The 51,242-nt window shown below is 55.4% G+C and overlaps 5 protein-coding genes across 5 annotated transcripts; 2 read left to right on the top strand and 3 right to left on the bottom strand.

The window, feature by feature from the left end:
• The first annotated feature begins 4,307 nt into the window (after window positions 1–4,307).
• TMEM190 (transmembrane protein 190) lies at window positions 4,308–5,544 on the top strand. The gene is made up of 5 exons (XM_007468009.1): window positions 4,308–4,365; window positions 4,456–4,491; window positions 4,937–5,062; window positions 5,145–5,229; window positions 5,319–5,544. The coding sequence occupies exons 1-5, from the start codon at window positions 4,308–4,310 to the stop codon at window positions 5,542–5,544; spliced, it is 531 nt and encodes a 176-aa protein (XP_007468071.1).
• Window positions 5,545–8,967: 3,423 nt separating this feature from the next.
• Window positions 8,968–9,485, bottom strand: TMEM238 (transmembrane protein 238). Its single transcript, XM_007472110.1, is given in 2 exon segments — window positions 8,968–9,074; window positions 9,076–9,485. Coding segments are annotated over 2 exon segments (516 nt in total). The 3' UTR covers window position 8,968.
• A 1,487-nt stretch (window positions 9,486–10,972) lies between these two features.
• Window positions 10,973–13,735, top strand: RPL28 (ribosomal protein L28). Its single transcript, XM_007468008.1, has 5 exons — window positions 10,973–10,999; window positions 11,333–11,421; window positions 11,517–11,640; window positions 13,269–13,387; window positions 13,601–13,735. The coding sequence occupies exons 2-5, from the start codon at window positions 11,341–11,343 to the stop codon at window positions 13,688–13,690; spliced, it is 414 nt and encodes a 137-aa protein (XP_007468070.1). The 5' UTR covers window positions 10,973–10,999; window positions 11,333–11,340; the 3' UTR covers window positions 13,691–13,735.
• Window positions 13,736–21,872: 8,137 nt separating this feature from the next.
• On the bottom strand, window positions 21,873–26,862 carry UBE2S (ubiquitin conjugating enzyme E2 S). Its single transcript, XM_007468007.1, has 4 exons — window positions 26,497–26,862; window positions 25,737–25,884; window positions 24,224–24,414; window positions 21,873–22,344 (listed from the first exon to the last, which is right to left on the bottom strand). Exons 1-4 carry the CDS (start codon window positions 26,497–26,499, stop codon window positions 22,015–22,017), a joined length of 672 nt encoding a protein of 223 aa, XP_007468069.1. The 5' UTR covers window positions 26,500–26,862; the 3' UTR covers window positions 21,873–22,014.
• Window positions 26,863–40,602: 13,740 nt separating this feature from the next.
• SHISA7 (shisa family member 7) lies at window positions 40,603–47,264 on the bottom strand. The gene is made up of 4 exons (XM_007468006.1): window positions 46,585–47,264; window positions 44,958–45,112; window positions 42,745–42,894; window positions 40,603–41,249 (listed from the first exon to the last, which is right to left on the bottom strand). The coding sequence occupies exons 1-4, from the start codon at window positions 47,262–47,264 to the stop codon at window positions 40,603–40,605; spliced, it is 1,632 nt and encodes a 543-aa protein (XP_007468068.1).
• Window positions 47,265–51,242: the final 3,978 nt, after the last annotated feature.

Below are 51,242 nucleotides of genomic sequence, written 5' to 3'. Positions count from 1 at the left end.
GGGCGGGGGGCAGGCGGCAGGGGAGGGCGGCCTGACACATCCTGACTCACCCTCCCTGCCTGCCTTTTCCATTCCGACGGAGCCGGCTGCCTCGCAGGGCTCACGCCGCCGCGCTCGGAGGAGGGCACGGAAGGAAAAGTTGGAAAAGTTGAAAAGGGAAAGGGGGGGGTGGTCGGAGAGGGGCTGGTGAGGTCATTGTCGTCCCCTCCCTCCACCTCCTCGGCCGGCCGCCGCCGCCGCCGCCGCCGCCGCAGACACGCGCAGCTCAAGAGCTGGGGCCTGGCTGCGGGGTGGGGGTCCGGCTGGACCAGGACAGGCAGAGAGATGGAGAGGCAGGGGGTGATGGGGACGGGGTAGAGGTGGCAACGGGACCACAAGACGCAGGCCTGGGGGGTTGGAGGTGAGATGGAGAGAGACTCCCAGGGACAGAGAGAGATGGAGAGGCCGAGACCCAGGCAAGGAGGTAGAGACACACAGGGAAATGGGGACATGGGACAGAGGTGGAGAGTCTGAGGTGCAGAGATGGAGACAGCCAAGGAGACACGCTGCAGAGGCAGAGAAACAGGAGAGCAAAGTGAGGTTTGAGGGGCACGATGAAGACAGCAGGAGACATCTGGAGAGACCCAGAGAGACCCCCAAAAGGAAAAGGGACAGAGACAGGCATGCCAGAAAGAGGGGAGGCAGGCGGCAGAAAAGAGATACACAAGGCAGGGTGACAGAGATGGAGAAGTCCTAAGGGGCAGAGATCCTCTGAGAGATGCAGATGCTGAGATGATGAGGACTCAGCAGTGGGGACTGAGAGAGGGGGGGCCTTTCTCCAAGAGACAGGTTGGAACATGGTGAGAGAGGACCAGAGGCAGAGAGACAGGGACCAAGAGAAAGAGGCATCGAGACACCCAGTAGAGGTGAGACCTCGGGCACATGGCTTCACCTCTCTGTGCCTTGGTTTCTCCATCTGTGAAATAGGGATACCCCGGGCACGACCCCCTCCCAAAAGCCTGTGTGAGGATACAGTGAGTTCACTCCTGTAAAGCACGCAACCAGCTCTCAGTAAATGCGAACCATTGCTATTCTCACCGTTGATTTTTATTAACATATCCAGGGAGACAGAGGAAAAGAGGGAGCCCCTGGGAGAGATGGAGATGGTGAGACACGGAGAGAGCAGCTGGGATGGGTGGGGGGAGCTGGAGACCAGGACATGGCAGGGAGGACACCACGCGGAGAGGTGGAGATGCGGAGAGGGGTGGGAGCAGGGATGGGAGACACAGACTCAGGGGGACAGTGGTGCCAACACAGACGCACACAGGGAGTACCAGGTACATAGAGCAGAGGTGGCCCTGGGGATTCACGGCAGAACGAGTGAGGGACCATGACAGGAACCCAAGTCCCCAGGAGCACCCCGACCCCCAGGATAAGGGTGGCAGAGAAGGGTGGAGGGTAGTGAGAAGAGGGAAAGTGACAAGGACTTCCAAAGGTCTCCCCGCAGACACCCCTCCCCGCCCCCGACCCTGAGACTGCTGAGCTGGCAGGGGGGCTCTGAGGATGAATGGTGGCTGAAGTCCTCCCCCTCCCATCCCCCACCACTTGGGGGGGCAACTGCTCAGGTCCCCAGGGAGGTGAGGTCACAGCCCCCCCATGGTGGGACATGACCTCATCACCTCAGGTAAGAGCTCCCTCTGCCTCTCTGTCATGGCCACCCCTGCCAGGGCCCCCCAGGGGCCCTCCCCAGCCCCACTCATGCTGGGACCCAGGCCTCTGACCACTCCGCCCCTCAGGGGGCCTGTTTCCGGCTGAGTCAGCGTGGGGGGGCCCAAGGCTGCGTCAATGAGGGGAGAACTGACGTAGACCCCCCCCCAAGACCGGTGGGGCCAGCCAAGGTGACTCAGGCCACCAGCCTGGGAGATGGACTGGCCTGAGGGGATGGGGGACTGAGACTGGGGCCAGCCTGAGAGCCACAGTAGGGATCTGATGATGGCAGCCCCTTCCACCTCCAGGGGAACCGGGGCTGCCGGCCCCAACCCCACTGCTTTAATCTAGGAGTCCAAGAGCCCAGCCCCTCCTCTCTCAGACTCAGGAGTCCAGACCCCCAGCCGCCTGCTTCCTCAGATCCAGGGGTTCAGCTCTCAACCCCCTCCTCCCTCAGAGCCAAGTGGCAGGTGTCCAGGTCCAAAACCCTTGTTTCAAGAAAGGTAGAGAAAACTTGTGGCCATTCTGCAATTTGGGGAGTGCTCTGTTGGGGAAGGTCAGGGGTCTAGGCATGGGTCATCAGTCCCCGACTAGTGACAGTCCCCTCGGCCTGCTTCAGCCCTCTCCCCCCCGGGGATGCGGGGTCATCTTCCCTCACTGTGGCAGCAGGAGGCCGGGGGGTGCAGCACAGGAGGTTGGGGCTTACTCAGGACTCCTGGGCCTTCCCCAGGGTTGGGGACACTCAGACTACTTCTGTGGAAAGGAGGGCAAGAAAGAGAGACAAAGACAGAGACACGAGTAAAGAGATGGAGAGGCAGAGACGGAGACTCGCAAACAATGACAGGAGAAGACTGTGACATCTGTGACAGAAAGAGAAAGAGACAGAGACGCAAAAAAAAAAAAAATTGGGACATATACAGACGCAGAGACAAACTCAGGCGCTCGGAGACAAAGACTGGGGGTGACACGGAGCTGAGACTCTGAGGGGTGATAGCTGTGGGGGGAGATGCCACTGGGAGATGACGGGGGACCCCAGGGGGTCCTTGCTCATGTGCTGGCCCCTGGGTGAGGTGGAGCTGGCTGGTGTGAGGTCAGCAGGTCCGAGTCTGTGTGTGTCCGTCTGTCTGTCCCTGGGGGGTCCTGTCTGGCCCCTGGGGGGTGACGGGGCAGGCGGGCCGCAGAGGCGGCCCAAACCTGTCATTAGTGGTGAGGGCCGTGACGGCGGCCCCCCCAGCCCCAAGCCGCGGTCCAGGGCCCGGCGGCCCCGCCCCCCCCCACCCCCTCCTTGATCCCTGAGGAATCCCGGGAATTGGGAAGTGGGTCCAGATGATGTTGACACAGGAAACGGTCAGCAGCTGCCCGGCCTCAGCCCCACAACCCCTCTGACCCCCACCCCCGGCCCCCTGCCGAGCCCCTCGGACCTGTGTCATCTCTGACGAAGGCAACCCTGGGCCCACACAGCACCCACCAGGATGTTTACGGGAGATGGGTAGGACGGGAGGCAGCCTCAAAGGGCTCTTGAGAAATGGGGTCTGGACTCCCAGACAGCTGCCCTCAGACCTAGTCCCCTGCCCCCTCCTCCCTCAGACCCAGAGGTCCAGACGCCCAGCCCCTCTTCCCTCAGACCTGGGAGTCCTGACCCCAAATGCTCTCTTCCCTCTGATCCAAGTGTCCAGACCCCCAGCCCCTCTTCCCTCAGACTCAGGATCTGGACACAAAGACACACGGTCCCAGGAGAGCTGAGTCCCCTCCTCACTGGCTGGAAAGCTGATTGGAGGTTCAGGGGAGAGTGAGGGATCATGTTCCCACCCCAGCCCCCAAGTTGACCTCCTCCCCCACCACTGGGGTGGGCCAAACCAGAAGCCTGGGGATCCCAGTCGGACCCATTTCCCTGTTTGCAGAGGGGGAAACAGACGGAGCTAGAAGCGGCTCCCTTCCCATGAGTCCCCTCTCCACCACCTGGGGCCTCAGACCTCTCGGATCCTGGCCCTCCCCATCAGGAGGCCTGGATGCCTTTGGGACCAGGGGACTCCGGAGCAAGGGCTCTGGCCTATGGCCTGACCCCCATTTTCTCATCACCCTCTTAGGTCTCCTGGTTGCTAGGGGGCCGCCCTAACAATGGGGCTCAGTGAGGTCTTCTGGGCCTCAGGCCCCCTGCCCCTGGTTGCTAGGGTGAAGACTCCCTGGCAACCAGGTCTCAGGAGCCTTTGGGTCACCTGGAGCTGCCTTTCAGGAATGTTTACTAAGCAGAGGGATTCCCTGGCAAGAAGGTCTCAGGGTGCCCACTCCTCGGGTCCCCTGGTTGGCTAGGAGGAGCCGTCTTAGACTCCCACCTGCTTTCTACCCAGGTTGCTAAGGAGTCTCTTCTAATGCCAGGGCCCCATTCCACCCACAAGGCCCCTTCCACCTGGTTGCTAAGGAAGCAACTCCCTAGCAACCAGGTGTGACCAGGCCAGTGTGACCCCCCCCTTCTTTCTTCCCAATTGCTAAGTGGGCTCCCTAGAAATAGAACTTAGAATTTTGGGGGCCTGCTGGGCATGCGGGCGGGGCCGAGCCGGTTGCTGGGGTGATAGCCTTCAAGGTCTCTCCCCACAGAGGCCCTAGGAGTCTGGGGAGGCAACATGGTGGGGTCTGGGATCCCCGCTTTGGGCCTCTTCCTGCTAATGCAGGGCTCAGTAGGTGAGGGGGCTGATGAGAGGGTCAGAGAGCTGAGCAGAGGCCCTCCTCACCCTCCATACAGCCTCCCAACACCGCTCTTTTCTTTCACAGATGGGAATGGAGTCCAGGGATTCTTCTATCCATGGAGTGAGCAGTGGAGGAAACCCTGGGTCCCCTGGGGATAAGGAGCCCAGACTAGACTCTTGGGTCTAAAGGGAGGAGGGGCTGGGGTCTTGACCCCTGGTCTGAGGGGAGGGCCTGGGGGCCTGGACCCCGGGGTCTGAGGGAGGAGGGGCTGGGGGCCTGGACCCCGGGGTCTGAGGGAGGAGGGGCTGGGGACCCGGACCCCTGGGTCTGAGGAAGGAGGGGTCTGGGGGCTGGACCCCTGGATCTGAGGGAGGAGGGCCTGGGGATCCGGATCCCTGGGTCTGAGGAAGGAGGAGCTGGGGGCCCGGACCCCTGGGTCTGAGGGGGGAGGTGCTGGAGGCCTGGAGTCCAGGGTCCAGCACGAAGTAAGCACTAGGCCGGCAGCCCCAGAGCCTGGTATGGGGTCAGGCTCTGTGAGGAAGCTGCTCCTTGCGTTGGTCCCCAGGCTGTGAGGGAGATGTCTGGGACCGGGAGAGCTGTGGGGGCCAGGCGGCAGTTGAGAACCCGAATCTCTGTCTGCGTCTACGATGCTGCTACCGCGACGGGGTCTGCTACCACCAGCGGCCAGATGGTGTGTGCCGGGGAGCTGGGGCCCCTGGGGTGGGGGCTGGTGGCAGGGACCCCTTGGCCTCACAGCTCCCTGCTTTGTGCAGAAAACATGCAGAGGAGGCACATGTGGGCACTTGGCTGGATGTGCGGAGGCCTCCTCTTCCTCATCTCCAGCATCTGCCTGTTCTGGTGAGTGGGGTCGGGGCTCGGGGGGCTCCCCTGCGCTGGGGGGCGGGGCCAGGTGGACGGCACAGCTGAGGGTGTCCCCTCCCTGCCAGGTGGGCCAAGCGACGGGATATGCTGCGGCTGCCGTGGTTCCTGAAGGGCAAGTGCAACCTGTCCCGGACCGTCTCTCTGTTATCCAAGGACCGGACACCGAGCGAAAGGAAGATGGCGTCCATTGGCAGCATGCCCATGGAGGGGGCTCTGGATGTCTCAGGGGGCACTGATGAGGAGCGCACGGAAGGGGGCGAAGAAACGGAAGCAGGGGAGGAGGAAGATTAGGGGCACCCCTGGAGGGATCCCTCAATACAGATATAGCACAGAGATGCATGGTCTCTTTTCTGAGAAGCATGAAGCAGGGGGCGGATAAGACCTGGAGGCCAAGAGAGAGAGAGAGAGACAGAGCGAGCGAGAGTGTGTGTGTGTGTATGTGTGTTTTGGGGGGGTGCCTGGGCTGTGATCATGGGGTGTGTGAGCTGACGGGCATCTGGGGTCCAGGGGTAAGTGGGGAGGATCCGAGCTGAGGGGGACTTGGGCTGATGGGGGGAGGCCTGAGCTGATGGGGGTCCTGAGTTGAGTGTAGGTCCTGGGCTGTGATTATGGGGGGTCTGGACTGAGGGGCTTGGGGTGAGTTGTGGGTGGCCTGGGCTGGGACTGCAGCAGGGCTGGGGGAGACATGGACCACCGTGCCCCTCAGCTGTCCTTCTGCCGCTGCCTGACAGCCTCTGCTGCCTGCCCTTGGGATCCTGCCGCCCTTGGACCAGCAGGCATTTGCCTTGCTTCCCACGAACGCCCAGACGACTATAGCTCTCAGACGCCCTAGTGGTGGCCCGGAAATTTTCCTGGAACTTCATTACAGTTGAAGATTCATCGTGCTCAGTCCTCTTTCCTCCACCCCTCCTTTCTCAGATAACAGAGCTACTCCAACCTACCCTCCATAAGTATGTCCCCAACAAATATCTTGCAAGTCTTCATCCCTCTGTCTGCATCTCTGGGGACCTCAAACTAACAGAGGAACCTGGGCTGAGGGAGGCCTGGACTCAGGGGGTGGGTCTGGGCTTGAGATCCTTGCCCCCCACTCCTGTCCCCCTCCATGAGGCGACAGCGTGAAGCTAGGCTCCTAGGTCCCCAAGGGCTTGGGCAGCCCCTCCCTCACCCCTGCCCCAGTGCCTCTCCAGACAGACATGAAGTACAATGAGGCAGAGCCCTTTATCCAGGGGAGGATAGATGGAGGACAGGTAGGCATCCTGGCAGCCAGATGATGGTGGGGCAGCTGCACATCTCCATCGTGTCCTGACAGGTGTGGCCATGCGTTCGGCTGTAGGAGGGAGGATGGGGTTAGTGGCTGCTCAGGACCCCTGCGTGTATCCCTGCATCCTAGGACTACAACCCAGGCGAAGGAGCCCCTTCCTCCCGCTTCAGTCCCTCACAATTGCCTGACGCACTTGCTCATTGGCTCCTTCATTACTCCGTGCCCTGACTTGCGGCACTTTAACTCACCGGAACTCAGTGGTACAAGGTGGGGAATGAGAGGCAAGGAAAGGCAGAGACGGAGAGACTTACACACAAAAAAGAGAGAGGGAGAGACAAATATGTCGAGGGAAGGATAGAGGCACAAAGATAAAAAAAGACATACACGGGGACAAAGAGAAAGACAGGCAGAGACAGAGATGATGAAATGGGGGGAGAAATGACAGGATAGGTTTGGCTCTGCACATCTTCTCAACTAATTTTGGTCCCAGAGGGAGAGAGAAGTGACCAGAGCCAGGACCTACAGGACCCTCTGTTAAAATTCCAGTTCTCTGTCCCTCATGTGCTGGAATCACCTCACCCTGCCATCATGGAGTCCTGTGTTTGGACAGGCCCGTTTTCCTTCTAAGAGGGGCCTACAGGCCAGTCAGCTTGGCCAGTTTCTGGCAAGTGGTTCTAGCAGCAGAGGTCTACCCAGCTGTGTTAGACTTCTGGGCAAGGTAAAGTGTTTCCAGGGGTAATTTTAACCACAGGTGGTTATTTCTGCATTGTATGCCAAATTTTGTGTTAGCTCATCTATGCATAAACTGTTTCCTCATCTGAACCACAGAACATAGCATATGATTGGACTATTTTCAAAATTCTCACAAAAAAAGGGTATATAACTGTCCTTCTGGATGCATAGAAGGAAAGTTAATTCATCACCTATAAAGAATGTCTTAGGACATTAGAATTTAATTCTTTTATGTAACCCCCATTTGAGAAACTGATTCAGTCACTCATCCATCCATTGTTTCACTTATCCATCCACCCACCCACCAACCCATCTATCCTCTCAGCTATCTACGTACCTATCTGCCCAAACATCCATACAACCCCGCATTCACCCATCTACCAGCATCAGTCCCACCATATCCATCTATCCACCCACCCATCCATCAACCAATTTATCCATCCATCTAACCCTCATCTAACCATCCATCAATCCAACCACATCCACCACCTACTTATCCATCAAGCAATTCATCCATTTATCCCTCTATCCACCCACCCATCCACCTATCCACCCACAACTCCATCTACCCATCCATCCATCAATCAATCTATCCATCCACTCATTCATCAATCCAGTCCATCCATCCATCCATCCACCCACCCACTGGATCATCAACCTCTGACTTCCTGAGTTCACTCTTTGCTGGGGCATGCTAAGAACAAAGACACCAGAGACCCAGGCCTTACCCTCCAGGGGCTCCCTTTTGGGTGGGAGAGATAGTATCAGCGCACACACATACAACACACAGTGATACAAGCAATAACAAGGGTAACTCAGACAATGTGAAGACCCAGAGAAAGGCACTGAAGTTCAGTTGGATCTGAAAAGACACCTGGTAAGTTTTCTGAGTGGAGTGCAGACAACAAGGGCACCCCCAGTGTAGGTGAAGGCATGGACAGAGGCCAGTTGGTGTGAGACAGCCTGGCCATCGTGGACTGAGGGAGGTCATTCTAACTGCAGAGAAGGCAGGAGATGTGAGGCTGAGATGTGGCAAACACACACGTAGTGAGTGCCTTGGATTTGACCAGAGGGCAACAGGGAGCCACAGCAGGTCTCTGGCAGAGGAGCGCACTCTGGAGAGTGCAACAGGCACCTCCGCTTTGGCAAGAGGTGGCAGCTTTTGGGGCCCCAGTGTCCTCCCTGGGTTGGGGATAGTAATAGCAGTGACCTCAGAGACTCTGTTACACTTGGAGGATTAAATGGGAAATAGGACTCGGTGCACCTGGGGACTGGAGCACAGGGACGAATAATCTCCAAGTGTTGGTGGAGCTAAAGGTGACTCTCCAGCCCTCACGCACGTCTGGGGCCAGGGTCTCATTTGTCTCTCCCGTCTGCACCCTTGCCTACTGTCTCTAGGTCTTCATCCTTTGGGTCTCTTCTAGTCTTTGCTTCTCTGCCTGCCAATCTTGACCTCTACCTGTCTCTCTCTCCCCATTGTCTCCGTCTCCGCACCTTTCCCTCTCCATTTCCATCTCTCCTGATGTCTCTCCATCTCTCCCCTCTGTCCTTCCCTCCCTCCCTCCCTCGCACTACCTCTCCAGCTCTCCGTCTGTCTCTTCATCTCTCCCACTGTCCTTCAATCTCTCCCGCTGTCCCTCCATCTCCCCACTGTCCCTCGGTCCCTCCAACTCTCCCCTCTGCCCCGCCCCGCTCCCCGCCTCCCCGCCCCTCACCTCGGGCTCACTCTTTGCCCGCACACGCCGCCCCAGGCCCGGCCTCGAGCGCGGCGAGCTGCAGGCGCACGCGGCGGGAGCCGGCGGCGGGCGGCTGGGGCGTGCGGGCGGCGGGGGGCGGCGCGCCGGCCGGCGGAGGAGGAAGCCGGCGCCGACCAGCGGCGGGAGAGCTTTCGCGCGAGGCGGGCGAGCGCCGAGGGCCGCAGGCCGTAGTCGCGCTCTAGCTCCTGGCGCGAGATCTCGATGTTGCCGGTGTACCAGAGGATCCAGCCGAGCAGGCTCAGGAAGACGAGCAGCGCGCCCGAGTAGATGAGCAGGTCGCCGAAGTCGCGGCCGCGCACCTGCAACTGCGCAAACACGCCGGTCAGCAACGCCGCCATGCCCGCCACGTCCATCGCCACGGCCAGCAACAGCGCCAACCGGCAGCGGCCCAGGCCGGACGCAGGCACAGGCGCGCCCGCCGGCGGGGACGGTGCGCCCGGCGGGGGCCCTTGAGAGGCGCACACCGCCGGCGCCGCCGCCATGGTCCTGCTCCACCGCAGCGGCTGTCTCCGACGGAGAGCGTTCCGCGTTACGGGTGCGGCCCGGACCGGGGCGGGGTCAGGGGACTGCGCCAGGTGTGCCCGGCACCCGCCTGTTCACCTGAGCTGGGCTGGGTGCGGACGGGCCCGGCCCGAGGGCGCCCTGGCTCTCAGAAGCCGATGCTGGGGGCAGCTGGGCGCACAGATTAGTGTGGCCCAGAGCCCCTGCATCCTAAGGAGCCTGAAGCAGTGCATGGTGAAAATCCGGGGTGCTCTAATAGAGGCAGCAGGGCAAACCCCAACATTCCTGTTTGCTCAGATTTCTCCTGGGGCCTCTGGACTGTCAGGACTCATTACGGCGAAGTCCAAGGGCACAGAGATGGGCCAGACAAGGCCCCTGCCCTCAAGGAGTTTCTGGACATAATCACAACTCAAGGTGCCCTAATGGAGGTGACATAAAGCACCGTCATTCCTTCTGTTCACTTGGAGTCTCTCCAGGCCCTGTGCTGGTGAGGCTGAGGACTCAGAGTTATATCAGGCGAGGCTCCTGCCCCTTAAAGAGGACCCTGACAACAGAAAATAAACTTCCCTAAAGTGTAACGGGTGTGACATAGGGCGGAATGGAGGGGGAGAACAGGGCCGGAGTCCGCGAGGCACAGGAAATAAGCTGGGCGAACAGGTATGCAGGCCCTAAAGAAACCAAGACCTTTCCCAGGCAAATCTCTTTTCCTCCAAACACACCTCGCCCTTAGAGGAAATGGGTGGCAGTCTGCGAGAAGGGTCCGTCCGGCTTCTCCCTAGACTCGAAATAGTGCAGCAGCTTAAGAGGACACTGGAGAGGGCGAACTGAGAGGGAGCTCCCGGGGTTAGCCGAAGTTTTCCGAAAGTGGCCGAATGGAGACCGAGTGTTTCCGAAGAGATTCGAAGCGGGCATGGGCCAATAAGAGGGAAGCTGGCCGCCCTTCGGAAGAGTGTTTCCGGAGAGTTCCGAAAGTGTCCGACCGAGCCTGCTGCCTTCGTCGGGAATAGCCGAGGGCCTACGAAGAACCTGGAAGCACCCGAAGTCCCTGCGTGGTTTAAATAGTTCAAGCACTAACAAGTTCATTCATAAAACAAATGTTTATTGAGCACCCATCCTGTGCCAAGCTCTGAGTGGCAATATTGGAGAGAAGCCGTTGAGGAAGGGGACTTGGGACTTCTGGAAAGGGACACACTCGGAAATCCAGCGGTGGAATTCCGAAAACACACGAAGGGCCCTCGGAACTGTACCACTCCGCGTCGTGAACACGCCCTCGGGTCCCTAGCCGAAGAGTTCCGAAAGTCCCCGAAGGGTTTGAGACTGACTGGAGGAAATAGCCGAACGTGGCCGAGCTGCCTCGGAGGCGGGCGGAAGGAGGCGGGGACAGGCGACGGCGCGCACGTATCCTGAGAGGAAGCGGAAATACGTGTTGGTATTAAAGGCGTCGCCCCGCCCCCCGCCTGCTTCTTTCCGTATCCGGCCGCCGCCACGAGAGGAGGTGAGTTGCGTCCGTGTGACCCCGTCTCGCGCCTGCCACCGGGTGTCTGTGCCCCTGCCTGCCTCTCTCACTGCGCCCCTCGCGCTCTTGGCTTCACCCCGGCCCCGCCGCCTTAGGTCGCTGTGGATTCTCACCTCTCGTCCCCCTCAGTTAGTCTCGGCCGCCCAGGTTAGCGCCGCCACCTTAGGCCGCCCAGCCCCGCCTGGCAAATTTCTAGGCGCCCTCGGCCCACGTGGTGCTCCCGTTCGTCAGGTCCCCAAACGCAGCCTTCCTCTCTTGTCCGGCGTCGGCCTGCTGCGCCCCTGACGTTTTCCCGCGCTCCTTTCTCCGCAGCTGCCGCCATGTCCGCGCACCTGCAATGGATGGTCGTGCGAAACTGCTCCAGCTTCTTGATCAAGAGGAATAAGCAGACGTACAGCACCGTAAGCGGGGCCCCGACGGCTGGGTCGGAGGGAGGGACCTTTACGATTGCTGTGCCCCCTCCCTCTTCACGACCGCGTTGCTTCCTTCTTCCCAGGAACCCAATAACCTGAAGGCCCGCAACTCCTTTCGCTACAACGGGCTCATTCACCGCAAGACTGTGGGCGTGGAGCCGGCGGCGGACGGCAAAGGGGTCGTGGTGGTCATGAAGCGGAGATCCGGTGAGCATTTGCCCTGGCTGGGCCCAGGCAACAGACCCCCATTCGGGGCAGGGGGCTGTGGTTTTTTACTGTCGGGCCGCTGGAGTGATTCTGCTATTGAATGGAGGATTCCTGGGGTCAGGACGTTTACCTGGGGGGCTGGCTCCTCTCCAAGCTAGCACACCAGCTATGTGAGCTTATCATCTAAAAAGTGGAGAAATTAAAAGCACCTGGAGTCCGCTGCGTGTTTGTCAGGGTTAAATTACAGGGTTGCACGGTTTGCTGATGTTTTCAGAATAAATGCTTGAAGCAGGTGGAAGTCTGTCTCCACCGGTGGGAAAATTCAGGCAAACAGATGGGGAGCCGCCTTCTAGGTCCCGCATAGGAAGTGACAGCTTGGGTCTGAAGCAGTAGTTTGGCTCCCATTCTGGCTTCGAGGACTCAGAATGGGGCGCTCAGCATCCCACTTCCCTGTGTCTCAGGCACAGACGGGCTCTTTTAGACTCTTAGAGGAGGTCACGGAGAGGCAGGGGTGTGTCTTGGTAACAGTTGAGTCATGGTATCACACCCGCAACACTTTTGTTTGTAGGTGGGCAGTGGGTTTTAAGAGATAGGAATGAGCTTTTTCCCGGATCCCTGATTAGGACTGGTTTCTCTTTGGGTTCTGAGCCCTGTGTCCTGTTCAGTGACAGCAGCAGCCACATCTGCCTTCTGTTCTCAGAAGGAAGGGGGTTAACTTCCCTTCCCAGAAGCACAGACCCGGGAGCAACCAGTCGTTTGTGCTTTGGGGCTTCTCAGGTTCCCACAATACCAAGAACCCTGTTCTGGTGCGCTGGGTCCCAATAACTTTGCTTTCCCTTCTTGGATTGTTGGGTGGCTTTTCCTCGGCTGTCAGGAATCGGGTTGACCTGAGGAGGTAACGTGGGCTCTCCTCTGGGGTCAGAAGGCTAACATCAAATCCCCAGTATGGTACAGGGACCTTGGCATCTGGGGGGAAACCCAGGAGCACAGGATCCTAGCCGGGACCCCATCAGCTCTTTGGCACAATAAAGGGGGTGTTTTCCTTTTTATCCTTGGCAGGGGAGTCCAACTCTACCTGTGCACAGGTGAGGGGCAGGTGTTTTCCCCAGGACTCTTCTTACCCTGGTCCTCCTGTGGCTCCACATCACCCCAGCCTCACAGCTTGACGTTTTAGACACTTGTTGCTGAGCGGGTAGCTAGGGCCCAGGAGGGTGCGGAAGGGAGAGGAGCCAGAGTTGCTTTCTGGGGAGCGCTCGCCACCTGGTCAGCATGGTGCCAGTTGCCCACCTCACCCAGGCTCTCCTTGGAGTCACACAACTGTGCATGGGACCTTGGGCAACCGAGTCCTGGTCCTTTTGCCTCTGCTTCCACTTCTGTCCAGTGAGATGAGCAGTGTTGTGTCTCAGGGACAGGCTGGGGAGGAGACGCCAATACAGGTGCAGGGCCTGGCCTGTGGTCATCCTCGCCATTGTCCTGTAAGTTGATGTTTGGAGGTGGGGCTGCCTCCCAGGCTCACACAGTCCGGGCACTCAGGTTTTCTGGGTGGGATTGTGCCCTCACCCCGGGGGTGGGCACCAAAGGTCCAGACCGTCTGACCCCTGGGGCCCCTCTTCTCCCCACCCCACCAGGCCAGCGAAAGCCGGCCACTTCTTACGTGCGGACCACCATCAACAAGAATGCCCGGGCCACCCTCAGCAGCATCCGGCACATGATCCGAAAGAACAAGTACCGCCCGGATTTGCGTATGGTGAGTGGGGGCTGGAGAGCTGATGCCAGGTGGTGGAGGCGACTACATAGTGGGGACCCAGGGAGCCTGGCCAGTGCTGTGAAGGACGGCCCTCTGGTGACTGGAGCTGGACCTGCGCTCTGGGGAAGAGGGAACGTCGCCCATCTGGGAGGCATGTCGGGGTGGGGGGCACGGCTGGTGGGGTGTGTGACCTGAGCCCGCCTCGCCTCTCAGGCTGCCATCCGCAGAGCCAGCGCCATCCTGCGCAGCCAGAAGCCTGTGATGGTGAAGAGGAAGCGGACCCGCCCCACCAAGAGCTCCTGAGCAATCTGTCCCCTTCCCTAATGCAATAAAGCTGTCAGCTGACTTGCCGCAACGTCCTTGCCTTCCAGGCCATGTCCCCAGGGGCTCCCCTACCAGCCGGCAGCACACAGTTGTCCCAGTGTCTTGAGTCTGGAGGGACAGGTCCAGATGGGGGAGCTGAGCCCCAGCTTTTGTGTGTGTCCTTGGCCCGTCGTTTCTGCCCATCATGGAGGGCTGGTATTGGTGTGAATTTTTACATTTGACGCTCAGAGGTGATTGTCCAGTACCGCAAAAAAAGGAACTGCAGGTTAAGTAAAGTCTAGAATCAGCATGATCCCATACTCTGCTAATGCATGACAAAGCTTCAAGAGAGACATTAAGTGGAAATTTTTGATTTTTTAACATTAAGTCTAAGGTTTCTGAGGGGTGGGCATCTAGACCAAGGGTCAGCGCATCTTCTGTTTTGTATAGTTCTGTGGCCTGTGTCACAGTGTTGGCAGTGTGGCCTTTGAAGGAGGAAGCATTTACAGTCTGGGTCTTTGCTGTTTGGGACCCCAGCCTCTTCCAGCCTGAGGCAGGCTGGCCCTCCCCTCCCACTGTGCGTCCTGGGGCAGCTCAGCCTCTCTAGGGGGCTCTGCAGGTGTGAAGTGAGCATCCTAGGACTTGGGGGTGGACAGGGCCCTCAGTATGCCTTGGCCTTTGGTCTGGGCCCAGAACTGCACTCATGGGCACCAGTGCAGCTCCTGAGTCCAGAAGCCTGTGGGACTCTGTCCACACCTGGGAGAGGGGGACATAAGCTGCACCTGCCACCCGGGAGGAAGGTGGCAGCCTCAGGCTTCCTGCCAGCAGGCATGTCCTTAAACAGCTGTTTTTTGGCGAGGAGCCCACCTGGCCAAGTGTTTCTGCCTCTTGCTACACTGGGGGTGAGCTCAGCGTCCCTGCAGCACCGTCCCTCACCTGCTTCCTGCTCTCAGCAGGTGACCGCCCTCCCTACTGCCCTCAGCTGCCCCTGACTGTTCCAGCGCAGCCTCCTCTCCAGGCCTCCCCCAGGCTGCACAGCTCTGTCTCAGAGGTCTTTTCTGACCACTGGGTCTAACGTCGGTTCTCCTAGTTGCTTCCTTGTGTTTATTACAACCGTGACGTGGTCCTCATAGGCGCTGCCACTTGGGCACCTGCCTGGGTCCTTCTGCCAGCTTAGCGGCTAGCTGTGTGGCCTTGGGCAAGTAACTGGAGCCCTCTGCCTCTTGTCAGAATTAAGTGGGCTAAAGCAGCTGTCCCAAACCTTTTTGGCACCAGGGACTGGTTTTGTGGTAGTCCATTTTTCCAGGGACTGGGGGAGGGGAATATGGTTCAGGCAGTAATGCGAGCCATGGGGAGCAGCAGATGAAGCTTTGCTTTCTGCCTCTCATCTGCTGTGCAGTCCAGTTCTAACAGGCTGCGGACCAGTATTGGTCCACGGCCCGGGGATTGGAGACCCCTGGGTTAAAGAATGCAGGTAAGTGTGGTAATTAGCTGTTGGTGTAGCGTTTTAAGCTTACGACAAGCTGGATGGCATCTCTAACTTCAGATGGGCCTGTGGTGTGCGTGTGTACACATATGTACATACACGTACACTTGAGGAGTGGCTGTTTTCTCTACCCCAGATGTGCCATGAAGCAGGTGTCATCCCCGCCTTACAGATATAGAAACCGAGGCTCAGATGGGTAAAGGTCACCCACATCATTGCTCCTGGTGTGTTTCCTGTGCACCTATTATGTGCCAGCCACTATGCCATGGGCCAAGGATTCAGGTCTCTGCCGTCCTGAGGACCCTGTGCGAAGACGACAACCCTGCCCCTACTTCACAGCTCTGTGCTGAGGCCCAGGAGCTCCACACACCTGGACAGTTCCTGACCCCCTTCCCACCCTGCTGACCCCTCCAGCCTTCCTCAGTGGCCGTGAACCTGATCGCTTCCTCCCCTGGACCATCCACCCTCACCCCACTGGGGTCTGTCCTCAACCCAGGTGGAGTGGCATCCTTAGTTCCAGGTGGAACTTAGGCAACTTAACATCTGCTCAAAACCCTCCCACGGTTCCCATCCCACTCCGAGTGAAAGGCAGCCCCCTAGCCTTGGCTGGTCGGGCCCATCTCCACTCGGATGCCCAGCCCCTTGCTGTCCACCCACAGCACGCGGTTCTGCCTGGGAGCATCTGCACTAGCTGTGCCTCTGGAAGGTGCTTCCCCACAGGGAGCCAGGGCCTCTTACTCTCACATGTTGCCGGGCAGTGAGGTCTCTCCTGATCACTTTTCTAACCCTTTGGCCAGCATCCGGGTTCTTAGTTCCCTGACCAGGGATCGAACCCACGCCCCCTGCAGTGGAAGTGCCAAGTCTTCAGACTGCCAGGGAAGCCCCTCTTTTGGGAGACTCTTAAAAATCAAAACCCACCCCCACCCCGGCTTCATTTTTCTCCGCAGCACTGAAGTCCATCTAATGGGTGTGTCCTGTGAGCCAGTACTTAGCCCGGCACCCCAGCACACCAGATACACACAGCACTGAGCTGCTCACCCATGTGGCAGCCGGTCGTCAGATGGTGTCCGTCCCCTTGTCTGCCCCAGAGCCCTGCTCCTCTAGGCCCTTAGCCCACGTGGAGTCCGTCTGGTCACCTGAACCCCCAAGATAACTACCTCCCTCTGTGGCCTCAGTTTCCTCCTCATAACAGCCTCACTCAGTCTCTGGACCTCTAGCCCTGTGGGTGGCCAGGCCATCAGGGGTGGCCGGGCTGGGGATGCCAGGCCAGGGGAACCAGGAGAGGGCTGGTGGGAGGGAGCAGGTCTCGGTCTTGAGGCTCTGCTGCTGGAGCCACAGTGCTGCAGGCACTCCAGGCCTCAGCTTCCCATCTCCCTCCTGGGGAAGGAGAGAGCTTGGCCGCAGGTGTGGTTTGTATGGGGGGCCATCTATGCAAACTTTGTTTTCTCACAAGTGATGTATGTTGGCATGGAAATTGGAAAAGCAAAGAATACAAGATTTAAAAAATCATAAATAGGGCTTCCCTGGTGGCGCAGTGGTTGAGAGTCCGCCTGCCAATGCAGGCGACACGGGTTCATGACCCGGTCCGGGAAGATCCCACATGCCGCAGAGCGGCTGGGCCCGTGAGCCATGGCCGCTGAGCCTGCGCGTCTGGAGCCTGTGCTCCGCAACGGGAGAGGCCACAATAGTGAGAGGCACGCGTACCACAAAAAAAATTTAAAAATAAATAAATAAATAAATACCCGGACACATCATAGTAAAAACGCTGAATGCCAAAGACAGGGAAAATCTGGAAAGCATCATGAGAAGAGCAACTCACGTGCAAGGGAACTGCAGTAACACTAACTGCTGGCTTCTCGGCAGGAACAGTGGGGCCAGGAGGCAGTGAGGTTACAGGCAAGTGCCCAGAGAGATGCCCGCACCCTTCCCGTCCCCCACCACCCACAGCATCCCCCTCCAGTTCCACATCTGCCAGTTCGTACGCTTGGGTGAGTCACTAGTCTCTCTGCGCCTCAGTTTCCCTACAGATGAAACAATAAGGTTGTTTCAAGTGTCTGATTCCTCAGGGCTCCGCAATGCAGAGATCTTGGTTTTGTTTGCTGCTGTTGTCTCCAGTGCTAATCCGGGGAATGTCTGCAGAGAGTGTAGGGCGCACCCTTGGCAGCTGCCCCGCACAAGGTCACTCAGAGCAGTGGAAACTCAGGGCTGAGACATGTTCTGTTCATGGGAGGGACTGGCCTTGATTATAGTTCCATCTTCACGGAAACCTCAGATACATCAGGGCTCCATCACTCCTCAACCTCTGTGCCTGTGACACGTGCATATGAATAGACCTTACTTCCTAAGGTCCTTGTGGTTAAATGTGCAGAAAGCTTGTAACATGGCCGGCCAGGACAAGCCCACAAATCTTACTTGCATGAATGAACAGTTTATTACAAATTATCTTGAGCAGATGGACTCAAAACAATCACAAATGTCTTCCCATTTCTATAACTATTTGCACACAAAACGATGCTCGTGTTTTTCCGAGCACTTTGAGGACAGATCCACACATGCTAGTAACTGTGACTCCCAGTCTGCATGAGTTCTGTGAATACACCGCTGTGTCCTCTGCTGCATTCCCTCCAGGCTGTTTCTTCCCAGTCCAGGAATTTTAAAAATCTCTTTGTTTCTCTTGTAGTCATTTGCTGTAATAAAATCTATTCTTTAAAGTCTTTAATTATGAAAATGACATGAGCACGTGGTTTGGAGACATGCAAGGAGCCCAGGATCCCAGCTCTGGGATCCCACGATGCCGCCTGGCATGTGGGATCTTAGTTCCCTGCCCAGATATTGAACGCGTGCCCCCTGCGGTGGAAGTGCAGAGTCTTCACCACTGGACCGCCAGGGAAGTCCCTTGTGTTTCATCTTGAAAACTGTTCACAATCATCCACCTGTGGGCCTTGAGCACCCCAGGCCTGCTGAGTTCACCCTGACTGTATGTTACCCCCATGGCCCTGGGCCAGGTTCTCACATCAAAACCAGCACATTTGTTTTAGTACCTTCACTTAGTGTAGCATTTATAGAGGAGATGCACCCAAGGGCGGGGGAGGGGGGGGACACTATTGTCTTCACGATTTCTGTGTAACTCCAAAACTGTTGTAAAAAAAGTCTTTTAAAGATAGACTAAGATAGTGTTCACCTCTCAGGTTGAGAAACACCCAAAAGTTGGGTAAAAATCAAAGTGCACTTATTAAGGCCATTGTTGGGGGGATGGGCACACTTACGTCACTGACAGCGTCAATTGGTACAAATTTACGGGGAACAGTTTGGCCATGTCTGTACAGAATTACAAATGAATGTGTCCTATGGCACAGGGATGTCACTTGAAAAGGTTGACTCTGTTCCTTGTGTGCCACGGGATCCATGCACAAAGGTCATTCTTTCCAGCTTAGTGTGACATACATTAGGGCACAGCTGAGGGCAGGGAAGGGCTATGAGTGCTGCAGGACAGATGGCCAAGATGTGCTAAGTCAAAAAGCCCAGGTGCGACGTGCTGTGTTATACACAGATGAAACGCTGGACATAAAAGAATATATGTTTATGGTTTATGGGAATTCCCTGCCGGTCCAGCGGTTAGGACTCCACGCTTTCATTGCCAAGGGAGCGGGTTCAATTCCTGGTCGTGGAACTAAGATCCCACAAGCAGCATGGTGTGGCCAAAAAGTAAAAATAAAGTAAAAAGAACATACGTTTAAATTTGCTTACGTTTGCATAGAATTTCCCCAGACAAATACACAGGAACCTGCTGACACCGGTTGTCCCTGATTAAGGGAATCGGGTGTGGGGAGATGGGAATGAGAGGGAGCTGTTTCATTGAAGAAGCTCTTGTTATCTTTAAAACTAAAAGGCAGTCAAGTCTTTGCTTGCTTTTTCTTTTCTTAAGTCTTTGTTGTTTGAATGGGTAACATGCACATGGTATTCCAAGCTCTCCTTTCTTGGGACAGTATTTGCAGGTGCTAATGTAACCTTCTGGAGGCATTCGATGAATATGCAAGCAAATACACATCCTATTTACTTATTTATTTTTGGCTGCTTCGTTGCGGCTTCTCATTTTGGTGGCTTCTCTTGTTGTGGAGCACAGGCTCTAGGCGGGAGGGCTTCAGTAGTTGTGGCGTGTGGGCTCAGTAGTTGTGGCTTGCAGGCTCTAGAGCGCAGGCTCAGTAGTTGTGGTGCACGGGCCTAGTTGCTCCGCGGCATGTGGGATCTGCCCAGACCAGGGCTCGAACACTTGTCCTCTGCATTGGCAGGCGGATTCTTAACCACTTGCGCCACCAGGGAAGTCCCACATCCTATTTAAAACAAAATTAAAACAAACAAAAAAGAACAGAAATGGTAGCGTATCTTGTACAGCATTTGCATGTTGCTCTTTCTCACATATTTTGGAGATTGGTCCATATCTCAGTGAGCTGCTTCATGTTGTTAAAATTCTGAAAGATAGCGGACACAGAGAAAAGCACACAAAACGTATTTATACACTTCCCTCCTGGGCTCCCTACTGGCTAGAGGTAACCAGTATCCTGAGCTTTAGGGAAACAATCTTCTTGCTTTTACAGCTTTACCACCAAGGTATGTGTGTTTAGCAGCACAGCTTGGTGTTGACGGTTTTGGAATTGTGTGCGAAGGCATTCAGACTGTGGGTCTCCTGTGACTTGCTTGTTAGGCTGATGATGTTTTCCACGCTGCTGGAAGTAGTGATGGTCCACTACTTTTGTGTTGTATAGTATTGCTCCTTGACTATACAAGCATGTTTATGCTGCTTGCAATTAGGACAAATGGGTTTTGCAGCCCATGGTACATGTGCAAGAAGGCTGAGTAATGAGATACTACTGCGTCCCCACGTGACTTTTACCATTTCACGCTCCTGCCAGGGTCGCCCTGTGGACCAGGAGAGTATCCGTGGCTCTGCACGTGGCGTTGTCAGATCTTATCACTGTGGCAAGTTTCACGGGAGCATAGTGGTCTCAACTTGGGTTTACACTGCACTTTCCCCATCACTAGTGATGACGGGAATCTTTGCATGTGCTTGGTAGTCGCTGGGATTTCCCCTTTTGTGAAGCATTTGTGCAGATGCTTTTGCCAACTTTTGTGTTGTTTCTTACTGATTTGTAGGAGCTCTTTATACATTTGTTTGCATTTGTCCATTTCGATTGTATGTCTTGCATACAACCCCACTGACTTGTCTTTTATTCTCCTTTAGATAAACAGAAGTCCTTGATTTAAAAAGTTAAATCAACTTCTCTTATACTTTACACAAAGTAAAATACACCTATTTTAACTATATACTTTATAAGTTTTGACATAATTATGCACCCATGTGACCCCCACCATAATCGGGATCTGGAACGTGCTCATCACACCCAAAGCCTTCCCACACCCCTGTACACTTTTATCCTCCCTGATCTCAGCCAGCCAGTGATCTGCCTTTTGGCCATTAGTGACTAACTTTGCCTGTTCTAGAATTTCATATAAATGGAATCAAGTATTTTGTACTCTTCTGTATATGGCTTCACTCAGCACGCTATTTTGTGTATCAGTGTTTAGCTTAGTATTCCACTGTGTGAATTCACAATTCCTTTACTCATTCATCCACTGGTGAACATGTGGGTTATATTCCAGGCTTTGCTGATTACAAAGGAAGCAACCGTGAAAACTGGCATACCAGGCTTTCCTTTCTCTTTGTGTTTTATGATCATTTTTGACACTGTGTCCTAAGGCCCGGCACAGAGCCTGACAGAGGGCAACAAAATCTTTGGCCTCCCCATCTGTGCCTTTGCTGGTTTCTGCCAAGGCGGACCACTCCCTACTCTCCCACCAGCCGAGAACCCCGACACTTGTCCGGGTCTGCGGCCCTTACCTGACCCTCCATAACAGTCCAGGAGGTACAATGACCAGCAGGTCTGCCCTCCTGCAGATGAAGGAACAGGGCAGGGAGAAGGGCCGTGCCGCAGGGGTGCATGCAAGAAGCTGACGTGTGCCGCCGGGTCTCCCGCCCCCACCCCTGGAGTGAGGGCAGAACCTCTGACCACGCTGGGACATGCTCCTGCAGTCAAGTTATCACCCGGGGCTCATCAGCTTCATCTAATCAACTGGGTCCCACAAAAGGACTGGGTCAGCCACAAAAGGGGGCTGTGGCGTGAGAACCCTGGCAGCTTCTAGGAGCTGGGGATAGCCCCAGGCCCTACGACCCCAAGAAACTGAACCCTGCCAGCTTTGAGTTTGAAGAGGACCCGAGAAAGGAACGTGCCCAGTGGATCCTCAACTTCACTTCTGAAACCCGAGCAGTGACCAGCCCATCACACCAACTTCCGACCAACACAAATTGTAAGACAGGTGTCTCCTTAGGCCTGGGATTTGTGATATGTGATACAGAAATCCACCGGAACACGTTCTGTTGGCTAGAGCGGGATCAAGTGCCCCAGCGCACGGCAGACAGACGGGGCTCCCACACCCACTGCCCGGCCACTATGCCAATTTCAGAAGAACGAGGGCAGGAGAGATCAGCAGCAGGCCTGTGCCTGGCACTGCACCCCTCAGACAGAGGGCGCCTCTGACCCCAACAGGAGGCCTGCTGAGCTGAGAGACCGGTGCTGAGCCTGCGTGAAGACTTGGGCTGGGGCGCCCACTGCTCAAAGCCAGGGTGGTGGAGGCAACAGCAGCTGCTTTTCCAACTTTATTTAGAAAAACAAATCCAGGTCCGAGTGTCCCCGTGCCCTCCCCCACCCCAGCCATAACTTAAATAACTTAGAGACAGAGTTGGGGGCAGGTGGGTGGCGGGTGGGAGAGGGAGGAAAGCCCACTACAGCCGCCGCAGCGCGCGCTTCTTGTCCGTCTTTTTCTTGGCTGCCAGCTTCTTATCACGCTCACCCGCGTGTTTCTTGGCCATGGGCCCCTCGACCCCTCCTGGGCCCCCAGGGGCCGTGGGGTCAGCGGTGGAGGCCACAGCCCCGCTGGCCAGGGACCGGCTGGCTTCGGCCCTGCCGCTGCTGGGCCCGCCTGCGCCCCCGTGGATCTCTGTGAGCAGGCGTGCGCGGGCGGCGTACTCCTCGTAGTTCTCCAAGAGCAGGCGGCCCGCCTCCTCGTTGAGGGCAGACTCGGGGTTAGGGTGGATCAGCAGGCACTTGATGGTCTGTGGGGAGAGCGCCAGGGTCAGGGGGGGCCGGCCCCCGCAAGCCTCACACGTCCGGCCTTGTGGCCTCCGCTCCCAACACCGCTCCCCCAGATGGCACACGCGTGCAGGCACCGATCAGTGACTCGCCCCAGGTCATTCAGGAAGTGACGGGGGACTTCCCTGGTGGCACAGTCATTAAGAATCCACCTGCCAATGCAGGGGACACGGGTTCGAGCCCTGGTCCGGGAAGATCCCACATGCCGCGGAGCAACTAAGCCCGTGCGCCACAACTACTGAGCCTGCGCTCTAGAGCCCGTGCTCCGCAACAAGAGAGGCCACTGCAATGAGAAGCCTGCGCACCGCAACGAAGCGTAGCCCCTGCTGGCTGCAACTAGACAAAAGCCCGTGCGCAGCAACGAAGACGCAACGCAGCCAAAAAAAGGAAGTGAGGGGCCAACTTAGGAACGAGCAGGTAGACAACTAGCTCCACATTACACTATAGGAAGATGCGTGAAGCTAGAGCTATCGCTGGCTTCAACAGGAATCTCAAGGGCAGAGGCACAGATCCTGGCTGCGCAAGCTGTTAATACCCAAGAGAAAGGCACCAGGGCATGAACAGAGACTGATGCCCGAGGACAGTCGAGAGTGGTCCAGGAAGGAAGTGAGTCTTCAATATTCCTTAATCCGCCCATTTTAATTGCAGAGTAAATCGAGGTTGAAAGGTGTGACCAGCCAGCCCCCAATGGACCGTTCTAAGAGGAGTCTACACAGACAGCTGTGGCCCCTAAGCCGTGTTTGTTTTACTTCCACTTTCATTCTAAAAGGGAACACAGAGCACCCCAGGAACCCAGAACTTGTCTGGCCCTGAGCAGGTGAAATGCTCTCACGTGTAAATGGGGGCAGTAACAAGTACTCCCCAAAGCACCTGGCCCAACACACATCACTGATAATCATGAGGGACCAGCATCACACCCTAATTCTGACAACTGCACCCCACAACCAGAGGCCTGACCGCCCGCCTTTCCCACAGTTGCCCTCCCATGGCTGAGCCTGGCCTGGGCCCCGCACTGCAGGCCCTAGGGATCGTTGGGGACACTTGGGAGTTATTCTGTGAGCTCATCTCTGGTGTTGCTGGCAGCCACCACTGACACTCCAGGGAGAGGAGGGAAAGGTTTGGGGTCTGTTTTGGTGCTCAATCCTCCCCCGTGCCCTGCAGGAAAGCCCAATTCCCCATCCTCCCTACCAACTGCCCCAGGGGCTCATTAGAAATTCAGTGTTTGTTTTTTTTAAATTTCACCTTGTGAGAGGGGTGGAGAGGCAGCAGATGACCTACATGCTTTAAGTGGCCTATGGGGACCCTGGAGTCTACTCTGGAGACTACCAGAGTAGTCTGGCTGTCTCCACCTCAGCTTGGCTGAGGTGGGCCTGGATGGTTCTCCGCGGGGTGGTCCCTGCCTCACGATGTGCAGCAGCTTCCCTGTCTCCACCCACTAGGTGCTGGTAGCACCCCCAGCTGTGACAATTAAAAATGTCCCCAATGGAACAAAACCACCCCTGGCTGAGGAACAACGGAATGACAATGGTGATGGTTGTACAAGCTGTGACTACTGAAACACCAATAAACTGTACGCTGTAGGATACTGGAAAGTCTATCTTCGCCCTAACCAGACGCTTGACTTGTACCTGTCAGAACACCGTCCTGCTACACAAACCATCACTTGTTCCACAGCAAAGGTAGCTGGGCACTGCCAACCCTTCCAGAAAAGCTGGAAATCTGGATTCTTATGTAGAAGCCCCAGCCACGTCAGCGTTGACTTTAGAAGAAAAACAAGGCTCCATGGCTTGGACATCACTGGGATGCGTCCAGGAGGGAGGCCCAGGCCCAGGCAGAACTCACCAGCAGCACGTGCCGGATGCCCAGCTCAGCTGTCCAGTCCCTCTTGAGCACGTTGACACAGATCTCACCGTTGGCGCCCACATTTGGGTGGAAGATCTTGGTCAGGAAGTAGCCCTTGGGCGGGGAGGCAGGAAAATCCTTCCCCAGCAGGAGCTTCATGCGGAAGAGGCCTCCGGCGTATGGGGTCCCCTCTGGAATGCAGGGAGGGGGACAGTGTCAGGAGGCGCAGGCCTTCCAGGCACCCCCAAAACCCAGTCTCCACCGCCTCCTCCACCAGACCGGGGGGTTCTCAAGAGGAAGACAGGCCCAGGTTCCCAGGGGGCCACAGGCACCACCCCCAGCTCAGAGTAAACCCCGACTGGTGGCCCAGCCACGATCCCTCCTCCCTCCCGAGTGAAGGCACAGCACCCCCTTCCCAAGAGGCACCGACGCACGTGCCCACTCAGCTCCTCGGGAAAACATCTACTTGGAAGCCTCTCAGGCAAATGTCAGGACAGTTCTGTCCACTCCGTGGTCTTCCCTGCAGCAGCAAACACCGGGAGCTGTTCCAGACCCATGGCTCTTCCTCATGCCCCAGGCCCCACGTCCAGCCCATCATAGCCTGGGCAGCTGACCTCCAGGTCCACTCCTGAACCTGAGCTCACCTCCAAGTCCAGCGGAACCACTTCTCTCACCTGATAGATGCCCATGGTCAGCGGCTTCCTGACCGGCCTCCAGATTCTATCCCCACCCTCACTGAAGTCAAAGTGAAGTCTGAAGCAACCCACTGGCCCGGCTTTAAACCCTCCAAAGGCTTCCTTTCCAAACTCCTTTGAAAAGAGGCCTACAAGCCCTAAAAGATCTGTTCCCTATAAGCTTCACAAGTCTTTTTTCTTCTGTTCCTCAGGAAGTCTTCCCTGACCCCCTCCCCACAAGTTCAACTCCAGACTAGGTCCTTCATCACACTATTCACTTATAAAAATTCAACTAATAACTTAAATGTAGTGCACGTGAAGCGACCTGCTAAGCCATTCTGCAAGATCAAACGGTCCCCTGTAGTTATTTGGTTATTACTGTTATCTCCCTGAAAGCCTGCATTTGGCTTGTTCTCTGCTTGGTCCCCAGAGAACCTAACACTGGCGGCAGGAAGGAGTTTGAGATGATCCAGCCTCCCCTCCAGGCCTTTGCTGACACTTCTCCCCACCTGGCATCCTCTTCCCAAAATCCCATTTAATTCCTACCGATACCTCAGGATGGAGGAAACACCCAAACCCAGGTAAGGCCCCATTATATACTCTCCTGGCCCCCAGAATTTTTCTCACAACACTTATGGGGAAAGTATACACAATTACTTGTCATTTCTAGTGTCCTGCCCTGCATACTGTGAGCACCATGTGTAACAAGTGTGCCTGTCATGTCTACCCTTGCGTCCTCAGGGTCTGGCAGTCCACCTTACAGTGGGAGCCTCCTATCCTTGCTCTAAGATTGACGAAGATCTAGGAAGTGCACCCCTCCCTATCGTTCCCACACTCACCAGGGCCCTCGATGGTGACCTGCAGGTCAGTGAGGTCCTCCTCATTGGGAAAGACCTTGATACCATCAGGTGGGTCAGCTGTCAGTGTCGTCACCTCCTTGTACACCAGGCGGATGATATGGGGGGGCAGGTTCTCCACGTTGGAGTTCTAGGTATGGAGACAAGGGGGTGAGCCACGGGCAGAGCCAGGGCCTGGTGCCTCCTGCAGGATCTAGGATGCAGTGGCACCCTAGTCTTACTCCTGCAGTCCCAGGCTGTCAATCACCCCGAGCTCCCAGAACCCCCAGCCCAGGATGCTTCAGGCGACCGCCCCAAGCTGATCTCCCACTAGAAATAGGGCGGATTGCCGAGGGCTTGCGGATGACTCTACCTTCCCCAGAAGACCCCAAAGCCCACTCGTAGCTCCGCAAGGTCCCCGAATGATTCCGGGCAGGCCCGAGGCCTATGCCGGTCCCCCTTCCCCACCTAACCTTGGTTAATACCACCCTGGAAACCCCAACTCGGGCCTGGAGACGGCGGCGGAGCGTCGTTGTTCCCGAAACACCCACGGGCGGGCCCAAAAGCCCGGAGCTCGGCCGGGCCCTCCCCTCCCGCCCCGCCCCGCCTACAGGAAGGCCCCTGGGCCCATCTCAGGCCCGGGATACCCAGGTGGGCCCTCCAATCCCCCAAGCCGCCCGCGAGAGGCTCCTGAGACCCCGCCTCCTCCTCTAGGCGTTGGGGGGGCCCAACCACCCCTCCCGGGCCTGGACGCCTAGCTCACCATGACTGCTGCCGGCCGGGGGCGGGTCCCCCCGGCCCCCTTCCTGCGCTCTCCGGCCGCCGGCCGGGGCGGGGGGCCCAACTGCTGCCGCTGCGGCCCTAGCGAGGCCCCGGCGGCCCCGCTCTGCTCCCCGCTGCCTCCGACACCCGCCGCGAACAGCGCCGCAGCTCCGCCCACCCCCGGTACCCGGCCGCACTAAGCCTGCCGCGCGCGCACCGCCGCCCTTTTATAGCCGTCCACAGGCCGCGCCCCCTCGCGAGCCCCTCTCGCCGTGCCTCGACCCGTGACGTCAGCGCGCACGGCTCTCGGCGTTCGACGAGCTCGCTCCCTTCCAGCAAGCTGCAGGCCAAAGTTGGGGAGGGGGCGCTCGGCTGGCCGGCCAATGGGGGTACGCGGTGGTCGGGGAGGGGATCCGGGAGGATGGAGTGGCGGAGAAGGGGAAGTAGAGTGGGAGAGGACGTGAAGGGCGACGCGACCGCTGATTGGCCCGTTTGAATGAGACGCTGGCGCACGCGCGCGCCCCGACGCCCAGGAGATCACTCTCGCGACTAACGGTCGGCCGTGGAGCCTGGGCAGGGCGAAGGGAGGTGGGACTCTGGCGGTTTAAAAGGACGATAGAAGGCGCGCCGGCCAATAGGGACGCGCAGTCGTGGAGTGGCGTCACGAGACGCGCGCGGGCCAATCCTTGACGGAGAAGGCAGTACGGGGTGGGGGTGGGGCGAGAGAAATGGAGAGCGACCAATGGGAGCCTTGCCTAGCGCGGACCCAGGCGCTCGCAGCGAATGAAGTTCGTTGGTTTTTGTGTATGCAAATGAGTGTGCGCGGATGCCCGCGCCCCTTCCTCAGCCGGGAGTGGGGGTGGGCGCTGGGAATTGTTGTACGTTTTTCTCCGAGGCGCCATTTTGTGCTGAGAGTGACCTGTGACCTGCGTGGTGTGTCAAGCCCGGCGCTGAAGGCTTAGACGCCTGGCCGTCCAGTGTGTGACCTCTGGCCCCAGCCAGGCCTCAGTCTCCTCCTGTGAGGACTGTGCCCGAGAAAGAAGGAAGAGCCCCCAGGCCTTGTTGAGGGCCTGGCCCTGCCTGTGACTGACCGCGGCCTCCCGCCAGCCAGGCCTCGCCGGGACTCCCTTTCCCTGTCTGGGGAACCGGCGCAGAGCGCCCCGGGCGGCCCAGTGTCGGCGCCCTGAGAGCGGGAGGCCCGGGAGCTGACCCGCCTCCTCGGTTCCTGTGCGGTGCGGCCGCGGCGCCCCCGTCAGGCCTTCTCTGCCCTGTAAGAGAGGGTCCCGAAAAGACTCCTCTGGGGACCCCAGCCTCTGGAACAGGGGCCAGGAACGTGCAGAGACGCCCACCGCCGTAGCCATGACTAGTTTGTGGCAGATAGGCCGCACGCGGGCATCCCACGCGCCTCGCCTTGGGTCTTATCCCGCCAGGTGCAGAGGAGTCCGGCCCAGTTAACACCCAAGAACCCTGAAGGAAGAGAGGAGTCAAGTGACTTGCCCAGGGCCCCCACTCTCCCCCAACTTGGGACATGGCGGAGGTGGTGGTCAGACTGAGCTGTATCTCAGAAGTCCACTCAACAGACGTAACTGATGATGGTCACGAGAGTGGTGGTGATCGATCCGGTGCCCGCTGGGCAGGGCAGGGCACTGTTCTAGTTTCTTTGCATGCTTCATCTCATTGAATCCTTGCAACAGCCCTGTCGGGTGCATATTATGATTCCCCTCTGGACACCCTCAGTCGTTCAGTACGCTTTTATTTTTGAGCACCTATCATGTGGCAGGCAGGATACTCTGGGGATATGGCTGAGCATAAAAGGGACAAAATCCCTGCGCACTCAGGGTGCTGACATCTTCGTGGGGAAGCCAGACAGTAAACAAGTAAGTATATCCTATCATGTCAGCGAGTGATAAAGACGTAGAGGAACAGTAAGGGCCAAGGGCATAGAAACGGAGGGGTGGGGGCTGCTCTTTGACCTGAGGAAGGGTCACTTGGGCTCCATACGGGAAGGTCTAGGGGAAAAGCATTCCAGAAAGGGGAACAGACCGTGCAAAGGCGAGGCGAGGGGATCGCGCTTGGTGTGTTTGGGGCACCCCCAGGAAGCCAGTGAGGGTAGGTCGGAGGGAGGTGCTTAAGTCCGAGAGGTAAGGAGGGGGCAGCGGTTAAGTCTCTCGCCTCTGCCGGGTGGGCGGTGTGTTGTCTTCAAGCCCTAGGGAGCCATTGGAGGCTTTGGCAGGGCCGTGGGTGGTAACAGGGAGGGAGGCGAGCAGGATGGTGGCAGTGGGGATGGGAGACGTGATGGAGATCGGTGACGTCGACAGGACCTGAGGGAGAAGGAAGGAATCGCCTGCATCTTAAAATTGGGGTCAGCAAACCTCAGTAAAGGTTTTTGATTTTGCCGGCCATCAGTCTCTGTCCCAGCGTACTCAGTTCTGCTGCCATAGCCCCGGAGTAGCCAAGCCCATGTGCAGATGTAGGGGCTGGCTGTGTTCCCATCAGCCTTTGTTTACAGAAACAGGCAGTGGCAGGGGTTGGCCCTCAGGGAGGCTGCTTTTTACTGACCCCTGAAATCCCAACAGGCCCCACCCCTGCAAAGAACTTTTCAAGAGCCCCCAACACACTGCGTTTCGAATAAATCCCATACTCCCATGAGATCCGTAAGTACACTCTCCCTGAGGCCCCTTTGGCCTCTTTCTGTCTGTCTCCCTGCTATAAGCCAAACTCTGCCTGACCTGAAGTTTACACGGGAGTCCCCTGTGCCAGGAGAGCTTTCCTCCTCCTCTGTCCTCCTCATGGCCTAGGCTCACCTTAAAATGTCACCTCTCATGGGCCTTCCCTGGCAGTCCAGTGGTTAGGACTCCTCGCTCTCACTGCCAAGTAACTGAGTTCAGTCCCTGGTCGGGGAGCTAAGATCCCACAACCTGTGCAGCGCGGCTGGAAAAAAAAAAAATGTCACCTCTCAGAGCAGCTTCCTCACCTCCACTCCCATGCTCTGTTTACTTCACACTCTTTGATCTTCCTGGTCCATAAGAATTTATTATTATTTGTTTGCTTACGTGTTTGCCTCTGTCCCCCGATGAGTACAGCCCCAGGAGCACAGGGACCCTGTTCTTAGACTCTAGCAGAGTGCCTGACAGATCAAGGTGTTTGTTCAACAAGTATTTATTGAGCACCTACTGTGTGCCAGACACTGTTCTGGGTGATTGGGATACGTAGGCAGACAAAGATCTTTGCCCTTGTGGGGCTTACTGTGGTGAGAGAAGACAGACACAGAAGTGAAATGTAATAAATAAATAAAATACATGGTATGTTAGAAGGGAGCAAGTGCTGTGGAAAAAGAGAAAAGTAGAGCAAGGGAGGGGCTCAGGGTGTGCCAGGTTGTGAATTTTAAGCCAGGTGGCCAGGGAGGCCTTACCAAGCAGGTATCATGTGAACACAAGTTTGAAGGAAGGGTGGAAGTGAGCTATGTGCTTATCAGGGAAGAGCATTCCAGCCAGTGGGAACAGCTGGAACAAAGGCCTAGCATGTGCAAGGAACTGCAAGGAGGCTAGTTTGGTTGGAACAGAGTGGGCAAGGGGGAGGGTGTGGGGAGCTGAGGTTAGAGAGATGTATGTGTGGATGCAGTTGGGGAGCCGGTATCATTCAGGGCCTTGAAGGCCATGGCTAGGACTGTGGTTTTGTCTCTGGGGGAACAGGGAGTCATGGCAGGGTTTTGAGCAGCGGAATGCTGGGGTCTCACTCTGACTGCTGGATGGAGAAGAGAATGAAAGGGGATGAGAGCGGAAGCAGGGAGGCCGGGGAGGAGGCTGTTGCAAAAACCCTGAGAAGAGATGGTGCTGGTCGTCAAAGAAGATATATAAATGGCCAATAAGCACATGACAAAATGCTCATCATCAGCAGCCATCAGGGAAATGGACATCAAAACCACAGTGAGCTACCACGTTACACCACCAGGGTGGCTATAATCAAAAAGTGAGATAATAAGTGTTGGGGAGGATGTGGAAAATAGGAACCCTCACACAGCTGGTGGGAATGAAAAATGGTGCAGCTGATTTGGAAAACAGTCTGGCAGTTCCTCAGATGATTAAATCTAAAGTTACCATGTGACCCAGCAATTCCACTGCTAGGTATATACCAGAGAAATGGAAACATGTCCACGTGAAAAGTCAAACGCAGGTATTCATAGCAGCATTATTTATAATAGCCAAAAGTGGGAACAACCCACATGTTCAGCAACTGGTGAATGGATAAACTAACTGGTATTTACGTACAATGAAATGTTATGCGACCACAGAAAAGAGTGAGGCACTGTCATCTGCTGCAGAATGGGTTACCCTCCACAGCGCGGCGCTGAGGGGAAGAAGCCAGCCGCAGAGGACTGCAGTGTGTACGGTTCCATGTATGCGAAATGTCAGGAACAGTCCAACGCTTGCAGACAGAAAGTGGACTAGTGATTGCCTAGGACTGGGGGATGGAGAGTTGACAGCCAATGGGTAGATTTTCTTCTTGGGGCAATGAAAATATTCTAAAATTGTGATGGTATTGATGCACAGCTCTATGAATATACCAGAACACTTTAAATTGGTGAGTTTTATGTATGGCATGTGAGTTATATGTCAGTAAAGATGTTATTTTTCTAAAAAGAATTTTTAAAGAATACTGAGATGGGAGGAACTGAAAGAAGCCCAGAGGGGTAGAGAGAGAGGGAGAGAGAGGTCTGAAGGAAGAATGTTCTGAGCCGGTAGAGGTAGGTATGGAGGGGCTAGGCTTGGTAGAGCCCTAAGGAGCCAATGAGGAATTCTCACCGGGACGTGTGAGTGGATTTGGTACTGATGTTGAGATTCTGGCTCAGTACTGCTGCGTAGAGACTAGATTGGAGGACCCAGAGTAGAAGCAGGAACTCCAGCAGGGAGCTGGTCATGGGTTGGGCTAGTGTGGTGGCTATGGCCGAGAAGTGGGCGGATCTGAGAATGACTCAGGAGATGGCCTAGTGATGGGCCTTTTGTGTTAGTTTGAGAGACTGGAATCTGCAGGGGATGGGCTAGGGGAGCATTGTCCTTACTTTCCTAAATATTGGAGACCTGGAAACTTACTTTTGCTCAGTGAAACCCAAATTGTCCCTTCGGCTTGAATTCTAGCTTCAGAAATTAATCTTCATTTCTTCTGTTCATCTGTATTAAATCACTAAAGAAATACGTGCTTGGAGGGAAATTCACACAGTTACTGCAGTGCAATAAGTAAAAGTAGGAGGTGCAGCTCTAGCTCTCCTTCCACTCCCACATTCGCAGTCTCACCCCCTCAGGTACCCGCTGTTAATATCTGGGTATCTTCTTCCCCACACTACTTGGACGTTTACATTCCCACACATCCTCCCTCCGCAGCATGCACAGTGGTCCTTGATAAGAACACGGGAGTTTCTAGTATTCTCCAACTAACAGGTGTTTATGCTGGTCCAGTCTGTGGCTAGAAGCTGCAGTGAGCATCCTCGAACGTTTATCTTCGGGCAAAGGTGTGAGCTTTCCTGAAGGAGAAATTCCTAGAAGTGGAATCTCAGGATCAAAAGAGCATGAGTGTTTGCAGTTCTGCCAAGTAGCCCTTGGCAGGGTTCTACTTATTTAGATCCTCACCATTAGGCTCTGATCCATTAATTCAAGAATTAATTTAGAACCAACTATTTGCCAGGCCGTGTTTCTGTGTGCTTGGGATACATCAGTGACCAAGACAGGAAGCAAGACACCACCTTCCTGGGGCTTCCATTCTGGTGGGGAGACAGATAAACAGTAAGCACTAAACCTAGGGTGGCCAACTGTACGGGGTTGCCCAAGATGCTGGACTTTCAGTGAGTGCCAGCACTGGGAAAGTCCTGGGCTAGTGGGTAAGAAAAGCTGGTAGTATAAAGAGATATTACTATAAAAATTAGAGCAGTTAAGGTAAGGAGGTTTGGGAACACTGGGGGGAGCGGGGGAGAATTTTAGATGCGGGGAGTCAGGGTAGATCTTCATCGAGAAGGAAACAAATATTTAAAGGAAGCGAGGGAGCAAGGTTTGTGCTTATCCAGAGGAGAAAAACTGTTCCAGGCAGAGGAAGCAGCCAATGTCAATGTTTGATGCAGAAATGAGCCCGAGTATTAGCAGTCTTCAAAATATGTGCCAGTCATGGGCAAAGGTGCCTCGTCTTTCATTGGCATTTCCTTTCTTCCCAGTGAGGCTGAGCATCTTTTCATGAGTAAATGCCTCCGTCTTTATTTCTGAGTTCACAGTCTGTGGTTGCTGTGTTCTCTGCCCCTTAGTGGCCTTAATATTTTTAAGCAAGTTGACTGTAAAGCAGTGGTAGGTAATTAGCAAGAACCACTTTCCTTTGTGCCCCTGAACAGAGGTTAGAGCTCTCCCCCAGTGGGAGGGGCCGCATTAATTGCTAAATATGCCTGTAGTGGATCAGGTGCTCCCTCTAGTGACAGACAGCAGCAATGAAACGCGTTGCTCTTATCCCGCTCCAAAAACCCTAGACCGCAGAGCAGGGACTTTAAAAACAAACTTTAGGGGTTTCCCTGGTGGCGCAGTGGTTGAGAGTCCGCCTGCCGATGCAGGGCACACGGGTTCGTGCCCCGGTCCAGGAGGGTCCCACATGCCGCGGAGCGGCTGGGCCCGTGAGCCATGGCCGCTGAGCCTGCGCGTCCGGAGCCTGTGCTCCGCAACGGGAGAGGCCACGACAGTGAGAGGCCCGTGTACCGCAAAAAAAAAATAAAAACCAATAGTAACTAGGGGCTTCCTATAACGGCCGTAAAACAGACACCTCTGATGCACATCAAGATTAAACAGAATAATGCCTGATGCCGGCGAGGATGGGAGCAAATGGACGTTCTCACATACATGGACTTGGCAAGGCTCTCGGAACTGCATCTTGGCGTTGTGTAGCAAAAGTCTTAAAAACGCACCTCCCTCCTTCCCAGAAGTTCACCCTCCTGGGAGGTCATCGCAGGGAAAAGTAAGTGAATGCTCCCCATGGTGTGCAAAAAGATATTCCTGAAAGTATTGTTCATAGTATTGAGAAATGGGAAAACCCTAAATGTCTGGTGGTAGGGACTGGAATAAAAATTATGCTGCTGCCTGGACTCCAGAAACGTGTGTCATGAAAGAGACTGAAGAACTGTTCAAGTCCAAGGAGCCTCGAGAGACACAATAACCAGATTCGACACCTAATCCCTGAGTACCAGGGACTGAAAAGAGAATTGCTCCAAAGGACAATACTGGGACAGTTGGTGAAACTTGAACATGGACTTCATCAGTGGTTAAATCCTTGATTTTGATAACTATACTGTGGCTGTGTAAGAGAATGTCCTTGTCCTTCAGAAATGTCCCTTAGGGGGCAACTTACTCTCAAGTGTCTCTGAAAAAAACATATATGGGAGGAAAACCATAAAGCAGTGTGATGAAATGTTAGCAATTAGTGAATTGACAAAAGCTGTACATGAGTTCTTGGACTTATTCTTGTAACTTCTGCACGTTTGAAACTGTTTCAAAATATAAAGTTGAAAAGAAATGAAAAGAAAAAAGAAAGGCACATGCACACAACATCTGGTATAGATTTCAGAAGTTTGCAAGCCCGCCCCCTCAAATGCTGGTTAAGAATAGCTGCTCAGAGGCTGTATTTATCAACACAGTGGAGTTGCAAATTGAGCAAATGTTAGGTTACAAAGGCGAAAATGCTTATGCCAGATCTTATCCTTGACTTGCTCAACTAAAGCACGGTACATGTGGGTCAGATTGCTTTCTTCTTGGCTGAACAGAAATCAAGTAGTTGACAGGCACGTAGAGGCCATGTTGAATGAAAAATACAGACGCTCAAGCCTTGGCATTACAACTCAGAGTGGAAGCTAATCACTTGCATGGGAGGGCAATGAGACTCTAGTCTCCTGAGTCAAGCTCGCTCCTGGGCATCTGCTCAGTTAGGGGAATGGCAGTCAAAGCCGGCACCATTGACGTTTACATTTAGACCTTATTTTTTTTAAAGTAGGTAACGCACCTACAAAAAATTCAGAAGTGCAAGAATGTACAGCAAAAAAGCCATCCAGTTCCCCTCTCCACAGGCAAGGCACATTGGCCAGAGTAGGCTGCACTGTCCTGCAGTAACAAGCAGCCCCAAAGCCCCAGTTGTTAAAGCAACAAGGGTTTGTATCTGGCACATCTGACATCTGGGAGGCAGGGACGCACGGTCCTGTCGACACACTGCATCACCGCCCTCCCTCCCCGCCCACCCCTAATTTTCTGTAGAGAAATCGCCAGCACAAAGAGGCAATTTCCAAGAATGGGCGAACAACCCTTACCCGCACTGTGTGGGGCATTTCACCAGTGATCCAACACCAGTACTTGAAGGCACCACCCACCTCCCACCCCACTAACCTACGGTCAAACAGATGGACCTCAGCAGGTGAAATCTAGCCAGTGGTGAACACTTAACTGCACTGAAGGGGGGCAGGCTTTCTCAACCACACATCACACTCCTTCCAGCAAGCACTTCCCTGCGAGGATAGTTAGGTTTCATGTGTCCACTTGGTCGGCTACAGTGCCCAGCTGTTGGTTCAAACACAGCCCAGGTGTTGCTGTGATGGTATTTTGTAGACAAGATGAACACCTACAGTCAGTTGACTTTGAGTAAAGGAGATTATCCTAGATCATATGGTGGGCCACGTTCAGTCATTCGAAGGCCTTAGAGCGGAAACTGAGGTTTCCTGGAAGAGAACGAATCCTGCCTCAGGGCTGCAGCCTCGAAAGCCTGCCCGAGTTTCTGGTTGCCTTACAGACTTTGGATTTGCCGACCCCCATGGTCACGTGAGCCAGTTCCTTAACAGGAACACACACACACACACACACACACACACACACACACACACACACACACACACACACACATTGGTTCTGTTTCTCTGGAGAACCCTGACTGATACGGAATAAAGTCTAATATCTGAGAAGCAAACACTTAAATACACTAGAGAGGAAGGGGTTTTCTTAATGATAAAATCAATGCTGAGATGCCCTGCACATACAACCCAGAGGTACGAGCAAACTAATACTTTGATGTAATATGAGTCTGATATTCGTAAACAAACACTTAGATGCTCTTAGAGGTGAGCTGTCCTAAAGTTCATAAAACCAAGCCTTAGAGGCACTTCTTGAGGCAGAAGGAGGGGGCAATTCTAGTCATCACTATGGAAATATTTTAATGCACTAGGTGGGAGGAGAGAGGTGTGGAAAATGATTCCCAGTTATCATAAAAACTGACATTTAGACTATTCTGTCACACCCCGTTATGGGTTGAATTTTGCTCCCCGCCCACAAAGATGTTGAAGTCCTAACCTCTAGGACTTGTGAATGTGATCTTGTTTGGAAACAGGGTCTTTGCAGATGAAATCATTGGGGTGGGCCCTAATCCATCATGACTGGTGTCCTTATAAAATGAGACGTTTTGCCAAGGAGACACGCATACAGAGGGAAGATGATTTGTCGAGGAATGCCAGCATTGCCAGCAAGCCACCAGAAGCTAGGAGGGAGGCACAGACAGATTCTCCCACACAGCCTCAGAAGGACTCAGCCCTGCTGACACCTCCGTCTCAGACTCAGCCTCCAGCACTGGGAGAGATTGCATTTCTGTTTAAGCTGCCAGTTGTATGGTACTTTGTTGCTGCAGCCCCAGGAAACTAATGCAGATGTACCCCACCACACACACACACTTCAATGATGTTCAGGCAAAGAATTCAAATATAAGGAGGCGCAAACAAATAGAATCTGCAAACAAATGCTTACCTGCTTAGAGGGAAGAGGCTTTCTTAGGAAGAAACTAAGGATTTGAAGGCACCTTACAGTGCATCTCCCCATGCCTGACTCCTCTCTTGATGACAGCTGGAGCAGCCCTGACCACCTACCTGTAAAGACACTTAGATGCCCGCCTTCCTTGGCCACAAATGGGACTCCCCAGTGACCTGCAAATGCGGAGATGGAAACCCATCCTCTCCCAACAGTATACTTGAGACCAGGGATCAGGAAAACATCTGTTTATTCAAAAAAATACCAAGTTGCAGCTCGGCTGGCTGTCCTCACCAAGGAACTGGGGCAAGAGTCAGGTGTTGGGGGGAGGAATAGGGTGGGTAGGGATAAGGAAGCAGGCAGAGCTTTGGAAGTTCTTTTGGTCCAGAATTGATCTTTCTGTACCGCCCTCCACTGCCCCCTACTGGAATGGGAGTGTGTGTGTGTGTGTGTGTGTGTGTGTGTGTGTGTGTGTGTGTGTGTGTGTGTGTATACGCACAAGCCTGTGTACGCATTTATGAGGTGGTGGGGGCTGGTGAGGGAAGACTCAGATGGCGAGGTCCCAGCTCTGGAAGCATCAAGGGGATCTGGCAGGACATGCCCACTTCCTCACCCACCTTGAGACCTCTCCCTACTATGGCTTATTTGAGATAAGAGGTCAAGGCCCCAGGGTCAGGCAGCCTGTGTCAAGTGAGTGGGGGGAGGGGGCAAGATACCTGGAATCCAGGCCGGGAAAGAGCAAGTTGAGGGGGGCATACAAAAGCTGAAAGGCCCCGAATCCCCCAATTCTGGGGGCTGGAGAAAGCTGAGGGCTCCTTGAGGGTGGTGAGCAGAGGGGAGGGGTCTGGGAGGGGCAGGCGCCCAAGCTGGCTCCTTCTGGGGGAAGTCACAGTCTGCCATAGGGACACTGGGCATGGTGAGGCCCTCAAGGGGATTGGGGGGAACCCAAAGGAGCAGCTGTAAGCGTGGAGTTGAAAAACTGGCAAACTGGCACTGGGGCCCTGGTAGATTGGGAGTAACCCCTCAGTTTCCTCAGTGTGGTGGGAGCTGAGGGTCAGTTATCTGTCCCAGGCTCCTGATGAGAAGGGATGAGCTGAGGTGCCAGGATTTGTGGGGAGAGAGGAAAGGGAGGGGGACGGCCCAGGGGAGGGAGAAGAGGCCCCCTCACCTCGCCCTGGGGGCTGGGAGAGGGGGCATGTAGCCCTTTAAGAGTGGGGGAATGGCCGCCCCAGAACATGGCTATATACAGAGAGAATTGGGGGCAAGTTGTGCGTAGGGTGTTGGGGAATCCCCGAAACCCCAGAGGCTCCCCAGTGTGTGAGGGGGAGATGAAGGAGAGAATGCTGCTTCTCTGCCATCTTGGGATGATGCAGAGCACCACCTCCCACCCCCACAGGTGGCACTGGCAGTGGCCATGGCTCTCCAGATGTGCCTGCCCCATGACCAGGGCAGCAGAGAAAACCACTGAAGGCCTCAGGGAGGTCGGCAGGTGTTGGTCCAGCCCAGAGGGGTCTCTAGGGAGAGTTTGGCCCAAGCCAATGGAGTGCAGCTCTGGGTGGGGATCCAGATAACAGGGATTGGGCAAGGGACAGTGACATCACCTGAGGACTGGAAAGCGCCCCCTCTGGTGATGATAAGAGGTCTCTTTGTTGACCCTGTCACCGATCAGATGGTTGGGTGAAGGGCAGTTATCAGGAGGGACCTGGATGCCCTCATCAGGGGGAGATGGAGGACTGGCCAAGGCCAAGTCTGTGGTGTGGTTGATGCAGGCAGGCATCAGCCTAAGTCAGGAGCACGGCAGTGACATCATCAGGAAGGGCCAGAGTAGGATGATGTCATCAGAGGGGGCCCCATCCCACTCCATTTTTGAGGGAATGGGAAAATGATGTGTATTGTGCTGGTTCCTCTTAAGGGAACAACTGTAAGTGACCCCAGAAGACAATTGAAATACAGCTGTCATAGTACTTGGCTCCCAAGATGATGGATCCTGGAAGGTGATGATACATGGTTGAAGTGGATCCTGCTAAATGACATCATTGGGTGTCCTGGATCCTGGGAGATGATGATGCCATGGTTATGGTGGATTCCAGTAGATGGTGATACCACGGTTGAAATGGATCCTGGGAGATGATGACACTAATTGGGTGTCATGTGTTCTGGGACACCATTGACTCTCATGGATGCTGGGAGGTGGTGACATCACTGCTGAGTTGAATCCTGGGAGGTGATGACACCAAGTCTGTGCTGGATCCTGGGGCATGAAGACATCATGGTTGAAGTAGATCCTGGGAGGCTGATGACACCATGATTGAAGTGGATCTTGGGAGGTGATGACACCATGGCTGTGCTGGATCCTGGGGCATGCAGAAATCGTGGTTGAAGTGGATCCTGGGAGATGATGACACCACAATTATGGGGGACTATGGGAGATTGTGGCATCATCAGTCTTAGTGGATCCTGGTAGAAGATGTTACCATCAGCTGTAGTGGATTCTGGAAGGTAATGACACTGTTGGTCATGGCGGGTTCTGGGAGATGATGACATCATCAGCTGTGGTGAATCTTGGGAGATGATGACACCATGGTTGTGGAGAATCATGGGAGATGATGACACCATGGTTGTGGAGAATCATGGGAGATGATGACACCATTGGCTATAGGGAACCTTGGGAGAAGGTGACACTATATTTATGGTAAATCCTGGAAGAGAATGATATCCTAGTTATGGTGGATCCTGGGAGATGAATACACCATAGGTCAAAGGGAATCCTGGGAAATGATGTCATCATCAGGCATGGTTAACACTGGACCCCAGGTGCAACTTGCCACCAGGAGTGGTGGAAGTCCTGTGGTGCTGATGATGTCATCAGCTAGATAAATAGCAGGCATACCCCCACCTCCCCCCACCCCCCAGCAGGCGGCCAGGGCTTTGTTTACAGAGGTGATGATGTCTGTAGTTACGGCAGAGAGAATTAGCGCCACCTGTGAGTCCCAGGACTCCGGGAGCCACACAGGACCCGTGGCTCAACCGCCCTTTAGGTGAGGTTCTGGTGGAAATCCCGCAGGGCATGTCTCTAGGGTCAGGGGAAGGAGTGACCAAGCCAAGTCATGGTGGGACAAGGCAGAAACTCTGGTGATGCCATTACAAGTAATGGCCTTCCAGAGCAGGCAGTGTCTCTGGTGATGACATCACAGCACTGGGGCAGAGCCTCAGCTGGGGCAGGGCCACTGCCAACAATCCACAGATGGACTGTCATCTGTGGCAGAGACCTCTCCGCCGGGGCAGCCTCCCCGGTGAGGACACCCCAAGATGACACCTCAGGACAGGGCACTTTCTCTGGTGACCGCCCCCAGGATAGTCATGGACTCTGGGTGTGCCCTGCCGTTCTGGGACTTGGCAGCAGCAGTGGAGGTGTCTCACGGCGTATGTAATCTCAGAGCAGGCAGAGTCTGGTTGTGACATTGCAGAAGGGGCCTCGTCTTGGAGATGTCCCCAGAGTGGGCTGCCATCTCTGCTGATGACATCACGGAAAAGGCACAGTCCCTCTGATGACATCATAGGGCAAGGCACCTTCTCTGGCGATGGCATCACAGGAAGGAAGCAGAGTCCCTGTGATGATGTCGTAGAAGGGAGGCCTTATGTCTAGGGAGCTGGTGAGGCTCTTTCCCCTGTGATGTGTCCCAGGAAGATGGCTTTGTCTGTAGTGGTGACTTCAAAGACAAAGTCATCTTCTTTGGAAGAAGATATTTTCCTGGTGATGATGATGTCAAAAGAGGCCTTTTGGTGCCAGAGATGACATCATAAGGATGAGATTTATCTATGCAGTGACATCATAGGAAGGACTCTGTCTCTGGGGATGATGTCATAGGACAAGGCATTGTTCCTCTTATGACCTCACAGGAGGGAAGTCTTTGTGATGACACCATGGAGCATAGACGCCTCTAGTGATGACCTTTAGGGTGGGCCTTTTCCTCTGTGATGACCTCATGGGAAGGAGGTTTTGTCCCTGTGGTGAACAAAGACATTTTCGCTAGTGATGACCTCACATACAGGCCTCTTCCTCTGTGATGACGTCATGGGAAGGAGGTCCTGCCTCAAACTGTGACATAGGAGGAGGGGTCTCATCTGCCGTGACATCGCAGAAGGAAGCTTTGTGTCAGGTGATGATTTCATCCAAAACAGTGTCCTTGGAGGCAGCCCTCCCGGCCACCGCAGATCTGGTCCCAGGCCCCTGGCATGTGTTGGGGGATGCAGGCTGGGATGGGGGCCCCAGGCTGCAGCCCCCAAGCCCCTGGCCTGACCTCAGACAGTCAGACAGTCACCTCATTCTTGCTGGCAGTGCGGAGGTGTTGGGGCAGGTGATGGCCAGGGATGAACTGCAGCTGCTCCAGCGTGCCCTGGCGCTGGAAGGGCGGCCTGCGGGACAGCGTGCCCCCACCTCCACCGGTGTCTGACATCCAGGCAGGCTGCGGCGAGCCGTGCAGGCCGTGGTGGTGGTGGTGCGCGTGCAGGCCGGGCGGCGGGGGCAGCCCATGCAGCGGTGTAGGGGGCCCCCCGGGCCCCAGCAGCAGGTTGGAGTGGGAGGCGGCCAGGCTGGCGCGGGCGGCGGGCTCGGGGGGCAGCACGGGGCTGCGTGGGGGTGACAGCAAGTGCTCGCGGCTCTGGCGCAGGGCCTCGGGGGACGACAGGAGCAGGTGCTCCTGTGACACGAGGCGCGCGCGTGGCAGTGTGAACTCATAGCGTGCCCGGCCCCCGTCGCCCAGCAGGTGCTCCTGGGACATGACGCGCCGTGGGTTGGGCGCGGGCGCCAGGCCCAGCTCCTCGGGGCCACCCCAGCCTTCCATGCGATAGCCGCCCCCTGTGCCAGGTCGCCGCAGCGCATGCAGGGGCAGCGTCCCGCGGGGCATCTCCGCCAGGTGCCGGCGCTTCAGGTAGGCCTCGTCCAGATCCTTCTCGGCTGGGGAAGAAGGGAAGAAACCACAGAGGTGGGTCCTCAGCCAGCCCAGAACATGCTTCCTTCTCTGGGGCACCCCCCACCCCAGGAAGACCCCAGACATTACCTGGAACTTCCTGGTCATTAGCCTGGGCAGGGGCACAATTTTAACCAGTCAGAACAGTCAAGCTAGCAGAATGCAGATTCCCAGGCCCAGCTTGCAATGCTGTGATCGTAGATGAGGGGGGACCTTTTTTTTTTTTTTAATTGCCTGGGAACATCCCTTCTTTGGGGAGTAGAACCCAACTCTTGCTTCTGAGGAACCACTTTCCCTTCCCTTTCATCCTGTAGCACGTATTTTTCAAACTTGGAGATGCGACCCATTCATGGGTTGTAAAGTCAATTTTGTGGGTAGGGACCGGCATTTGGCAAAATGAAATAGAATAGAAAATTATCAGAAAGTGTCCCATAATAAGAGAGTAAGGGTGAATACCATTCACAAAATTTTTATTTCAGTTGTGTGTGTGTTATTGATATATTAACGGATGAAGTGACATGATATCTGGGATTTGTTTTGAAATAATCCACCAAAAGATGGGGTGGAGGGAGGAGTGATTAACAAAATGTTGCCTATTGTTAAAGCTGGGTGACAGGAACATGGGGCTCATTTTACAGTTCCTCTACTCTCTAATGTGTTTGAAAATGTCCATAATAACAAGTTTCAAAACTTTACTGTAATTAAAAAATGTGCCAGTGTATATGGGTCTCATGGGACACGATATAAAAATCCTTTCTTACTGTGGATCTCCGTTTAAAATGTTTGAAGGCTACTCCACTACCAGGGATCGGCCACTGACCCAGAAATGTCCAATCAGAGTCACAGTGATTGGTTCTGGGACAAGCATGTGACCCTTTTTGGCCAGTGGGATCCAGGCTTGGGATTTTTGCTGGAATCACTGGGAGAGACTCTTCTGGTAGAATTGCCGTGAAAATTCTCAGGACAGTCTTTGCCATCACAAGGGGAGATTCTATCTGAAAATGAAGCCAGCCCACTGTTCAGCAGAGCTGAGAGATGTAGAATCCTGGAGATAGCTTTTGAGCACCTGAGTTCAGCCACACCTGAAGCTTGTGGCACATAGACTTTCTGTTATCAAGATGGCATTTGGGGATGGCATTTGAGGCCTGTGTGACTTGTCCCCAACAGACATAGTCACCTTTTTTTTTTTTTTTTAAGTTGTATTTCTGTGCATTGCAGATACAAGTCCTGATGAATGCAATAGGTCTTGGGGGGAGGACCATGGGTTTGCATTTTAAAAATCACCCCAAGTAATTGTGATACAAAATTACCTCAGGTAATTCTGGAACAAACTTGGAGAAAAATCTAAGGCGGGGGGTGGGGGGTGGGGTGGGGTGCGGGGAATCTAAAGCTTTAGAAGGCTATCGGGTCACTGTCCATTGTCCTGAACCCAGGTCCTGACCCCGCCCCATCGCCCAGGTAACTCCCCTTCCCGGGACTCACCCAGCCTCTTGAGGGAGGAGTAGCGGTTGAGTTCAGATTTCACAGCGGCCTCGTAGGACGGGGGCAGATGCGAGAGGTTGTGGAAGGACCGAGAGCAGGACAGCGTGGAGTAGTGCAAGGAGGGGCTGGGCGGTGGAATGGCCCGCCAGTCTGGGGCAGAGGGGCATGGCCGGGGTCAGTCCAGGCCCGACTCCCTCAGACCCAGCAGTTCTGGCCCCCAGCCCCCTTAGAGCATTAGAAATCTGGAATCTCAGCCCCTCAGAGCTGCAGCAGTCCAAGCTCCCTGTGCTCACTCCCCCCAACCCTCGGGTGCTCTTTGCTGGGGAAGGAGGAGGAGGAGGGGCAACTTGCGTTTGCTCCGCACTCGTTGTGTGCCCCGCCCCAGGCTAGAAGGGATGCACGCCATGCAGCTTCCCGCAGACCACTTCTGGCATAGAGATGAGGAAACTGAGCCTCACTGGGTTACCTGGCTGGACTGTGTGGACAGGCTCCCAGGGTCTCACACCTGCCCTATGCTGGGCACCTGGCTCCGGCTCAATACAAGGGTGGGAAGGGAAGGAGCCCTGCCCTCCCCGCAGCCCCGCCCTGGTCCATACCCAGAGTGGCAGCGTGGTGTTTGGGGCTGTTGACGTTGAGGTGCAGGTAGTTGTGGTGCAGATTATCTGTGGGGACCAAGAGGGGAGGTGGCATCACTGCCATTGCCTGCTCCCAGCTGGCACCGCTGTCCTGGTCTTGTGGAAGGATCCCCACTCATGTCCACTTGGTCCCCAGCTCTGGTCCCTCCTGCCTACTGAATCTTTGCCCTGACTTGCTTCTCCCTCCTGGATCATCAAACCAGCCTTCTGGCCAAATGGCCAGCCCATCTCCAAGATCAGCCCCACTGCAATACTTCTGACATGTACACCTGCCCCTGTCCCTCTGCTGTTCAAAACTCTTCCCATGTCTCACCATGACTCATGGGACACAGTCTAAGCTGGGGATGGCATTTGAGGCCTGTGTGACTTGTCCCCAACAGACATCTGCAGCCTCATCTCCCATCTGTCCCCTCAAGCCATACTTCTCTCTGATGGCCAAATGGTCCAGCTCAGTTCTGCCACAGGGCCTTTGCACATGCTGTCATGCTGTTCTCTCAGCCTTGAATCCCTTCCTCTCCTTCTTTGCCTGAAGACCTCCTACTCACCCCTCAAGATCCAGGTCAAATGTTTCTTCCTTATCACTACTATTCAAACCCATCTCCTCCCCTCCGTTCCTGATCCCAGATCAAGCCTTGTCCTTTACTGCCTGGATCATCATGCAAGCCTCCTCCGGAGCCTTCTTCCTCTCATCTGTCCAACTTCATATGGGTTCCAGAGACATAGTTCTTCCACCCACTTCTGACTTTGCTGCTCCCTTGCTCTAAACTCCTCCATGGCTCCCCATTGCCCTCAGGACAAAGGCAGAGCCACTCAGGTCAGCCTGGTACTCAAGGCCCTTCCTGAGGTATCTGCCCACCCTCTCCTCAGCCTCAGCTCTGGCCACCTCACAAGCTGTGCTCCAGCCACTCAGAGATCCCCCTGCCCAAGAAACTCCCCTCACCCTCCTGGCCACTGCTCAAGCATCATGTTCTGAGGGAGCTCCTCCCCCTCACAGCAAATGAGACCCTTTTCAAACCCTCTTCCAGCTACCTGGACTTCTCCACTGATGCACTCATCATAAACTATAAGAATAACAATAATATGAACTGAGTACTGTTATGATTCTCATTTTATGGGTGAGGAAACTGAGGCCCAGAGAAGCGAAGTCACTTGCCCTAGGTCACAGTGGTAGAGCCAGGATTTGAATCTAGGCGTCTGGCTCCCGACAAATTCTAATTCAGTTACTAAGTGCGTCCTTGTGTGTCACTGGCTGTTGGGTGGTCTGACATGAGTTCCTCAAGTGCAGGGGCTGAGAATGTCTAAATCTAAATCATCCATTGTAGCACCCAGGGTTCCCACCCAGGGTGCCCACAGGAGGTCAGGGAGGAGGTCTGGCTCACTGCAAAGTCCAGTGCATTGCCCAAAACAGGTGTCGGCCATAACGGTTCAGGGAAGGCAGAGACAGCAGGCTGTGGCTAGGGGCAGGGCCTGGGCAACGGGAGGTGGAGCCATCCGTGGAGGGTGGAGCTACAGGGATGAGGGGTGGGGGCAGATGCAGAGGCAGCAGAGGCGGCAGTCGAAGCCCCACCTCTCACTCACCGAGATTGGAGGGCTTCACGGTGTTGTAGAGGTTCTTGGGCGTCCTCGGGGGCATGCTGTCGGGACCCCCGACCCCCGGGGTTAGGGAGCTGCTTCGTGCCCGGTCCGGGCGGGTCCCAGGCCCCGCCTGATGCCTCAGAATGTCCACCAGAGCCCTAGAAGTGGCAGAGGGATGGTCAGTGGCCTGGGGACTGGGGGTGGGGGGGGAGAGGGAGGGCGCTCTCCGTTCTCACCGTTGGGTGTATCCGTTAGCTCAGCTCGCCTTCTAGCCTTTGGCCACGCCCCTTGCTAATATCAATCTGAGCACCGCCTGCCCCAAGGTCCCTCGGACCACACTTCCCGCTTGAAGCGCCCCTTCCCCTATTTATTTGGACCCTACCCCTTCTGCGGTCCCTCCCACATCGTCCTCTCTGTGGCCCTGCCCCACCCTGAACCTGGGACCTCACTCCTGTTCCTCTTGCTGCCTTCCCCATGGCAATAAAGGGTGCTATGTGGGCCCCAAACCTTAGAATCACCCTTGACTCTTCTTTTTCTTTCCTGCACGGCCCTTAGCAATCCTGTGAATTCGCCCTCCAAAATGTATCCCAACTCGGAGCACTTGTCACCACCTCTGCTTCTACCAGCCCCATCTCTCACCATTATTGCCACAGTCTCCAATTGGTCTCCCCATTTCTGCCCTTATCCCTTGCAGTTTCACACGCATAGCCCAGGGATCAGATGGTGACACACGGAGCTCAGGGCTCCCCCATCACACTTAGGATAAACCTGGCCTCTGCCTACTTCTGTCCACCTCCTCCTCACCCACTGCACTCCAGCTGCATGGGCCGCTTCGCTGTCCTGCAAACACTCCACCTCAGGGCCATTTGCACTTATGGCTTCCTCTCTGCCTGGAATGCCCTTCCCACAGATATCTGCTTGGTTCTCTCTTTTCCTTCAAGTCTCTGCTCAGAGAGGCCTTTCCTGACCACTTCGTGTAAAACAACACTGTCCCTCCCATTCACAACTCGTTATGCTACTTTATTTTCTGCACAGCAGTTATCAGTATCTAAAAGTATATTGCACATGTGTTTCCTTGCTTACTGTCTTAATGATAATGGTAGCCAGCATTTACTGAGGGCTTACCATGTACCAGGACTCAACATGAATTAACCCAGGTAATCTTCATTACAGTCTGAATAGGTGGGGAACAATTATTAGGCCCACTGTACAGACGAGGAAACTGAGGCATAGAGAGGTTTAAGCAAATTTCCCAGGGTCACACAGCCTGCAGGCAGCTGACCTGGGATTGGAAACCAGGTTTACTCATCAGTGCAGGGACTTTGTTTTGTTCACTGCTGTGTTCCCAGCTCCTGGCTCACAGAAAGTGCTCAAGAAATATTTGTTGAATGAATGAAGGCCCGAGCCTACCCGGTCACTCCATAGACTGCCACTTAAGTCACATATATTCTCATGTCCCGCCCATCTCTCCAAGGCGTTGGCTTCTGCGCTCCTGGTGGCTGCCTCAGTCTCCGGCCATACTCCCTGCACCCTGCCCCTCACAACCGGCCCCACTCCCTGATGGCTCCACCTCCCGTGGCCCCGCCCCCGCCCCCAGGTTTCCCACCCTCCGGCCCCAGAGCACACACACCTGGGTACATTGATCTCCCGGTGCGCCCTGGGCGCACGGGACGCCTTGCTGAAGGCCACTTTGGCGCCGACGCCCACGGCCAGGGCGAAGCTGATGACCCCGCACACCACGTAGGCCGTGCTGCCCCCTGGGCCCTCGCCCCCACGCCCCCCGGCGCCACCCGCCCGGCCCCCTTCCATCCACCCGGCCTGGCCGGGCCCGAGTCCCCCGCCCGCACCCCCGGCGCCCCCGGCGCCCCCGGCCAGTGGCGGCGGCGTGGTGGCCCAGCGCGGCGTGTCGTAGTTGGAGCAGGAGGCCTGCGCCAGGCGCATGTGGCGGTGCTCGCAGCAGAAGCGGTAGTGACAGGTGCCGCAGCAGAAGCGGTAGGAGCCAGTGCTGCAGTTGAAGGTGGCGTCGTACTGGCCCATGACATCGTAGTAGCCGTGGCAGAGCTCGGCAGGAGGGGGCGCCCGTGCCGCCGCGCCGGCCGAACTCGGGGTGCTGGTCCTGGTGCCGTTGGCCCCTGGGACCGCCGCGCCCCCGCCGCCGGTCAGCGCCCCGGTCAGGCGCCGCAGGTGCGCCAGCAGGGCGGGCAGCGGGCCCGGGGGTTCGGTGCTTGTGGCGTTGGACGGGCGCGCCCCAGCCTGGCCAGTAGTCGAGGCCAGGAGCAGGAGGGTCCCGAGGAGCAGGAGGGCCTGCATGGGGCAGCCAGGCTGGGGGGAGAACCGAGGCTGGAAAGGCGGGAGGGAGAAAGATGGCCAGAGGTGGAGAAATGTGGAGATGGGGGCCGGAGATGATGAGGAAGGCAGGCCAAGGGAAGGTAGAAGGACGGAGAGACACAAACCAGGAAACAGAAAAGATGGAGGGGACATGTATGGGCCCAAAGTTGGTAGTCCCACGGGACAGTGCACGGTGATGGGGGAGCAACAGGAGGATGTCCAGACACCACGGAAGGAGAACAGAAATGAAAATGGCAGAGAAAGATCAGTGAGTGATGAGTGGTGGAGGAAAGAATGGGAAAGTCGACAGTGGCATCGGGGGTGCGAAGAAATAAGAGGTGGACAGAAACCAGAGGAAAGACGTGATGGAGGAAGAAGAAACCATGGAGGCAGGTGAGGGCGAGAGGGCAGAGGGGAAAGCCAGAGGTGAGATGCAAGTGAGGGCAGGCAGAGGCGGGCAGAGTGGGGAGGAGGTTGGCGTGGGTCAGTGGCGGACCAAGGGAGGCAATGAAGGGAGATGCATGGTGGGGTGGGCGAGATGGGAGGAGTCAGGGAGTTGGGGAAGGAGAGAGAACGAAGAGCAGGTGGGGAGGAGAGAAGGAGAGAGAGAGATCGGAGTTGAGAACCTGAGTTTATAGACCAGGAGGTGGAAAGAGGGAGTGCAGGGTTTCTCACCCTGGGCGCTACTGTCATCTGGGCACAGAATGTACTTGCTTGTGGGGGCCCATCCTGTGCATTGTAGGGTGTTCAGCAGCATCTGCTGGATGCCGGGGGCATTCACGTTCCCCCACATCGTGTTAACATAAGATGCCTCCAGGCATTGCCAAATATCCCCCCGGGGAGCACGTTTGCCCCCAGTTAGAACTGCTGCCTTAGACCCACGTGGCCCTCAGTTCCCCCAGTGCTTTTTTCTCTCCTGTATTTACGTCTGATAATCAAGGGATCTTGAGCCTCAGTCTCTCTCTCTCTGTCTCTGTCCCTCTCTGTGGTCTCTCTCTCTCACGCACACACACACACCCACGCTCACAGTTTCGGGTCTGACGTGTCTCCTTGCACAGCTGGAGAGTCAGGGTAGTAGTGGTTCATCCCCCAACTCCACCATGTGCCAGGTGCCTGATACTGGATACACCTAAGTCCCCATGTGCCTCAGTTTCCCCATCTGTAAACCAGGGGCAAGGATGGCTATCACTGAGTGGTTGGAAAGACGAACCGATTTCATATGTGTAGAGAGTTTAGGGCAGTGCCTGGCCTAGCGCAGGTGCTATACTTATAGGAGGGTGAACAGGATTGGAGGGGCCAGATGGGACAGGTCCGCCCAGCTGTTTTGTATGGCAACAGGCTGGCAGGAGGGGTTCCTTCAGCAGTGTTTACTGAGGCTGGGGATGCAGCAGTAGATGAACCACAGGGTTCCTCCTCTGTCTTTATGGGTTTTGCCTTCTGGTGAGGGGAGAAAGCCAGTACGCAGACACAAATTAATGGGATGCACGTTGAAAACTGTTATGAAGAAACACTAAGAAATTATGGAGGCCATGAAGAAATAAAAGCAGTGCAAGGAAGTGGGAGAGAGGGTGGGTGGGTGGGACTAGTTTAATAAATGTCGTTTGGTATTATTTTTATCCTTTATTCCTTCCCATTGAGTGCACATGTATCTAGGGACCACACCATTATGAAAAACTGCTGGGGCCTGGGATGGGGAGAGGGCTATGGGAGGCTGCACCTGGGGCCTCAACGTTCCCTTTTAGCTCTGCTCCGGCCCCTCCCCTGAGCTCGCTGCCAGACTGCCTGCTGGATGCCTCCACTTGGTGTTTAACGGGCATCTTAGAAGTGCCTTGGCCCACACTCTGGAAAGCAGTTTGGCAGTTCCTTAGAAGTTAAACATAGGGTTACCACATGACCCAGCAGTTCCACTCCTAGGCATATGCCCCAAAGAATTGAAAAACATGTTAACACAAAAACACGAATGTCCTTAGCAGCATGATTTACAACAGCCCCAGACTGGAGACCACCCAAATGTCCATCGGTTGATGAATGGGTAAACAAAATGTGGTCTATCCATTCAATGGAATACTATTCAGCCACAAAAAGGGACGAAGCACCAATACATTCTACATCATGAAGAACCTCAAAAACATTAAGAGAGAAAAGCCAGACACAAAAAGTCACATATTGTATGATTCCATTTATATGAAATGTCTGCAATAGTCAAATCCATGTAGACAAAAGCCGATAAGTGGTCACCTGGAGCTGGGGGCAGGAGGGAATGGGGAGTGACTGCTTAATGGGGGCAGGGCTTCCTTTCAGAGTGAAGAAAATATTCTGGAATTAAATCGTGGCGGTAGTTGCACAACATTGTGAATATATTAAATGTCATTGAACTGTACACTTAAAATGGTTAAAATGGTAAATTTTATGTTATGTGTATTTTACCACAGTTAAGAAACAAAAACCAACCAACAAAGGTCAGGTGATGTCGCAGTGCCCAAGCAATGGTGCTAGGCTTTGAGCTCAGGGCACCATCACCCACAGAACATGGATGCTTTATCCCACACAGAGAAACATGGGTTGTCATGCACACAGACACACCACTTCTGAGAGTGACACGTGTGTGGCGATGTGGATTCCTTCATTCATACGACGGCTGCCACATATGGTTGGGCAAGTTGTGTACTGCACAAGAGGGTCTGGCTGAGAGGCTGGAATCCAGCCACGCTCTCCTTCCTAAGAATGCATCTGTGGGAAGGGGTACCTTTTCAAACACATGCAAGGGTACCATCTGTCTGCTAAATTATAGATGCTAGGGAGCTGCACTGGACTGGGGGCACCTTTGTCTCATCTGCCCCGCAGGGGTAGCAGTTTGCCTTCTCAGTCCCTGTGCTGTGCCAAGCCTCTGGCTGGGCTCCATGGACAGAATTTCTCCCTCTGCTAACAGAGTCCCATTGTCCCTTCCAACTTCACACACATGCACAGAGCCAGGGAAACGAAACTCTTGGCCATTGACAACTCTGGGGAGTGAGGCAGGAGGAGCAGCAGCCTACATCCCCTCCGACCCAGTAACACACACACACACACACACACACACACACACACACACACACACGCGCGCGCGCGCGCGCGCGCGCGCGCGCACAGCCCCTCGACCAGTGGGCGTCCCGTAGCCTCCTGTCCCTGCCTCACACCTCCTGATGCAGGGCAGCACCTCCCGGTGGGGAGGAGACACACTGCAGGCACAGCAGCTGGTCCAGACACAAGGACACAGGGGACCAGTTCTTCCTCTACCTCACACAAAACTATACACAGATACACAACAGAGCTTATATACGCACAATGACACAGAGCACAGGACACCCACACTGTCCCAGACACAACACGCAAGGACCCCCAATGTCACCCTGGCGGCACACCTGAGCCTCCCTCCTCCCCAAACACACAATACAGCTCCATGTGGACACACAGCCATGCATTTCTGGGCATTCCCACCCACAGCACACAAGAGTCAGACACAATCTCAGACACCTTGACACACTGGGACCACACACAGCTCCAGAACATGGCCAGGGACCTGCCCCAGCCAGCTGCACGTGGGCACGCAGTGGCACACATCACAGCCCAGAGTCACGCAACCTCGTAGGCACATACATGAGTGAGAACCCAGTGGTGGAGAGTCTGGAAGCAGGCATGTGGCCCACCACCAGACACAGCCAGACAGCCCCCCAGCACACACCGGAAGGCACACTCCTCCTCCACAGCTGGGGCGGAATGCCCCCCAAACCCCGATCTCCCTCCCCGCACCACACACACCTAGCAGCTTGGGGCCAGAACCCAGCACCCCAGCCCAGGACCTGAGAGACAGAGATGTGAGGACAGAGATCAGGGGAGCCAGTGTGAGGAGGGGTCCCAGAGCAGGCCCCACTCGGTCCTGGGCTCCCGGAGAAGCCCCTCCCCCAGCTGCTCAAGCGCTGT

The sequence above is a fragment of the Lipotes vexillifer genome, unplaced genomic scaffold (genome assembly GCF_000442215.2).
Source record: "Lipotes vexillifer unplaced genomic scaffold, Lipotes_vexillifer_v1.1 scaffold1223, whole genome shotgun sequence".
Lineage (NCBI taxonomy): Eukaryota > Metazoa > Chordata > Mammalia > Artiodactyla > Lipotidae > Lipotes > Lipotes vexillifer.
The sequence above is the reverse complement of the archived record's forward strand: the minus strand, read 5'-3'. Positions and strand labels throughout refer to the sequence as shown.

Coding starts and splice junctions, on each gene's coding strand:
- TMEM190 (XM_007468009.1), top strand. CDS start 4,308: ATGGTGGGGTCTGGGATCCCCGCTTTGGGCCTCTTCCTGCTAATGCAG. Junction 4,366..4,455: donor GCTAATGCAGGGCTCAGTAG/GTGAGGGGGCTG, acceptor TTTCTTTCACAG/ATGGGAATGGAGTCCAGGGA. Junction 5,063..5,144: donor CTACCACCAGCGGCCAGATG/GTGTGTGCCGGG, acceptor TGCTTTGTGCAG/AAAACATGCAGAGGAGGCAC.
- RPL28 (XM_007468008.1), top strand. CDS start 11,341: ATGTCCGCGCACCTGCAATGGATGGTCGTGCGAAACTGCTCCAGCTTC. Junction 11,422..11,516: donor ATAAGCAGACGTACAGCACC/GTAAGCGGGGCC, acceptor CCTTCTTCCCAG/GAACCCAATAACCTGAAGGC. Junction 13,388..13,600: donor ACCGCCCGGATTTGCGTATG/GTGAGTGGGGGC, acceptor CTCGCCTCTCAG/GCTGCCATCCGCAGAGCCAG.
- UBE2S (XM_007468007.1), bottom strand. Junction 24,415..25,736: donor GGTCACCATCGAGGGCCCTG/GTGAGTGTGGGA, acceptor CCTGCATTCCAG/AGGGGACCCCATACGCCGGA. Junction 22,345..24,223: donor GCATCCGGCACGTGCTGCTG/GTGAGTTCTGCC, acceptor CTCTCCCCACAG/ACCATCAAGTGCCTGCTGAT.
- SHISA7 (XM_007468006.1), bottom strand. CDS start 47,264: ATGCAGGCCCTCCTGCTCCTCGGGACCCTCCTGCTCCTGGCCTCGACT. Junction 45,113..46,584: donor CGGGAGATCAATGTACCCAG/GTGTGTGTGCTC, acceptor TGCCACTTCTAG/GGCTCTGGTGGACATTCTGA. Junction 42,895..44,957: donor CGTGAAGCCCTCCAATCTCG/GTGAGTGAGAGG, acceptor CCTCTGCCCCAG/ACTGGCGGGCCATTCCACCG.